Source organism: Juglans microcarpa x Juglans regia, chromosome 8D, assembly GCF_004785595.1.
Source record: "Juglans microcarpa x Juglans regia isolate MS1-56 chromosome 8D, Jm3101_v1.0, whole genome shotgun sequence".
Classification (NCBI taxonomy): domain Eukaryota; kingdom Viridiplantae; phylum Streptophyta; class Magnoliopsida; order Fagales; family Juglandaceae; genus Juglans; species Juglans microcarpa x Juglans regia.
The window spans coordinates 26,413,354-26,485,442 of NC_054608.1; the positions used below are offsets into that span (position 1 = coordinate 26,413,354).

Here is a 72,089-nt window from a genome sequence, read left to right on the forward strand (position 1 = left end):
ATGATAAGGTCATGCTTCAACAACCACAAAATAACACAGTTGGCAAAGGGAAGCCACGCACAACTCAAAAGACAAAGGGAATTACTTGATCAGTGTCATAGACATCTAGTTACAAAGGGAAGCATGTGGGAGATCATTCTTGGTTGGAGCTTCCACAGAAAGCAGGCACTTCTCTATAGCAAATAAAACTAGATCCCTTCTAGGTGTAGGCATGAGTACATTGTTAGATTCACAAGATGTGATAATTTCTTCCCATAAATCAAAGCACATGTTCAATAAAATTGAGAGTTCAAACCTCTAACAACTTGTGATGGATTTTCCATAGAGCTTTAGGGTTCCTGCAAAAGAGGAATTTTTTCCAGCAATGGAAAGGACTACTCTCTACCCCCCTTTTTTGATTTTTGGGTCTTTTCCTAAGAGACAGAAGAGGAAGAGCAAAAAAACCCTAAATAGAACTCAATGGGCTAGTTCTATTTTAAAATGGAGTGAGAGTAGGGGCCTCCATATGTGTCTATTAAAATGGCCCATCTCATTATGGGCTCAATGATTAAATGTTAATGCTCGTCCATTGTTTATAAAAATAAATACAACAATCTCCCACTTGGACAACATTACATTTAATCACAATATAAACACAAGCGAGCATCCCAAAATCAAAGGCCTTGTTCAAACCTTCAAGTACAAGTTAGCGAACAACACATCGACAGGGCATACGACACATGACCAATACTTGCAATCACGTAATTCAGGCCGATGAGATGTAAGTGTAGTACGGAAATAATCAAAAGAGTGACAAACACCTGTTTCCACAAGAAGCCCTAGAGACAAAACTGAAAGTCTTTAAAGCAATAGGCCTTGTCTAAAATGCAGTTGCAGCACCCAGTCTAGTGACTATACGAACAGGATATATGACACCAAACTTATTCTTACAACCACCTGACTCAGGCACAAGAGTAATCAATATGTCTCAATACACAAAGTATGCCTTGTCCAAATTGTGCGCGACTCAGGCATGAGACTAAACATAATGTCTCATTACATAAACAATCATCTTATCCAAAATGCGTGTGACCCAGGCTCGAGACTAGTCAATATGTTTAAATATATAAAGTACACCCTATCCAAAATGCGCGTGACTCAGGCATTCATTGGCATTGCTACATTTAGAACATAATATGAGCATATATAGTCAAATAGTCAAAGATCACAGAATTCCCACTAACTAAATACAACAAAAGATTTTAACAATTCCAAAGGAGTCACATGCTCCTGAAACAGTTTTGGAGCTAAACCTTTAGTTAGTGGATCAGCTAACATATGTTTTGTGAAAATGTACTCAATACAAATATAAGACTCGGCTATTTTTTCTCTAACAAACAAATACTTAATATAAATATGCTTTGAGCGAGAAGAGTTCCTAGTGTTTTGAGAAAAAGCGACTACTGTGGAATTGTTACAAAATATCTTCAACGGCCTCGAAATGTTGTTCACAACACCTAGCCCCAAGATAAAGTTCCGCAACCATACAACCTAACATGTAGCCTCATAAAAAGCTACATACTCTGCTTCCATTGTAGATAAAGTTGTAAGTGTCTATTTGACACTTTTCCAAGAAACAGCTCCTCCTGCTATTATAAAAACATAACTAGAAGTGGATCTTTTGTCATCTGAATAACCCACAAATGGGCATCAAAATATCTAACTACATCAAGAATGTCAGATCATGGATATGTAAGTATTAGATCTTTAGTGCCTTGAAAATACCTAAGTAATTTCTTTGCAGCTTTCCAGTGAACCAAACCAGGATCACTCAAGTATCTCCCAAGTACACCAATAACACAAGCAATATCAGGTCCTGTACATGCTTGAGCATACATCAAACTACCCACAACCAACGAATAGGGAACCGTTTGCATTTGGGTCCTCTCACTATCATCCTTAGGGCATTGAGACTTAGAAAATTTATCACGTTTTACAATAGGTGCTTTCTCAGGAGAATAAGAATGCATACTAAACCGATTTAAAACTTGATCGATGTAGGTTTTCCGACACAATCTAAGAACGCCTCTAGATCTCTCATGAAAAATCTGGTTTGTGGCGCCCCTGACCCCCATGTAAGGAGACACGGGAATCGAGACGCCAGGATGGTGACAACAGGGTCACACATCCCAACCATAGTGCCAAGTGTGTATACATGCAACAGTATACAATAAACAACGCAGTAGATAATTAAGTCAACTAAGTACCAGAATGATTAATACAATTTAAACAATTAGTAAAAAGGTTTAAAAATTATACAGTCATCCAAAATAAATATTTTACAAGTCTCAAACCAAAACGAGTGATCCCAGATCACTCCTCGGGCGGAGCCGAAACCTCAGGCTCACCCTCAGCCTCATCTGCAACAAAATCTGTGTTACCACAAAATGGTACAGCAGGTAAGTATATACCAAACAACTACGAGATAAGAATACATTAATGCGACTAACATGCATGCATATGATGAAATATGCATTACATCCAAAAATATTGTTTTCTCCGAAAATAGATATTTTCAACACACGCCAAAATCCCATTTTGGCCCAAAAATAATACTTCGTCATTTTCCCAAAAAATGACCTAAATCAATAAAACGTCATTTTCCCAGAAAATGAATCACATAAAAACCTTTTAATCAATACACGCTATTTTATCAGAAAACAGCCCATTATTCCATTAACCAATGCACCATTATCTCCCCTGGGGATCATCCGCACGTCCTGGCTTCGTAGCGATGCTTAGTTCAGCGCCCAGCATGTTCGTGGCCAAGCACCCACTACGCAACGAGCGAAGCCCAGTTCCGCGTCCAGTGCGTTCATAGCCAAGCATCCTCTAGCCCCCGCCAGCAGAGGGGTCACGGAGTCGGCACAAGACCATCTCGTCCAATCCCATCGTCTCACAGCGACAATCTAGGGGACGTCACTCAGTATATTCCGCTCCCGAGTGATCGGATGAGCTCCACCGAGATAATACCCCATCTCGGCTTGGGGTCGTGATACACACGCACCCAAAATCCTTCAACACATGAAAATCCAGTTTTCATGAAACACATGAACATGAATGCATGTACACGAAAACCCAGTTTCCTTTACAAACATGATCATGCATGCAATATGCCATGTACATGAACAACACCAAAACCAATAACCAACAATTCACAATACCAACCAAACACACAACTCTGTCCACAATCTATCTGAACCCCAAACTCCTCGGACTCAGTCTGGCATGTCCAACCAGATCACAATAATATGGGTTAGTGCAAAAATATATTTAAATCACGATAGTTATTTGGAAAAATACTTACAGTGCTATATAATAATTTCTGAAGGATCATGGAGCTGCAAAAGGTGGCGACACAGCAACGTAACAGTGTAAAATACACTGTGGCCGTGGGTCTCAAATACCCACTTTTGAATGGGGACAAACTAAGACCCGAAATTGATAGAGTAGGGCTTAGAGAGGTCGGTGAAGCTAGTGGTGGTGGTGGTTTGCCGTGGGTGGTGGCGCAAAGGGTGGTTTTAGGCCAAAGATGACCAAATCGGAAATGGAGGTAGATAGCCTTCACCGGTGATGGATCAGAGCAGGGGTTGGGTCCATTGGGTTGCTAGGAGGTCGAGGATGAAGTGGTGAAGAAATGGTGGCCGGTGGCGGCGCGATGGCGGCGCGCGAGCACAAGAGGTGCCGCGGCTTGGTGTTGCGCTTGGGAGCTAACGGCGGCGATGGATGAGCTGAAATTACAGTGGGGTGATCGCCGGTTGAAAGGGAGGTGAGAGGGAGAAGGGAGGGAGGTCGCGCGCGGGAGAGAAAAGGAAAGAGAAGAAAAAAAGAAGAAAAAGAAAAGAAAGAAGAAAAGAAAAAGAGAGTAAAGAGAAAATGGAGGGAAAGAAATGAAGTTCAATCCCCACATCTTGGGTCATAAAAATGATCCAACGAAAATGATTTTAAAACAGCAAATCCATTAAAATAAATTAAACGTAATGATACAATGAAAATAAAATAATTAAATCCCACAATCAATTAATTTAAAAAGAAGAACAATTTAAATGTACAACAATAAATAAATATTAAGAAAACATAACAATTTAATTTTCACAATTTAAAGATCATAAAATAAACCATTTAAAATATCCAATAATTTTAAAACAAGAGAATAAATTTTTGAATTATTAAAATAATCCTTCAATAAAAATACACTAATATACGAGGTGTTACGTGGTTTCCCAAAACATAAGAGACCTCACCAACATCTTTCATATCAAAATGAGATGACAACATGCGTTTTATCTCAAATATAAGCTCAACGTCATTTGCAGCGAGTAATATATCATCAACATAAAGAACAAAAAAGATAAACTTACTCCCACTGACTCTCAAATATATGCATGATCAACAAGATTCTCCTTGAAACTGGAAGAGGTAACACTCTCATCAACATTTAGGTATCATTGTCTTGACGCCTGCTTGAGCCCATAAATGGACTTGTTAAGTTTACACACCATGTATTCCTTTCCTTCCACTTGGAAACCATCTGGTTGCATCATGTACACATCCTCAAATAGATGTCCTTTAAGGAAAGCTGTCTTGACATCCATTTGATGTAGCTCGAGATCAAAATGAGCCATTAAGGCCATAATAATCTGAAAAGAATCCTTGGTAGAAATAGGCGAGAAAGTGTACTTATAATCAATGCATTGTCTTTGGTTAAAACTCTTAGCAACAAGCCTAGCTTTATTCCTTTCTACTTGGCCTTCAGAATTATACTTGGTTTTAAAACCCATTTGCAACCAATTGGGCTATAGCCACATGGTAGTTCAACTAAGTCCCATACTCCATTATGACACATCGATGTCATCTCATCATGCATAGCATCCATCCAACATGAAGATTGAGGACTATCAATGGCCTCCTTAAAAGAAGTTGGATCAAGAGACATACCAGTATTAAACTCATACTCTTGCAAATAGACAATATAATCATTTGAAATTGCTAGTCTATGAATTCTCTGTGATCTCCTCATAACAATATCATCAGTCCCCACATCAACATCAACCATAGTGTCAACAACAGGGTCTTGGACAACAGTACTGGTTCCCTTTGTCAATGGTAGTGCAACCACTGATGGAGGAGTAACCTGAACAGGTATAACAACACGCTCCTCCCTAAATACAACTTCACATGGCGCGAAACTCTCACAATCACTAATATCCTCAAAGAAAATGTCTCGATCAGATTCAATAACTTTAGTTACATTAGAAGGGCAATAGAATCTAGAGCCTCTTGATCCCACACAGTAGCCAACAAAATAACTAGTAATTGTCTTAGGATCAAGTTTATTCTACCGAGGATTATAAGGCTTTATTTCCGCTTTATAGCCCCAAACACAGAAATGATGCAAACTAGGCCTCATACCTGACCATAACTTATACGAAGTTTTAGGAACCAACTTACTTGGTACTTGATTCAAAATATATGCAACGGTTTTTGAAGCCTCACCCCACAAAAATTCAGGCAAAGTGGAATGACTAAGCATACACTGCACCATATCCATAAGAGTACGATTTCTTCTTTCTACAATACCATTTTGTTCAAGAGTTCCAAGCATTGTGTATTGAGCCTCGATACCACGTGCCTCAAGAAATCTAGCAAAAGGTCAAGGATTTCTTCCAATTTCATCATATCTCCCATAAAATTCACCTCCTCCATCTGATCTTACTGCCTTGATTTTCTTATTTTTCTAGAGTTCCACAGCAGCCTTAAAAACTCTAAAAGCTTCCAACGAATCTGATTTTTCTTGAATGAGCTCAATACAACTATAGCGAGAATCATCATTAATAAAGGTAATGAAGTATCTATAATTTCCTAAAGCGGCAGGTGAAATGGAACCACAAATATTAGTATGGATTAAATCTAGAATATCCAGACTTCTACTAATATTTTGCTTTCAAGTTTTGCTGGAAGCTTCCCTTTGATAAAAGCAGCACAAGTTTCAAAATCAAAAAAAATTCCAGTCAACTAGAATATAACATCCCGTATTTTAGTGTATTTCTATTGAACGATTATTTTTAATAATTCAAAAATTTATTCTCTTGTTTTAAAATTGTCGAATTTTTAGTGGGTTTATTTTTATGATTTTCAATTTGTGAAAATTAAATTTGATATGTTTCGTTAATATTAATTATTGCTATGCATTTAAAGTGTTCTTTATTTTAAATTAATTTATTGTCGGATTTAATTATTTTATCTTCATTTTATCATTACATTTAAATTATTTTAATTGACTTGTTGTTTTGAAATCTTTATCGTTGGATCATTTTTGTGACCCAAGATGTGAGGATTGGATCTCATTTCTTTCCCTCCATTTTTCCTTTTCCTTTTTCTTTTCTCCTTCTATTTTCTTTCTTCTTCATTTTCTTTTTTCTCCTATCTCTCTTCCACACGCAAAGGCCTCTCCTCCCTCTCTCCACGTGCGTTTTCTTCTCCTCTCCCAGCCCACCGCCGCTTGCCACCGTGTTTGACACCGCCCCTCCCATTAGCTTCCCCACTGGCCGGCGACCATCCTCCTTCAATCCCAGCCCCTTTCGCGCCGCCATTAGCCCCCACGCGTAACTCTAAGCCGCGGCCTTCTTTTCACTTCAGCGCCGCTGTCGCGCCACCTCCGGCCACCATCTCTTCACCACTTCATCCTCGACCTCATAGCAATCTATTGCACCCATCCTCAGCCCCGATCCGCCACCGGTGAAGCCCCACCATCAATATCTCCATTTTGGGCATTTTGGCCTTAACCTACCCTCTACGCCACCACCCACGGCCAACCACCACCACCATTAGCTTCACCGACATCCTTATGCCATTCCCTATCAATTTTGGGTCTTGGTTTGTCCCCGTTCAAAAGTGAATTTTTGAGACCCACGGGCACAGTGCATTTTGCACTGTTATGTAGTTGTGTTGCCCCATCTTGCACCTCTGTAATCCTTCGGAAATTATAGTAAGCGCTGTAAGTATTTTTTCAAATAACTTTTGAGATTTAAATGTATTTTTGCGCTAACTCGTTTATTTACTGTGATTGGTTGGTTGTGCCGAACTGAGTCCGAGGAGTAAGGCGTCGGTTGGATTGAAGGATGGAGTTGTTTGTGTGATTGGTTTATATCGGAATTTGTTGGTTGTTGGATATTTTTTTGTGTCTTGTATATTGCATGTTTGCACGCATGTTCATCTTTGTAAATGGAAACTGGGTTTTCGTGTAATTGCATTCATGTTCATGTGTTTATTGAAAATTAGATTTTCATGTGAGAAAAAGGAAAGAGACTATAGAGATGGTGGTTAGCAAGGATGGTGGTAGAGTCCCGCCTGTGAATCACGCTTACAGTGCACGCGGTAGGGATGGTGGTAAGCAGGGATGGTGGTTGTGTCCTGCCTGTGATTCTCGCTTATGGTGCACGCGGTAGGGATGGTGGTATAGTCCTGCCTGTGATTCCCACCTATAGTGCTCTGATAAGTACTCATTGTACGGAAAGGAACTGTAGGGATGGTGGTAAGCAGGGATGGTGATAGAGTCTCGCCGACGGTGCACGCGGTAAGGATGGTGGTTGTGTCCCGCATGTGATTCCCTCTTACGGTGTACGCGGTAGGGATGGTGGTATAGTCCTGCCTGCGATTCTCGCCTACAGTGTCCGATAAATGGTTGGTTTTTGTGTGAATTATTTTCTGAGAAAATGACGGATTATATTTTTGGGCCAAAATGAGATTTTGGCGTGTGTTGGAAAATGTTCATTTACGGGGAAAATGATGTTTTGAGGCTAAGGCGTATTTTATCATATGCATGCATGTTGGTTGCATTAATATATTTTTATCTCGTGGGTTGTTTGGATTATTACTTACCTGCGGTACCGTTTTATGGTACCGTAGATTTTGTTGCAGATGAGGACGAAGAGCCTGAGGGATCGGCTCCGTGAAGGGAATGACATGTGGATGCTTTTGGATTATGGAATTTGTTTCCCACTCTTGTATGTATATGAGTTGTATTATATTTTTAATGGATAACTATATAACTTTTTAATGGCTATTTATTTTGGATATTTGTATTAAACAATTATGGTACTTAGTTGACTACTTTTAATTTTATCCGCTGCGATTTTTACTGTGCACTTTTGCATGTTGCACACACTTGAGCACATTTCGTTGGGATGAGTGACCCGTGTTGTCATCATTCGAACGTCACGATTCTTGCGTTTCCGTACGTGGGAGTTTGGGCGTCGCTGGTAGTATCAGAGCAGTTCGGTTCTAGGTAAAACCACATGTCCCTTAGTTGAGGTACCAGAAATTTTTAAAATTGTGATTTGAAATTATTTAATTTAAAGTATGTTGTTTTTATTGGTTTTATTTATTTTATTGTATACTACTTGTTTGTTTATTTTATTGTATGTTATTTTGTTTTATTGTTTTATTTTATTATAGGTTATTTTATTTGTTTTAATTATTTTGTTGTGTACTACTTCATTTGTTTTATTTATTTTGTCGTATGTTATTTATTTCTGGAATTTTATTTTGTTTTGTTTTGCTTTGTTTTGTTTTGTTTTGTTTGTTTTGTTCGGACTTGAAAAGTGGGTTAAGGGTTGTGCTATAGCAGGAAGATGCTATGACTGTGAATACCATTGTTAGGCTTGAACATTCAGTGTAGTCAGTTTGAACTTTTATCGGCTTGGGTTGTTTTATAATATCGAGGCTTGAAGGGAACGGCATGGTCTTGGTGATCTCTTTGGGGAATAGGATAATTGAGGTCTTAGGTTCCGTAGAATTTATGTAATGAGTCTATGGAGTAGGAGGTTGTATGTTTAATGAACTTCAAGGTTAGATTTATGAGAAGTTCATCTAAGGTTTGTGACTCTATATGTGGCGCCCACGACGCCCATGTAAGGAGACACGGGAATCGAGATCCCGGGATGATGACAACAAGGTCACACATCCCAACATTAGTGCCAAGTGTATGTATATGCAACAATGTACAAAAACAATGCAACGGATAATTAATACAATTAAGTATCAGAATTGTTAATACAATTTAAACAGTCAGTAAAAATGTTTAAAAATTATACAGTCATCCAAAATAAATATTTTACAAGTCTCAAAACAAAACGAGTGATCCCAGATTACTCCTCGGGCGGAGCCAAATCCTCAGGCTCACCCTCAGCCTCATCTGTATCGAAATCTGCGTTACCACAAAATGGTACCGCAGGAAAGTATAACCCAAATAACCACGAGATAAAAATACATTAATGCTACCAACATGCATGCATATGATGAGATATGCATTAAATCCAAAAAATATTATTTTTCCTGAAAATAGATATTTTCCAACACACGCCAAAATCCCATTTTGGCCTAAAAAGAATACTTCATCATTTTTTCAGAAAATGACCCAAATCAATAAAATCTCATTTTCCCATAAAATGAATCACATAAAAACCTTTTAATCAACACACGTTATTTTCTCAGAAAACAGCTCATTATTCCATTAACCAATGCACCATGATCTCCCCTAGGGATCATCCGCACGTCTTGGCTTCGTAGCGATGCTCAGTTCCGCGCCCAGCGCGTTCGTGACCAAGCACCCACTACGCAACGAGCGATGCCCAGTTCCGCGCCCAGCGCGTTCACTGCCAAGCATCCTCTAGCCCCCACCAGCAGAGGGGCCACGGAGTCGGCACGAGACCATCTCGTCCGATCCCGTTGTCACCCAGCGACAACCCAGGGGACGTCACTCAGTATATTCCGCTCCCAAGTGACCAGAGGAGCTCCACCGAGATAATACCCCATCTCAGCTTGGGGTCGTGATACACACGCACCCAAAATCCTTTAACACATGAAAACTCAGTTTTCATGAAACACATGAACATGAATGCATGTACACGAAAACCCAGTTTCCTTTACAAACATGATCATGCGTGCAATATGTCATGTACATGAACAACACCATACCAACAATCAACATTTCACAATACCAACCAAATACACAACTCTGTCCACAATCCATCCGACCCTCGAACTACTCAGACTCAGTCTGGCATGTCCAACCAGTTCACAATAATATGAGTTAGTGCAAAAATATATTTAAATCACAATAGTTTTTTGGAAAAATACTTACAGTACTATATAATAATTTTCGAATGATCATGGAGCTGCAAAAGGTGGCGGCACAGCAACGTAATAGTGTAAAATACACTGTGGCCGTGGGTCTCAAATACCCACTTTTGAATGGGGACAAACTAGGACCCAAAATTTATAGGGTAGGGCCTAGAGAGGTCGGTGAAGCCAATGGTGATGGCGGTTTGCCGTGGGTGGCGGCGCAAATGGTGGTTTTAAGGCTAAAAAGTCTGAAATGGAGATGGAGTTGAATGTGCTTCACCGGTGGCAGATCGGAGCTGGGGTTGGGTCCATTGGGTTGCTAGGAGGTCGAGGATGAAGTGGTGAAGAAATGGTGGCCGGTGGTGGCGCGACGACGGCGCTGGAGCTCAAGATGCGCCGAGGCTTGGTGTGGTGCGTGGGGGCTATCGGCGACGATGGAGGAGCTGGAAATGGAGGGAGGTGGTCACCGGCCGGTGGGGAAGCTGATGGGAGTGGCGGTGTTGCGCACGGCGGCCCGATGGCGGTGGGTTGGGTGAGGCAACACGGACGCACGGTGAAGGGAGGGGAAGGGGAAGGCTACCGCGCGGGGGGAAAGGGGATGCAGCGGAAAGGAAAAGAATAAAGGAAAGAAAAGGAGAAAAAGAAAAGTGGAGAAAAGAAATGAGGTTCAATCCTCACCTCTTGGGTCACAAAAAATGATCCAACGAAGATGATTTCAAAACAGAAAATCAATTAAAATAAATTAAACGTAATGATACAATGAAAATAAAATAATTAAGTCACACAATCAATTATTTTAAAAGAAGAACAATTTAAATGTACAACAATAAATAAATATTAAGGAAACATAACAATTTAATTTTCATAATTTAAAGATCATGAAATAACCCATTTAAAATATCCGATAATTATAAAATAAGAGAATAAATTTTTGAATTATTAAAAATAATCCTTCAGTGAAAATACACTAAAGTACGGGGTGTTACACTATAGTTTTTAGGAAATAAGTTTGTTGGATTTAAGGTGGTAGGTTCAACAAGCATTTGAAGGATAACTTAAATTAAAAGTTTTCGATCTTGCTGACTTTGATAAGCAGTTTGTTAACATTTGAGACTTTAGAATTTTCAAGTTTTATAAGATAATGTTTCAGATTTAAAGTCATCGATCTTGAAGATTTCGGGAAATGATTGTTATCTGGTTCATGGTTTTAGAATTGCAGAGTTGAAGGGCTGAATTATAATAGGATTTGAGTTCTTAGTTTTGTAGACTTGGTACACTAGTTTGGTCTATTCTAGCAATTGATTAGTTGGTAACCATTAAAATAAGATTGATCAGAGTTGAGTTATTGATATGAGAATTTTTCAGGAGAGAACTTCTTTGGACATGGAAGGTAATGATCTAGTTCGTGTATTTTTTGAGGATTGAAGATGTTGATCTAGTTCAGAAAATGATTGTTTTTTTTTATCGGGGTTACAGTGACAGGTTAAGGATTTAATCCATATCAATTTTAAAGATAATAGATGGTGCGGATTTAGGAAATGATTCTTGTTGATTTCGAGGATATAGGTCCAGATGATGGAAATGGTAGTGATGGATCACTTGCATGTTTGGAGTCTTTTTGGTTTTGATTAAGGGTGCGTGAGATCGATGCGTAGTAGTGGTGAGTGTGTATGCATTTCAGAGAGTACAGGTCCTAGTCTCATTTTGGCTTGGAGGAAGTGTCTTGGGTAGGTGTTGAAGAGGAGTAAATACAATAGTATTAAATTCAAGAGATCTTGGCTTGGAGTTTTTTTTGGTGAGTCGATCGGAGTGTATAGTCGAAGCAAGTTATTCAATGGAATGATGGTTGGCAATAATTATTGTAATTATCTACTGGAATTAATTGTGACTTGAGGTTACCTTGGAATTTAAATTTTGAGGTTATACTTTCTTTTGTAGATCGAGCATCCAGCTGGTTGAATTAAGGACATTGTTATTTAACTTGAAGAGAGATTGATGAGTCGTCATGTATGGTGTATGATAAGATCTTGGAAGTTGAAGCTTAGGCATCAGTGATGGGTAATATAATCAAGTATGTGAGTTAATAAAGCATTAGGATCCATGGGTGCTTTGCAATGGCTTTTGGTGGATTGAAGATTTGAGCAGTATGGCTTGCCTTGAGGTTTAATAGTGATGTGCTATTGTAGGAACTAGCCGTACTAATACTAGCTCATAGGAGTAGAAGTAGGTGGGCGACTTATCGAGAAGGTTTTGATAATGTTTTGGTAAAGTCAATGATGGTTCGTAATGAGTTTAGTTACCGCTAGATTAGATGTTATTCAGAACGTAGGTGATGAGCTTTTGCGTTTAAGTTGTCAGGTAGAAGTTTATAGGCGCTCTTACTGGTTGACCAAGTTGGAATCGAGCCTTTTAGGGTATGTTCCTTATCTTAGATGAGACGGGCCTATTTTGGGGTGATGTTGCTTGTTTTCAATTTGGGATGCAGAGGTTGATTGATATCTGGTTTCTGTCTATGATAATGGATGTATTTTGTGGAGTATTGATTTTGATCAAGGCAACGGGAGCTAATTGAGGAATATGAGTGATAACTCCTGGTTTTAGGAAAAAGAGTATTTTCTACCAAAGGATGGTGAGAGTTTTCTGGTTAGTACGTAAGGAGCCACCTTGTACTTGATGGTGTCTTTTTTTTTATGAGGACATAAATTTTATGCATGTGGCGAATTGTCAGAGTGTGCAGCAGAAGCGTGATATTTTTTGTTGTAGTTAGGAGTTCGGATTTTGTGCTGATTTTGAGGAATTAGTGGTGACTTGAATTTTTGAGATGATACTTGTAGTTGGAGATTAATTACTCAATTGGACTAATTATGTTATTGATGGTTAACTTTGGAAGTGTCCATTAGGTTACCAAAGGTAGAATACAATGAAGGGTTAGAAATTATAGCATAGGAGTCGATTGAGATTAACACAGATTATTGTATGGAGCTATTAATCATTGGAATTTAATGGATTTGTATTAAGGTTCTTGTGAAAGAGGAAGATTTTAGATAACATAGCCACCCTAGGAATACTGGACATGAGATGCTATTGGGAGACTAATGCGAGTATGATGGAATTGCCTATGGGAGTAGACTTGAAAGAGAGCATTACTCATGCCTATTTGGGCGTTAGTGATGGTATGTTTGTCTCAAGCGTATTCAGGTTGTATCTTGTATCCTGCTTTAGCGTGATGTATGGCCTTACAAATTTCAAGGACGAAATTTTATTTTAAGGAAGGAGGATGTAACATCCCGTATTTTAGTGTATTTCTATTGAATGATTATTTTAAATAATTCAAAAATTTATTCTCTTGTTTTAAAATTGTCAAATTTTTAGTGAGTTTATTTTTATGATTTTTAATTTGGAAAATTAAATTTGATATGTTTCCTTAATATTAATTATTGTTATGCATTTAAAGTATTCTTTATTTTAATTTAATTTATTGTGGGATTTAATTATTTTATCTTCATTTTATCATTACGTTTAAATTATTTTAATTGATTTGCTGTTTTGAAATATTTTTCGTTGGATCATTTTTGTGACCCAAGATGTGAGGATTGGACCTCATTTCTTTCCCTCCATTTTTCCTTTTCCTTTTTCTTTTCTCCTTCTCTTTTCTTTCTTCTTCATTTTCTTTTTTCTCATCTCTCTCTTCTGTGTGCGAAGGCCTCTCCACCCTCTCTCCTCGTGCGTTTTATTCTCCTCTCCCAGGTCGCCACCACATGCCGCTGTGTCTGACACCGCCCCTCCCATTAGCTTCCCCACTGGCCGGCGACCACCTCCCTTCAATCCCAGCCCCTTTCGCACTGCCGTTAGCCCTCACGCTTAACTCTAAGCCGGGGCCTTCTCTTCGCTCCAATGCCACCGTCGTGCCACCTCCGGCCACCATCTCTTCACCACTTTATCCTTGACCTCATAGCAACCCAATGCACCCATCCTCAGCCCCGATCTGCCACCAGTGAAGCCCCACCATCAATATCTCGTTTTAGGCATTTTGGCCTTAACCCGCCCTCTACGCCGCCACCCACAGCCAACCACCACCACCATTTGCTTCACCAACATCCTTAAGCTCTTCCCTATCAATCTCGAGTCTTTGTTTGTCCCCGTTCAAAAGTGAGTTTTTGAGACCCACGACCACAGTGCATTTTGCACTGTTCTGTATCCGTGTTGCCACTTCTTGCACCTCCGTGATCCTTCAGAAATTATAATAAAGTTCTGTAAGTATTTTTCCAAATAACTTTTGAGATTTAAATGTATTTTTGCGCTAACTCGTTTATTTACTGTGATTGGTTGGTTGTGCCGAACTGAGTCGGAGGAGTAAGGGGGTCGGTTGGATTGGAGGATGGAGTTGTTTGTGTGATTGGTTTATATTGGGATTTGTTGGTTGTTGGATATTGATGCCGTGTCTTGTACATTGCATGTTTGCATGCATGTTCATGTTTGTAAATGGAAATTGGGTTTTCGTGTAGTTGCATTCATGTTCATGTGTTTACTGAAAATTGGATTTTCATGTGAGAAAAAGGAAAGAGACTGTAGGGATGGTGGTAAGCAGGGATGGTGGTAAAGTCCCGCCTGTGATTCCCGCCTACGGTGCATGCGATAGGGATGGTGGTTGTGTCTCGCCTATGATTCCCTCCTACGGTGCACGCGGTAGGGATGGTAGTATAGTCCTGCCTGTGATTCCCACCTACAGTGCTCTGATAAGTACTCGTTGTGTGGAAATGAATTGTAGGGATGGTGGTAAGCAGGAATGGTGGTAGAGTCCGGCCAGTGATTCCAGCCTACGGTGCACGTGGTAGGGATGGTGGTTGTGTCCTACCTGTGATTCCCACCTACAGTGCACACGGTAGGGATGGTGGTAAGCAAGGATGGTAGTATAGTCCCGCCTGCGATTCCCGCCTACAGTGTCCGATAAATGGTTGGTTTTTGTGTGAATCATTTTCTGGGAAAATGACGGATTATATTTTTGGGCCAAAATGGGATATTGGCGTGTGTTGGAAAATGTTCATTTTTGGGAAAAATGATGTTTTGAGGCTAAGGCGTATTTTATCATATGCGTGCATGTTGGTTGCATTAATATATTTTTATCTCGTGGGTTGTTTGGATTATTACTTACCTGCGGTACCGTTTTATGGTACCGTAGATTTTGATGCAAATGAGGACAAAGAGCCTGAGGGATCGGCTCCGTGGAGGGAATGACATGTGGCTGCTTTTGGATTATGAAATTTGTTTCCCACTCTTGTATGTATATGAGTTGTATTCTATTTTTAATGGATAACTGTATAACTTTTTAACGGCTATTTATTTTGGATATTTGTATTAAACAATTCTGGTACTTAGTTAACTACTTTTAATTTTATCCTCTGCGACTTTTATTGTGCACTTTTGCATGTTGCACACACTTGAGCACATTTCGTTGGGATGTGTGACCCGTGTTGTCATCATCCCGACATCACGATTCTTGTGTTTCCGTAAGTGGGAGTCGAGGCGTCACAGGAATTGCATCTTTAATCAACCTTTCCATTCTTTCTCTAGAAATATGACCCATCCTTTTGTACCACAACATGGAAGAATTTTAATTGGATCTAGTACATTTAAAACCAACTACAACATTCACAACAGACACACTAGAAGAAGTAGAATCTAAAGCAGGAAGCAAGTCAATTTTATACAAACCATCATATAAAGTAGCAGTATCAATCACAACAAAGTCATAAAAGATTGTAGCCTTTCCATTTCCAAAATGAAAAATATAACCACATTTGTCCATAATAGAAACAAAGATAAGATTTCTTCTGATGGATGGTATAAAAGCAGTATCAGACAAGTTCAAAACATACTTGAAGCCAAAATAAATTTGACAGCACCAATATGTTCAAATTTAACCTTCACACCATTTCCCATATTTACTACCAACTCTGTATCAATTGAACTTCTACGGTTCCCTAATTCCTTTCTTGTCTAACCAAGCCTTAAATCTCCTACAATCAACCCTCTTGTGCCTATACAAATGACAGAAGTTGCAGCTTCCCTCATTTGGAACACTTACACTAGCTTGCTGAGGAGACCTCCCAGATTTCTTCATCTTACAAGAGTTGTTACTATTACCCTTGAAGAACTTCTTCTTCTTTTCATCAACAGTTACCATGAAAGCATCATGAGATTTGGCCTTTTTCATCATCTCCTCTTCTTGAGTTACAATAGCAATTATTTCACTCAAGCTCCATTCGTCTTTTTGAGCATTATAAGTGGTCTTGAGTACATCAAACTGACGTGGCAAAAATTCAAACACTTACCATACAAGAAAGCTATCTGCTAACTCAACTTTCATTCCTTTGAGTTTGTTAAAGAAATGAGCAAGCTCCATGATGTACTCTCGAACTCCACTAACCCCATCATAGGTTGCGGTAGTAAGAAGTTTCATCAGAGTTCCCTTTTCTGCCTTATCAAACTTAGTAAATTTCATCCCAACGGCATCAAGATATTCTTTAGCACTATCTGTATTAGCTATGATCTGTCTGATAGACTTGTTAATAGTATACTTCATAATTATGAGACAAGTCCTATTAGAATGCACCCACTGCTCATAACGAGTCTTTTCAGCCGTAGAACTTTCATTAGTGGGTTCAACAGGTGCATCGACCCTTAAAGCCAAATCCAAATTCATGATAGCTAAATTAATAGTGAGAGACTCATACCAATCCTTATAATTGGTTCCCGTTAAACTCTTGATGGCAGACAAAGAGAGAGACAGAGCCACATTGCCATTAGCTGAGGAGAATATAATAAAATTTATTATGCATGTTGAGGAAGAAACATGCACCCATAAATGTCGCCATTGGACAACCTTATATCCATGCTAGAGTCTTATTCAAAATAGACTCTTACACACTATGCTAAAGCCCAATATACATAGAAGCTTCTTACGCATGATAAAACAAAATAATTAAATACAAGGACTTAAAATGATCCACTATCGAGAGGATAGGACTATGCCACCAAATGCTAAGCACTTAACTATTATCTTTATCGTCCCAAGCATCCTACCAAATAATGGTTTGCCGATGGGCAAAAATTTACAATCCTTATGGATCTTAGTATAATGTCATTAAGCGAAAGCATGATCAATATAACAGCTCCGATAATTTATCATGACTAGTCCCATGAGAGGTGAGTATATACCCACTCCAAACCATCGGTATTACAACAAAAAAGACAAAAAACATCAAAAGTATCTCGGTACAAGATTCTTTATTGCCATAATATATATATATATAGATATATATATTTATATATAAAATAGCACATGAACAACCAGTACTATTATCCTCCTTCTTCATTTTTTTTTATGGCATCTGAATAAATATTTAGTATTTAGAATAAAAGGAACCTTGTACAAAATGAAAAAGAAAAAACTTCAAGAGCTAGCGACTCGACCAAATTTTTAATATCGTATAAACACATGGAACAAGTGATAAAGCTCTAGAGACAAGAAAAAAAAATTTACTCCACTTAGTTGCTTTATTTTATGGGTTTGCCAAATTTGTAGCTAGTCACTAAAAATCAAGAGCTAGCGTCAAATCACTGAAAATCAAGTTATCGAGAAACAACCCCACGCACAGAAGAGCTAGCAAGTCATGGCAATGAAAAGTAAAGAAATACAACCATGAAAAATAGGAACTGATACCAACTTTTAGATTCACAAGATGTGATAATTTCTTCCCATAAATCAAAGCATGTGTTCAATAAAATTAAGAGTTCATATCTCCAACAACTTGTGATGGATTTTTCATAGAGCTTTAGGGTTCCTGTAAAAGAGGAAATTTTTCCAGTTGTAGAGAGGACTACTCTCTACCCCCCCTTTTTGATTTTTGGTTCTTGCCCTAAGAGAGAGAAGAGGAAGAGCAAAAAAACCCTAAATAGAACTCAATGGGCTAGTTCTATTTTAAAGTAAGGTGAGAGTAGGAGCCTCCATATGTCTCTATTAAAATGGCCCATCCCATTATGGACTCAATGATTAAATGTTAATCCTAGTCCATTGTTTATAAAAATAAGTACAACATACATTGGACACCATATGTGCTATAACCTCCCATAATGGCTTGCTGAAATTGTTGCAGAATTGATAACATCAAATAGAATAGAAAAGAATACCATAGAGTACTTTCATATTTTAGATGAATTATGGTTTGAGTATTCATCTGGTTGTAGCACAATCAAGATTTTAGCACTACATGACATGACATGCCTACTTCCATTTGCGGAAAAGTAAAGTGCAAATAGTCCCTTAAGTGCATTTTGAAGGGCACAAAAACTTTGCAAGCATGATATGAGACATACATTTTTAAGCAAAAGAATTTGCTGGTATCGGCAATGTCCTCACTGACTGGATCATGAAAAGCAATGCAACTAACTAGCATATATTTTAGATCCATCACCCTTTGCGTAAGTTTTACATTTAGAAAAGCATGAATAAATTTTAGAAAATTATTAGGCACTAAAATATTGGATCATGCAAAAAGAATTTAAAGAACACAATAGCAGGATGGTAAAGAACCACGACAAAGGAAACTTTAAGCATTGACTAATGGAGGGGATAAAATATACATGTTCTAAAATAAGCCTACTAGGTCCAGCCCACGGGAGAGATCCAACAACTAGAAGACAAAGAAAGAGAGAAGAAATAGACAAGTAGGGGGCAAGGAAAAAAGAAAAGGTGTTAGGAGGAAGGGAAGGTGGACACGGAAAGGAAAGGAATATGTCAGATACGCAAGGGAATGAGGCAAATCCCTCACCACTCGCTAGGGGCATGCAAAAAGATGGTGCATATAAAAGGAAACGGCCAGACGATGTCAGAGGGACTTCTTCTACCTCGACTTCTTCTTCAGCTTCTTCACCTCAGGAGTGGAGCTCCAGAGACGAGATTTCTACCAGAAAAATAAAACTATAATCTCCATTGTACAGAGAGTATGAGAGACTATGAGAGACTGTAAATAAGCATATTATAGTGGATTCTTCCCTCCCCAGAAAACCCCCGTGGGCATAGGCAATATGCCAAATCACGTAAATTTGTGTGTTCATTTCACTTTTACATTATTAGTATTTAATTTTCATTTACTGCTATAGGCATACGCACAGTTGCACCGGATCATGCTGGGGGCACTTGACAACATCGATCGAGGCCCAAATCATCATGGCGGGTCAGGAATGACTCTTTTTCCACTTCTAGGTTGTTGTGTGATTTTTTGCATTAACCGTTGGTGCCGTCCGTGGGATCGATTTATTTTTTACATCAGAAGTGGAAGAAGGATGAATTTCTGGCGCGTTAAATAATTTCCAAACGGGTACATGAAAGTCTCCCAGATAAGTATTCTCAATCTTTCGAATTTTATTTTTATTGGTAGCACTGTAGCAAAAATTGGGCGAGCAAATCTTTTCTCGCCTACGTGGGAACCCCAAGTTACTCATCGTTTGAATTGCAATTGCTGGGTACTTGCAAAAATAGGGAGTATGGGAGCAAGGATGTAGTACACTGAGTATACATGCAGGAACAAACAAGTGCATTGTACACACAAATGCACTGTGCACAGGTTGCACATATCTTGCATGGCATGCATGGCGGGGGGGTGCACGTTATCATGCATCATGGGCCCTCTTCGCCCACTAGCAACGGTGCCGAGAAGGACACTGGTGGCCATTCCTTCGCTCGCTGGAGTGCTCTGTCGGAGCACAAGTGGTCGCTAACCACCCCGATAGGTTGAGGTTGGCCTACAACCACACTACGAGGCACATGGCATACTCGTGGGAGCATGCCACGAGCTGCAACATCTGAAGTTCCTTGAGTGGTCATCGACCACCCCTTACGGCAGGGACCTCGTCACAAGACTACGTGCGTGGGACTACCCTTAGCCAAGATCTCCTCGGCCCAGTCCCACCACTGCAAGGCAGAGATACTAGTGGCCACCATGTGGACCGCCAGCATTGTCTGTCTCGACTTGAGTGCCACTGGCATGCCATGATGCAGAGTGGCCTTCGGCCATGTACCCTATGAACAAGCTCACGACAGACTATCGTGAGCCTCTTGATCCCGTTGTTGGTCACCACTTGGACCGTCGGCATCCTCTACCGTCTAAGGGGTGATCCCCAACCACCATGACTGACCCCAATGTCTGCTCCACTCCTCGACCATGCTCCACGGCTGAGGTCTCCCCTTGCCTCGTACTTCCATGACCATATTCTCCACGTCCAACCACTCCACAGCCAGCCATTCCACAACCATTACATTCATCGGCCAACACATTCCATGACCATGCCACACATCAACCACTGCACCACGGCCATGCCACTCATCGCCCACTGCACCACAGCCATGAAACTCATCTCCTAGACTTCTTGCCCTTGGCCATGTGACTCTACGACCAGGTCACGACTCATCAGCCAGTCTCCTAAACTAGAGCTCTCCTCGGCCAGTGATGACTTGTCGGCCCAGCCAGTCTTCTCCGTCAACCTTCCTCTGCCTAGCCACTAACTCGCTATTCAAGTAAAAGTGTGACTAACAACCTCTTGACCTTCAGAGCACTGATGTTGTAGAGGATCGTTCTCAGCCATTCGAGCATGGCTACAATGGTGATGTGTCTATCTAACAAACTCCTTGACCACTTCCTTAGCCATGGGATTTAAAAAAAAAAAAAAAAAAAAAAGAGGAAGAAGAAAAAAAAAAGAATGAGAAAGGAAAAGTAGTAGACAATTTTAGTATAGCAGATTTTGGACACAATGGCTAAATTGACCAGCTTGACTATCGTTAAATTTATGTGAATTTGATTTTTAGTTTTCTAACAAAATTGTCTTCTGCAGCGTGAAACATCGGCCGCCTAGCCCCATTAGCGCATCGCTTGGACATCCAAGTTTGTCTTCATCAAAATTGATTTCTCGGAATTAACATGTAAGCAGTGCACCCCAAATCTCTATCACCACAGAAACATGGTTGCTTGCGCACAATGCCAACGCGCCTTAAATTTTCTGTACGATCAAACGGGATAACCAGGTATGCAAATCACGAGCTTGTGGCTAGAAACTATTACACTAACTGGTTTGGCTTTCGTAGCTTGGTCAAGCACCCCATCTATCTGCACTGACTCCTAAACTTTCAACGATGAGAAGACTAGGGGAGCCAAGCACCGTGTCTCCACGAGCATGCCTCATCCCTTGCCTCAGTCTACACGGTTGGCGAGAAGACTAGGGGAGCCAAGCACAGTGTTTCCACGGGCTTGCCTCATCCCTTCTTAGTCTACAAGGTCGACGAGAAGACCAGGGGAGCCAAGCACCGTGTCTCCACTGGCTTGCCTCACCCTTGCCCACTCTACGAGGTCAACGAGAATACCATGGGATCCCTTGCCTTAGTCCATGAGATCGAAGAGAAAACTAGGGGAGCCTAACACTGTGTCTTCATGGCCTTGTGACGCCCTTGACCCCCATGTGTGATTTGGTTGAAGTCATGATACCGTGATGATGACCACACATATCATACCCCCATCGCCATGTGCAAGTGTGTGCAAACATCTAAAATGTGTACATCATAAATATTGCAATGGAAAATATAAGGCTGTCAAAAACTAAGTATAAGAAAGTTTTAAACACAGTACAACCCAAAATAAAGTCCATCAGGAGGTTATACTATCATCTAACTGAAAACTATAAATAAAGCGGTAACAGGTCTCGTAACAAATACGGATAATAAATATAAATCAACAAGCCGGTAGAACCGATCCCTCCGACTCTAACTTTTCCTCTGCATCAAAGTCTACGGTCCCATAAAACGAAACCGTAGGTAGGATTACCATAGCGAGATTTTGCAATCTCAGTAAGTAATCAACATGCAACAACCAAGAGTGTTAAACATGGATTTATACAACCAACAAAGTAAGACAACCGTACAAACAAAGACCACAATATCATTTCATCCACCCTTTCCCAAAATGAAACATTTAAACAACACACTCATGCTAAAACAACCTTTGGCCAAAAATACAACCATTTATTATGCATACACCATGGTCTCCCCTATGAACCATGTGCACAACCTGGCTCTCTTCGTCACACCACGGGTAATGACCGTGCATGTGACTTTGTTATGAGCATTGGCCAACTCCGCACCCAGCACGTAACGTGACCAAGCAACCTCTAGCCCCCGCCAACAGAGGGGCCACGAAGTCAGCACGAGAGCATTACCGTCTCGTTTGAGCCCGTTGTTGCCCGACAACAACCTAAGGGACGTCACTTAGTTTATTAAGCTCTTGAGTGATCAGAGGAGCTCCATCAAGATAATGCCCCATCTCGGCTTGGGGTCGTGTTACGCATGCACTCACATGATATCACCAATACATGAAAACCTAGCTTTCAAGAGAGGAAGGAAGAAGAATAAGAAAAGAAAAAAAATGAAGGAAAGAAAGAAGGGTGTGGTGCCGGGGGGAAAGAAACAAAGCTTCTATCTTAAGGCCAAAACGACATCATTCTTGGGTGGAGGGGCTGGGCTCCCACTTGCACACGAGCTGGGCCCCAATAGTCCATTATTGCACAAATAAAACAAGCCCTTCTGACCCACAATAACCCATTGGGCCCCAAGAGAATAATAAAATAAAATAAATAATAAATAATAATAATAATAAATAAATTAACACACCCTAATTTTTGGGGTCTCCCATGCTCATCCCTTGCCTCAGTTTATGAGGTCGGCGAGAAGACCATGGGATCCAAGCACCCTGTCTCCACGGGCTTACCTCATCCCTTGTCTCGGTCTACGAGGTCGGTGAGAATACTAGGGGACCTAAGCAGCGTGTCTCCATAGGCTTGCCTCATCCCTTGCCTCAGTCTACAAGGTCGCTAGAAGATAGGGGGAGCCAAACATCGTGTCTTTGTGGGCTTGCCTCATCCCTTCCCTCAGTTTACGAGGGCAGACAAAGAGAAGAATGGGACAACATCACGACCAACGAATGCTGGGTGTACACACTCATGCCATAACCATTGTCAGCGGGACTCTTTCGAGAACAAGCCTCCAAACTCCATACCTGTCTTGCACAGGATACCTTCGGGAAACCATTTAAGGTGGATGCATGGGAACGAGGGGCTCCCTAACCACTTTGCTTGGGTTACCAAATACAAACTCCAACACTAAGGAAACATTAATAGCGGCTAGTATTGGAAGGGAAAAATAAGTCAATAAAATTGAAAACAAAAGCGTCTGATGAATATATGCTTTTCGACAACAACATGTGAGTCTTGTCTTATGAACTACTTCATCTCCATCATGCCAAAGAGGTAAGTCTAGTCTTTCAACTGCTGGCTTACCCCCATTTTCATAACAAGTTAATGGGCGGGAAAGATTTGGGACCCCCCAGCCTCCCACAAGCACTTGAGTAGACATGCAAGTCACTTGATTGACCGACCACCCTTGTGTTCATCTTATGCGGTCGAGTACACCTCCTACCACAGTCAAGCTCCACGCTTGCCATTTACACAATCAAGTTCATCTCTCGCCATGTTCGAGCTTTGCGCTCGCCATTTACGTATTATATGTAGTTAAGATCAATGCTCATGCTAGTCTTGGTTTAGGTAGTTTTATTTCATCAACTATCATGTATTTTACTTTTCCTATAACCGCCTTCTGTTATATTTGTAAATTATATTGGATTTAAATTGGCGTTGGTGATATAATTATGATAATTGACTCTTTTCCTCGGTCAGTCTAACTATTTCTTAAAAAGTCATCGTGGAAAAATATGAGATTGTGACCTTCCTAGCAAGAATGGTTTGTGGGCGTTAAAGTTAAATAGAGCTAGCATATACATTAGATGGACTGGATTAATTTGGCAACTACGCAAGTATCAAATATGGTTATTTGACCGGTGCGTAATGCTCACACATTAGTTGAAATGAAGTAGAGATAATGGTAAGAGGTAGATTGGTACGTGGACGAGAAACTCAGGGATGATGAGATGCGTTTGGCTATAGGAAAGACAGAGGTTGGCAGGCATGTAAGGTTCATGTATGCACACCTTGAATGATATGTGAGCTAGGCTAATGCTTGACTTGGATTAGAGCACAATGAATTAAATTGATGCCTAGACCCAACGGGAGAGAGACAAGAAAAGGATGAGGAGTGGTGAAAGTAACCTCCCATTGCTCAGATGGGTTGCCGTGCGGTGAGGGAGGACTTTTTTTGTTTTTACTTGGAGAGTATGTTTTATGAACTTTCTCCTCTTGGGCCCGATTACCATACGTACTTTCACCTTTTTCCTGAATCATACTTGCATTTTTGTTAGCCTTATGCAGTGCTACATGATGGGCTTTAATACACTTATTAATAGGTTACATGATTAAAGTGGACTTTATATTCATTTGGGTTGGGCACATGCATGTGTATGTCCAGGACAAGAAACCATTTGCTTGGGGAAATAAAAAGAGTATTAACGTACACGACAGAGTATCTGCGCCTAGTTAGAGGTAGCCATCGAGCGCACCACATTATCCTCCAGAACCTTTTCCCAATTTTTCTGGATAGGGAACTCGCGATGACTTACCTGACCCACTGAGAACTCCTACCCATGGCCAAACACAAAGAAGAACTTCATAAACCAGACCTTCACCTTGCAATGCCTCGGCTCTAGGTTAACAAGGGCATGTATCGCCTTGAAGCCACATATGTTCCCCTTCTACTGTAGGACCTTGTGAGTAAGGTCGACGTTGTCCTAGTCCGATTCCAGCAGAGCGCGCCACCAGATAGCACCAATTTTGGCACCTAGTAAGTGAGGGTCAATGAAGCCAGCATCGCCACATAGGCATTGGAATGCCAATTTTTGCCACCGAAAGATGGCCTAGCATCGGTATCACCCCCACTGGAAGCCCTGGGTTGAGTGAATTTCTCAGAAGCCATCGACATTGAAGTAGAAGGTAGTAAAGAAGGATAGGAGAATAAACAAAGGAAGAAGTTGGAAGAACAGGGATGGCAAGAGAGCTACAGTTTGATGAAAGGAAATGGAACTCTAACCCTGATCGTATTAATGTAGGGAAAAGGCAACGGTTGATCTCCCACATCCCGTGACAGAAGAAAGAAGTATGAGATACATTTAATTCTGGGAATGTAATCCACAAAGCGATGTGAAGCCAAAGAGCTACCTGGCACCCTCAACATTAATGTACTTGAAAAGATGCCATTAGAATTACTGAAAAAATAGCCAACAAGAATGGAGGGAAAACATTCCTAGGGTAACCAAAGCGTATTATATGTAGCTAAGATCAATGCTCATGCTAGTCTTGGTTTAGGTAGTTTTATTTCATCAACTATCATGATAATATTGACATGTATTTTACTTTTCCTATAACTGCCTTATGCTATATTTGTAAATTATATTGGATTTAAATTGGCATTTGTGATATAATTATGATAATTGACTCTTTAGCTCGATGAGTGTAACACACAGGCTAGCTCGAGTTTGTGTTTATTTCAAATATTTTTGTTGAAATTCAGCTATTGTTTAGCACTATTGTAGAAATTCAGAAAGTTAAGAAATCCGGATAAGCGGATTCCTATACTAAACTTTGCATCAAAGAAATAAACTAAGGCCAATTTTGGATGTTATGAAAAGAGATCTAAAATAACTTCAACTATTTGTTCGGCATTACTCATGAAATTTTATATAAGAATAAAGTATTTTCTGACATGACTGGTGTAGACATGAGCTATTTTGACATTTTGTTTCTAAACTGTGCAAAAGAGAGCGAATATGATAATTTGTGTATAAATTATATTTTTGTGATTTGATTCTATTCTGTTCTGACCTTACCACGAGTGTAAAACTGTGGTCTCTGTTTGGGTTATTACAACATTTCTGTTTTCGATGAACCTACTTTGAAAATAAGGTGGCCGAGTGGTCTTTCCTGTGTACACACTCGAGACTCCGATAATAATAAGGAAAAGATACACATTATGTTTCTACTCAGCTGGTCGTCGGGTTTTGCACAACCCTACCACGGGAGTTAAACATGGATTTTATTCTAATGTGATGTTTCAGTTATGCTGTGCCAAATCAATTTTGAATAAAAATATTTTTGAACTTTTGCTTTGATATTTCTAATAACATGTTCTGATTCTGTATTTTGAAAATAAAAATATTTTGTTCTGCATTCTAAACTTTATAAATATTTATGTTTACATACTAGTGTATGTTTTTTGCTTACTAAGTTGTAGATAATTCATCCCTTATCTACATAATATTTTTCAGATGATTATAATGCTTTAGCTGGAAGTCAAAAGTAGGATGTGTTATAAGGTTTGATGGTCGTAGAGGAATAAGTGTCAAATGATACAAATAATTATTGAAGAGTTTTATTTAGTAGATTTATTATTTTATGCTATTTGATATTCTGAGTCATGGATATTTTCAAGTCTTTGTGGAGATTTTAATGTATGTTATTAAGGTACTTCTTTTGTGTCCTTCTGGAGGAAAATGGATATTTGTGTTGAACCAATAAGTTAATATTTTATATATGGAGACTCTGAGTTATTTTAAATGTGTTATTGGAGATGATTTTAGGTGACATGAGCTAATTCTCCGGACTGGAACGGGGCATTAGAATGATGCTAACTATTTGTTAAAAAGTCGTCATGGGAAAATATGAGATTGTGACCTTCCTAGCAAGAATGGTTGATTGGTACGTGGTCGAGGAACTGATCAGGAGTGATGAGACGCGTTTGGCTATAGGAAAGACGGAGCTGGGTAGGCATGTAAGGTTCCTGTATGCACACCTTGAACGATATGTGAGCCAGGCTCATGCTTGACTTGGATTAGAGCACACATGGTCGGAGATGGTAGGTTGACAGTTGAGGAAGACAATGGTGAGACGCGTGTAGCACGGTGGAGGCCGCCTAAAAGCAATAGATCATCTTCAACCATCAGAAGAAAAGCAAAACTAATGAAAACAAAGTGAATTAAAATGATGTCTAGACCCAACGGGAGTGAGAGAAGAAAAGGATGAGGAGCGGTGAAAGGTGAGGGGCAGAGGACGAAGTTTTTTTTTTTTTTTTTTTTTATTCAACTTGGAGAGTCTATTTGATTTACTGTCTCCTCTTGGGCCCAATTATCATACGTACCTTTCAGCTTTTTCCTGAATCATACAGCTTGCATTTTTGTTAGCCTTCTGCGGTGCTACATGATGGACTTTAATACACTTATTAATAGGTTACATTACTAAAGTGGACTTTATATTCATTTGGGTTGGACACATGCATGTGTATGTACAGGACAAGAAACCCTTTGCTTGGGGAAAGAAAAAGAGTATAACGTGCACGACAAAGTGTTGCTAAGGTGGGACTCGAAACCCTGCTGAAATCCTTTGAATTTAGGTTGGAAGTTGTCTCAATATCATCAGGTCTCGTTGCGCTATGTTTTCTTCTGCCAATAATTCACATTTGAATCCTATGACCTCCTTAATAAGTAGGATGGAACTCAGAATCAATCAACTTGAGCACTTTTATTTTAGCTTGAAACGTGAGTTAAAGAGTAAAATTATTCGAAACTAATTAAATCAGCGTGCTTGCTAGCAAAGTTTCGTGCGTTAAGAGGATGCGCGAGGCTTCCCCTGTTATTACAACACAAACACTAAACCATTACTACATATTTGAAATACTTTTCAAAATATTAAAATCAGATTACCATCGTAATCGATCAAGATGCATATATGTATGCATGTGCTTAATTTATTGGAGCGTTACACATACAATATATTAGCTTAAGGGAGCTTATTATAGTGGTCCACGAGACTTTTTTCGAAGTTACGAGATGGCAAGTTCTTCCTCCATTGTTCTTGAAAGTCCCCTAAGGCTTTCAGAATCTTTGTGCCACGACCTTGAAGAACCACATCAGAGTTGTTTTTGAGCAGCGCAAAGTGTCCAGTATGGCTAGAGTACTGATCGTTATGCAAAAACTTTGGGCATACCTTGTCCCAGCCCTTTTGTTTCGACAAAACTTGTACCTGCTTCTCTATCCAGTGGTCTCCAATCCTGCAAAATTTTATGGTAAGGCTTTTGCTGTCCTTTATGAACGGATCATTAGCCACAACAGTAGCTTTCTTGTAAAATTCGTCGAGCCATGCTACGTTCATGCTTGCGTAGTAGAAAGTGTACACGCTTTTCTGAATTCATGAACAAATCATGTGTCAATGCTCAAATAATTTCACATGAAAGTTGGATGCATATTGGCGACTGTGAATTATTAATTTTGCTTTGAAACTCAGATGCATGAATATGTTAATCTGGTGTACGTGTGTCTTGTGTATTTGTTACCAATTAAGACATGCATCCGTTGTACATTTAATGTATGCACAAGCATGCGCGCATTTAGAGTTGGAGAATTAAATAACTATACCGCCGGTACTTTTGCAAGTAAGGGTGCCGCCCTTGGCTGCGGACGAAATGCAGGGTTTTGATCCGAGGTACTACTTAAAGCGAACACATTTGGGTGTTCCACCTGATCCCCAAGTGGATCATTTGCCGTTGCCATGCTAAGCTGTTTGTCATGTTATAGAATTATAATAATAAAAGTCATCAAGTCAATTGTACGTACATTAACATGACATAATTAGTAATTAAGTACGTACCGTACGTAGTTTCAAAAAAGGGAATTGTAAATTAAAATAATTTTGACAAATATACATATAATTGATAAACAGTTCTCACAAAATAAAGTAATTAATTAAACTAATTACAAACTGAGGAAGTTTGTTAATTGTCATGCTTAAGATAATTATTACAAACTAACTTTGACAAATATACATGATGTAATTGATCAAAAAGTTAAAACGTGTTTAATGATGTGGGATCTAATTAATTTAATCGTCAGCTTATTGATTCATTTATGGTCATAAAAAAGGTAAAACGCTTATATTTTTTTTATTAATACTGTGGGATCTAATTTAATGATGTGTTGGGTGTATCAAAAAACATACTTGCAAATAATACTATTCTCTCCGCTCTATTTTACCGTTTCATTTTACAACTGTAGTTTTTTATTTTTTATTTTTATTACTGATTAAAGAAATATTTTTTAATAATATTATAATTTTTTTATTTTTTTAAAAAGTCTTAAAAAATATGTGTAAAAAAAAAAAAAAAAAACTCTAACTAACGGTAGCTAGCTCCCAGCGGGAAATGGGAACGGTGACTATTAGGGCTGCAACTCGAACAACCCGTTCAATGTGACGCCTCGACTCCCACGTACAAAAATAAGGGAATCGTGACGTCAGGATGGTGACAACACGGTTACGCATCCCAACGAAATGTGCTCAAGTGTGTGTGTAACATGCAAAGGTGCACAATAAAAGTCGCAGCGGATAATATAAATAAGTCAACTAAGTACCAGAAATTTAAATACAGGTGTCCAAAATAATTTATCTTTAAAAAGTTATACAGTCATCCCAAATATTTTACAAAAGGTAAATACATAAAAGATTAGGATAATAAATATCAATGCATGAGAGCAATCCCAGATCGCTCTCCCAACGGAGCCAAAGCCTAAGACTCATCATCCTCATCTGCATCAAAATCTGCGATACCATAAAACGGTACCGCAGGTAAGTATAACCCAAATAACCACGTAATATAAATGCATTAAATGCGACCAACATGCATGCATAAAAAGAATATACATTTCTCTCAAAACATCATTCCTCTCGAAAACGATTAATTTCAACACACGCCAAAATATCCGTAAAATACTTTTCCAGAAAATGGTTTACGCAGAACCCAACCATTTATCGGACACTGTAGGCGGGACTCACAGGCGGGACTTTACCACCATCCCTGCTTACCACCATCCCTACCGCGTGCACCGTAGGCGGGAATCACAGGCGGGACTCTACCACCGTCCCTACAGTTCCTTTCCCTTTTTTCTCAAATCAATCAATCCAAACAAATCCAATTTCTCACACATGAAATCATAACTTTTCCAAATCACACATGTACATGAATGCAATACACGAAAACCCAGTTTTCTTTACAAACATGATCATGCATGAAATATTGATATGTACATGCACCAACACTGATCCATAACAATCAACAACTAATAACCAATTCAATCAAGCAACCAAACAACTCCAATCACAATTCCATCCGACCCCCGAACTCCTCGGACTCAGTCCGGCATGTCAAACAATACAGTATAATATGTTAGTGCAAAAATACATTTCAATTACGAAAGTTCGTTGGAGAAATACTTACAGTGCAATATAACAATTTCCGAAGGATCACGAAGTTGAAAAAGGCGACGTTTGAGCAACACCACAGTGTAAAATACACTGTGGCCGTGGGTCACAAATACCAACTTTCAAACGGAGGCAAACGAAGACCCAAGATTGATAGGGTAGGGCCTAGGGAGGTCGGTGAAGCCAATGGTGGTGGTGGTTTGCCGTGGGTGGCGGCGGAATGGGCGGTAGAAGACCAAAATACCCAAATCGGAAATGTAGATGGTGGAGCTTCACCGGTGGCGGATCGGAGCTGGGGTTGGGTCCAATGGGTTGCCTAGAGGTCGAGAATGATGTGGTGTGAAGATGGTGGCCGGAGGTGGCGCGACGGCGGCGCTGGAACGAAAGTGACGCTGCGGCTTGAAGGGCTACTGGTGGTTAACGACGGCGCGAATGGAGGTGAGGTTAGTGGGGTGAGGTCGCCGACGGCAGGGGAACGCAATGGGGTGGGCGGTGAAGGCCACCGCTGGCTCACGGCAGCGCTGGCGTGAAAGTGGCCTGCGGCTTTGAAGAGCTGGTGGTGGTTAACGGCGGCGCGGATGGTGGTGAGGTTGGTGGGGTGAGGTCGCCGGCGGCAGGGGAACACAATGGGGTGGGCGGTGAAGGCCACCGCTGGCGTTGAAGCCGACGGACGCACGAGAGAGAGGGAGAGGTTGGGTCGTGCGCGGGAGAGAAGGAAAATAATGAAGAAAAAAGAAAAGAAAGAAAAGAAAATGAGAGGAAAGAAAAATGGAGGGAAAAGAAATGAGGTCCAATCCTCATAACTTGGGTCACAAAAATGATCCAACGGAGATGATTTTAAAACCATAAGTTCAATAAAATAATTTAAACGTAATGGTAAAGTCAAATTGAAATAATTAAATCCCACAGTAATTAATTTAAATATTAAAAGCAATTTAAATGCATAACAATAAATAAATATTTGGAAAGCACATAAAAATAATTTTCACCAAATTAAAATCATAGAAATAAACTTACTAAAAATCCAACCAATTTTAAAATAAGAGGATAAATTTTTGAACAATCAAAAATAATCCTTCAGTAAAAATACACTAAAATACGGGGTGTTACATTCAACATTTGAGCTCGATCCGATCCTACTCGTGTTTCTAAGTGTGTCAGACTGACCCGACCCGACCCGAAGATTCAACCCGTCTTCTTCTTGTTGTTGTGTGTGTGTGTGTGTTTATTTTATTTTATTTTTTTTAAATCTCTCTCTCTCTCTCTCCTCCTTACCGGGTACACGCCCAAGCCAATTATAACTGGTTGCTGAACCCTACAACACCACCTCTTCACGCTGGTGATTCCTGTCGGATTTTGTGGAATACTTCACCTAGAGTTGCGGAGGAAAGCAACAAAGAAAAGCAGCACACAGAGAGAGAGATAGAGAGAGAGATCGAGAAGGACCGGCGGGATGGAGATCTGTTGTAGAGCTTCACGGTTTCGACAGCACACGGGGTCTTCGACCAAAATACCCCTCTGGTTTTTGAACGGCGGCACATGGGATCTTCGACCAGAACATCCCTATACTTTCTTACCAGTTGCCGAGTGTTTATCCCCTTATTCTAGAATCGCATCAACAACTTCTTTGCCCAGATCTAAAGCTCTAGCCAGGGTTCCATCCTCTTCACGCCGGTGATTCCGCACTTATTCAAACGGTTGGAGTCTGCGAAATGAGAGAAAGGTGAAATGGGTAGAGACATGGACGGAGAGAATCAAAGAGAGTGGTAAAGGAAATACCGTGTGCTGTCGAAACCGTGAAGGGGAACAGAGGCGATGGTGAATGGTATCGTGAGGAAGAGAAGTGCCTTGTAACACCCCATATTTTAGTGTATTTTAATGAAGAAATTATTTTTATTGATTCAGAATTTATTCTCTTGTTTTAAAATTATTGGATTTTTAATTAGGCTATTTTTATGATTTTTAGTTTACGAAAATTATTTTTTGAAGTGCTTTCTTTAAATTAATTATTGTTATGTATTTAAATTTCTTCTCGAATTAAATTAACTTGTTGTTGGGTTTAATTATTTATTTTCTTTTTAATCACTGGGTTTGAATTATTTTATTTCACTTGCTATTTTAAAATCGTTTCCGTTGGATCATTTTTGTGACTTAAGTTATGAGGATTGGACCTCATTTCTTTCCCTACTTTTCCTCTTTCCTCTTTTCTTTTTCCTTCCTTTTTCTTTTCTTCCTTTCTTTTCTTTATTCTTCTTCTTTCCCCTCCCGCACGACCCAGCCCCTCCCTCTCCCCCGTGCATTTGTTCGTCCGCCCAGCCCAACGCCACCGCTCCGCCGTGACTTGCACCGCCCAGCCCAGCAGCTCCCCCACCCACCGGCGACCTTCCCCCTCCGATCTCAGCCTCCCCGGCACCGCCGTTAGCCTCCACGCGCCACACGAAGCCGCGGCCTTCTCTTCACTCCAGCGCCGCCGTCGCACCACCATTGGCCGCCATTTCTTCACCACATCATCCTCGACTTCCAAGCAACCCATTGGACCCAACCCCACCTCCGATCCGTCACCGGTGAAGCACATCCAACTCCATTTCCGTTTTGGGTATTTTTGCACTTCAACCACCCTTTGCGCTGCCACCCACGGCCAACCACCACCACCACTAGTTTCACCGACATCCCTAGGCCCTACCCTATCAATCTTTGGCCTTCGTTTGCATCCTTTGAAAAGTGGGTATCTGTGACCCACGGCCACAGTGTATTTTGCACTGTTCTGCAGCTGTTTTTCCACTTCTTGCGCCTCCGTAATCCTCCAGAAATTATTATATAGTACTGTAAGTATTTTTCTAAGAATTCTTGTGAATTTAATGTATTTTTTTGCACTAGCACATTACACTGTATTTAATTGCTGATTGGTTTTGCCGGATTGAGTCCGAGGAGTAACATGGTTGATTGGATTGGGTGATGGAGTTGTTAGTATGATTGGTTTAGACTATGAGAATTGTTGGCTATTCGGGTTTAAATATTGGTGTTTCGTGTATGACGTGGGTTATGGCGGATATTGATGATTTTAGAAAGTGATGACATATTTTTGGAATTACGAGGGTTTTAAGTTTTGAGGAATTAAAATAGGTTATTTCTGAAGTTTAGGCTTAAATATCGAAATACGTGATTGATTGGAAACTTACGGAAATTACGTCATTATTTTTATAGGTGACGATCTATAGTCGGCTCGACATTTTTGAGGAAAATTTTGGAAAAGTTAAGTCGTCCAGGTAAGCGGGGTTCCTATGCTAGATTTGCACAAAAAAAAAAAAAGAAATGAACTGAGGTTGGTTTGTAAAAATGTGCATGTTGTTTTAAAAAGAAAAAGTGAAAAACAACCTTAGTATATGTTTTGCATTCCCTCATGAGATACGTATGAAAGAGGAAAGAAATGTTTTTGACATGAAATGTGTAGACATGAGCAATATTTGACATGTTTCTGAAATATGCAAAAGAGCGAATATGATATTATTGAAATTTTTATGCATGTGATATGAAATGATTTGGATCTGTTTTTGATCAAATAGAAATGATATGAATATGTTTCGCACGTGTTTTGATATGATATGGATATGATAAAACTTTGGCATACTTATCTGTTCTGAATATGGTTCTGATATGATGATACTGTTCACGTGATATGGTTGGTACCACCATGATATGATATGAGTGCACCCACTTTGGAAACAAAGTGGTCTTTTTACGTGTTCTTTCCTGTGTGCACACTCGGGGCTCCGAGATTGAAAAAGGGGAAGTTCACCACATGATACTGCCTGGTTTGGCCACCGGGGATAGCACAACCCTACCACGGGGGTTAAACATGGTATATGATATGATATGATAAGATGAAAATGTTCAGTTATGTTATGCCAAAGTGTTTTTGAATATGAAATTGAATTGTTGATTTTGAGTATGAAAAGATTGAAAAGTCGATTTGAGTTTCTGATAACATGTTTTTATGAGATCTGCATATAAAAATAAAATGTCTTTGTTTCTGCATACTGAACTTTCTGAAAAGGCTCATGTTTACATACTAGTATATGTTCTCTGCTTACTGAGTTGTTGATAACTCACCCCTTATCTCCACCATCTTTTTCAGATGATTTGAATGTTTCAGTTGAGGATCAAGGATATGGAGCATGGGTGACAAGAGTTAGAATGATGGTTTAAGCATAGAAGATTTATATGGGTATTGAAAGTTTTCATTCAGTAAGCTTGTTGGGTTCTGATGTTGTGATTTGTTGGGAGATTGATGTTTATATTAAGACTTTGTATTGTCTTAGAACACTTTTTCTAGAGTAAGTGATGTAAATATATGAGTATTTTGTGCGATAGAGAAAAATTAGAGTATGTACTATGTGGAAGAAAAATGATTTTAAAGTGACATGAGTTAACTCTCCAGACCCTCGAGGACGGGGCGTTACATGCCTAGAGTTTCATCTGTAGAAGATAAAAATGTGGGCTTGAGTTTTTAAAGAGGGGGGTCGCCGGGTTGTACGGGTCGAACCCGAACATTAGTTAAAACCGATTTATCGGGTGGGGTCGGGTCGGGTCGGGTCGAATTTCATGGACAGGCCGGGTCAATCAGTTTCTTGCACAGGCCTAGTGACTGTAGCACGATCCACTGCAAATAGACTTGGTGGATCATTACGGTCTCTTCGCGTTCTTGCATGAAGTCCTCAAAAAAAAAAAAAAAAGAGTTGTTGCATGAAGTTGTGGCGACACTAAGTTCGAGAGAGTGACATATGAGTTGGTCCAACAACATTTATTGTTTCCTTCTAAATATTTTGTATAACATTAAAATTAGCATTAAATGTCGTATTACTCTCCCACTTGATGCTTTTTCTTTTTTATTCAAACCATATACGATCTACACGTCTACAACATTTCTAAATGGTGCAAAATGGAGACATTCAACAGATTTTAAACAGAAAATATCTAATGATTAGTAATTAAACAGGAATTGCTGTAATTTGTTCGTTGTTGCAGAAAAACTGTTTAATTATACTGTGGTTTGCTATAAAAGCTAACCATTTTGTTCGTAGAACCGTCGGACTCGGTATGAGGCTGCAGATCATTATCCTTAGCAAAAATCATTCCGGTGAAAGATTTCACAATTTCCTTGTGTGTTTCTGCAGTGAACAACGATATCTTTTGTCAAGCAATATTATAAATGCTGCCCATTTTGAAGTCACATATAATATAAATATATATATATATATATATATATATATATATAATTGCCTTGTGAATGGAATAAAACCCGTGGCGAACCTATTTGTTTATTGCAGAGTATAACTTTCTGCATCTCTTGCAAGTTGAGGGTGACGTTGATTTTTTGAGCCATGACCAATAGTTCCGATAAAACGATCTCCTTATCCTGGAAAATTGCCATTAATGTACTAATTACTAAACAATAACAGGATCAAGTACTTCATGTTACAATCCCGATCCATCCCATAAATAATATTGGGAAGCTAGTTGGAAAACAAAAAACAAAAGAAGAGTTAAAATGCGTGGTATTCTGCAAGATTTTGTTCGTGTCAAAAAGGGCAAATCGCGTATTATTGGAATTACCATGGAGAAAAATTGCTTGATTGTACACAATAGGCGGGGACTGAAGTTAGCTTTCGACACCTTTTCATCCAGCTTCTCCAAATAATCCTGAGTACCCTGCAGGATCGGAAGTTGTAATTACTCATTTATAGGAAGAAATTTGGAAACGAATTAAAAGATGATCAAATAGAACACAAAAAATCTTAGGAAGTAATATGTATAAAGGATAACACATATACCAGCAAAGCGGTATCAGCCATATGGGCTGCTTGGTTAAGAATGTTTTCGACGACAAACAAAAGACTAGAGCCGGCATCAAGAGTAGTTTGGTCAGCATGAAAAGGGGTTAACACGCCGCTCCCACCCTCATAAATGGGTTGCTCTGCTGTAGAAAGCAGCATCTCACTGCTGGCGGCCACAGTATTGGCTATTACAAATCGAGTGACGTTCGAGGAAGAAGGACAGGTAAGTATAAGTTGGCGTTTGTACGTTGTGCAGTAGCTTGGTCTGTTTATCATGACCGTCGGAACCGAAAAACGGGGATGAAATTTAGAAGGGAGTTGGCCGTGAGGGTATGCTTTCAGATTAAGTAACAGCATCTTATCAGTGGCCATAGTTTTGAAAATAAAACAACGAGAGACTTTAGATCAAAGTCGTAAGGTTGGGGGAGGAAGAAGAGCGAGAAAGCTGGCTTGCATGTGTGTACGTTGTTCAATATATGGTCTCGCATATTTATAGAAAAGAATTCGTGAGTACGAGGGTACTCGTGCTTTTTCTAATTCCGATCCAGATTCCTGACTGATCATCGTCTAACCAGAAAAACAAAACAAAGGAAGAAAACTATGGCAAGGCCACATGCCAAACAATGATTATTTAATCTATCAATGATTATTGAATCATGTTGGGCCTAGATCATGGCCACATGCTTGATGGTCAAGCATTGGCCATGCATGCACCTCATCTATAGGATTAGGCTCCAGAACGAAGGAGCTCACAAGATTCTTGGATGTTGAGCTGCAAAAGAGACACTAGATGATGTAGAGGCATCAAGAAGTTGAAGATCTATTCTGTCTGAGATGAAGATACAAATGCGGTATAATAGGAAGAGTAGCAAGAGGAAAGGATGCGCTAGCTAGAGCTACAAATTAAAGCAAGTTCATAAAAAAATATTGATGGCACAATATATTTAAAAAATAGATCAATTGATGAAAGATTAATCAAAGATTTTAATAGAATAATAAATACATCGATTTTGGGGTCTTTTTTTAAGAGTAGATCTATTTCTAGTACTATATATTTGTATCGACTTTCTAAGTCTTTGTTTAGGTGTCTATCTGTTTCTGATATTGTTAATTGGCAATTTGGCAGGCAAAGTCTTTGTTTACATTGAATTACTCCTTATAAAAGAACGGTTACATTTGAAAAAAATGCTTAGTTTATAAGGAAATTCTATAAAAATAATTTTTTTCCTTTTTGTGATATATTGGATTACAAAGTTTTTTTTATTGCAAAATAGATTTAGTTAAATTGTAAATTTCTTTTGTAAAATTTCTTTGTAAACCCTGAGGCTTCTCTTAAAATAAACAAAAAGTAACTAAAAAATTCAAAAGCGACTGTTTCTAGTCAGAAATCACTAAGCAAGTTTTAAATAGAGTCTATGTACAGTCACCCAAACTCAGTCCCTACGTACTCTTCCTGCATGGCCAAAAAGCGACGCATTCAAAAGGAAAAATAGCTGATTCTGGGCTCAATACGGGGACCACTATGCGTAATTGGTGACCACAACGTGCATGCATAAGAGAGCTTTCTTACTGTAACACCCCGCATTTTAGTATATTTTTACTAAAGGATTATTTTTATTTATTTAAAAATTTATTCTCTTATTTTAAAATTGGTTGGATTTTTAATGAGTTTATTTCTATGATTTTAATTTGGTGAAAATTATTTTTATGTGCTTTCTTAATATTTATTTATTGTTATGTATTTAAATTGCTTTTAATATTTATTTAATTACTGTGGTATTTAATTATTTCAATTTGACTTTACTATTACGTTTAAATTATTTTATTTAACTTGAGGTTTTGAAATCGTTTCCGTTGGATCATTTTTGTGACCCAAGTTATGAGGATTGGACCTCATTTCTTTTCCCTCTATTTTTCTTTTCCTTTTCTTTTCTTTTCTTTCTTTTCTTTTTTTCTTCTTTTTTCCTCCTTATTGCCCCTCCCCGCGCGCGGACCCAGCTCCCTCTCACTCTCTCTCTCTCGCCGTGCATTCATCTCTCCCCCAGCCCGCCGCCATGCGCCGGCGGTGGTCGACACCGCCCGGCTCCTCCGCTCCCCTGCCGCCGGCGACCAACCCCCATCAATTCCAGCCTCCCTCGAGCCCCGTGAGCCTCTACGCACGGCTGGAAGCCGCGGCGTCACTTTCGTTCCAGCGCCACCTCCGGTCACCATCTTCCTACCACTTCATCCTCGACCCCTTAGCAACCCATTGGACCCAACCCCACCTCCGATCCGCTACCGGTGAAGCTCCACCATCCACATTTCCGATTTGGGCATTTTGGTCTTCTACCACCCATTTCGCCGCCACCCATGGCAAACCACCACCACCACCACTAGCTTCACCGACCTCCCTAGGCCCTACCCTATCATTTTTGGGTCTTCGTTTGTCTCCGTTGAAAAGTGGGTATCTGTGACCCACGGCCACAGTGTATTTTACACTGTTCTGTAGCTGTTTTTCCACTTCTTGCAGCTTCGTGATCCTTCGGAAATTGCTTTATAGCATTGTAAGTATTTCTCCAAAGAACTTTCGTAATTTAAATGTATTTTTGCACTAACCCATTTCACTGTATTTTTGGCATGCCGGACTGAGTCCGAGGAGTTCGGGGGTCGGATGGATTTGTGATTGGAGTTGTTTGGTTTATTTGGTTTGGTTGTTGATGAGTTGTTTTGATTGGATTTGTTGGGATTGGTTCTGGATGGATGTTGGATCAGTGTTGGTGCATGTTCATACCATTATTTCATGCATGATCATGTTTGTAAAGAAAACTGGGTTTTCGTTTATTGCATTCATGTTCATGTGTTTATGAAAACTGGGTTTTCATGTGAGAATGGATTTTGGGTGCGTGTGTATCACGACCCCAAGCCGAGATGGGGCATTAACTCGGTGGAGCTCCTCTGGTTACTCGGGAGCGGAATATACTGAGTAACGTCCCCTAGATTGTCGCCGGGCGACAATGGGATTGGACGAGATGGTCTCGTGCCGACTCCGTGGTCCTTCTGCTGGCGGGGACTAGAGGATGTCTGGCCACGTACGCGCTGGGAGCGGAACTGGGCATCGCTTGTTGCGTAGTGTGGGTGCTTGGCCATGTACGCGCTGGGCGCGGAACTGAGCACCGCTACGAAGCCAGGACGTGCGGATGGTCCATAGGGGAGGCCATGGTGCATATGGAATTAATGCATGGTGCATTTGGAATTAATGCACTATTTTCCCAGAAAATAGTGCGAGTTGGATTTTTGAGTAAATCATTTTCTGGGAAAATGTTTTACGGATATTTTGGGCCAAAATGGGATTTTGGCGTGTGTTGGAAAATTATCATTTTCGGGGAAAATGATGTCTTGTGGAAAAATGCATATTTCATCATGTGCATGCATGTTAGTTGCATTTAATGCATTTTATATTACGTTGTTATTTGGGGTCATACTTACCTGCGATACCATTTTGTGGTAACGTAGATTTTGATGTAGATGAGGAGGAGGAGGGCGAGCCTGAGGAGACGGCTCTGCCTGAGGAGTGATCTGGGATCACTCGTTTGTTTATTTGAAACTATTGTAATATATTTTATGGATGACTGTATAACTGCTATTTAAATCTTTACTGATGTTTGATTGTAAATAAATTATGGTACTTAGTTGACTATCCGCTGCATTATTTTATTTGTACACTGTTGCATGTACACACACTGGCACTTCGTTGGGATGTGTGACCGTGTTGTCACCATCCTGGCGTCTCGATCCCTGTGTATTTATGTAAGGGGGATTGGGGGCGCCACAGGTGGTATCAGAGCAGTTCGGCTCTGGGTAAAACCACACGTCCCTTAGGATAGTACCAGAAAATTATTTTTATTATTTTAAAATAATAAAATTTTTGTTTAAGTGGTGTAAGTTAAGTTATTTATTTTATATTATGAGTTTATTGCTATTATATTTTATGTTAATTGATGTTATTTGATTTATTTATTTTATTTCTTTAATTAGTGTTTACCTTTGGTTGAGTATGGTTTTATTGGCTTTATTTATTTTATTGTATAATAATTCTGTTGTTTATTTATTTTATTGTATAATAATTTTGGTGTTTATTTATTTTATTGTATAATAATTTTGTTGTTTATTTATTTTATTGTATGTCATTTTAATTTAATTGTTTTATTTTATGGAGGATTATTTTATTGTTTTATTTATTTCATTGTGAACTACTTCATTGGTTTTATGCTTTTTGTCGTATGTTATTTTATTTATGGAATTTTATTTTATTTTGTTTTGTTCGAAATTGAAAGACGGGTTAAGGGTTATGTTATGACAGGAAGATGGTACGACTGAGAAGGCCATTGTTAGGCTTAAACATTGGTATAGTAGGCCTGAACTCTTGGTGATTGGTTGTTTTAATATCAAGGCTCGAACATCAGGGTCTGGGTGAACTCTTTGGATTAGGTACTCAAGTTGCTGCTAAGGAGGGGGATAGTTTTTAATTGCTTAGAATAATTGGGGTTTTAGGTTCTGTAGAATTTATGCAGTGAGTCTATGGGTAGGAGGTTGTAAGTTCAACGAATGTCAATGTTAGATTTATGAGAAGTTCATCTAAGGTTTGTGGCCCCATAGTTTTTAGGAAATAAGTTAATGGGATTTAAGTTGGTAGGTTCAACAAGCAATTAAGGGATTACTTAGATTAGAAGTTTTTGATCTTGCCGACCTCGATAAGTAATTTGATAACATTTGGGGTTTTAGAATTTACAAGTTTTATAAGGCGAATGTTTTAGATTTAAGATCATCGATCTTAAGGATTTCAGGAAATGATTTATATCTGGGTTAAGGTTTTAGAATTGCAGAGTTGAAGGGCTGAATTAAAATAGGATTGATGAGAGTTGAGTTACTGATATGAGAATATTTTTTCAGGCGAGAATTTTCTTGGAGATGGAAGGTAATGATGATCACTTGCACATTTGGAGCATTTTTGGTTTTGGTAGGTGTGGAAGAGGAGTCGACACAATAGTAGTAATTTAAGAGACCTTGGCTTGGAGTTTTTGGTGAGTTGATCGAAGTGTGTAGTCGAGTGGGTTACTCAATGAAATCATGGTTGGGAATAGTTATTGTGATTATCTTCAGGAATTAATTGTGACTTGAGGTCACCTAGGAATTTAAATTTTTTAGGCTATACTTTCTTTTGGAGTTTGAGCATCTAGTTGGTTGAATGAAAGACATTGTTATTTAACTCGAAGAGAGATTGATGGGATGTCATGTATGGTGTATGAAAAGATCTTCGAAGTTGAAGCTTAGGCATCAACAATGGATAATATGATCAAGTATGTGGGTTAATAAAGCATTAGGATCCTTGGGTGTTGTGCAATGGCTTTTGGTGGATTGAATATTTGAGCAGTATGGCTTGCCTTGAGGTTTAATAGTGATGTACTATTGAAGGAACTAATTGTATTAATACTAGCTTATAGGAGTAGAAGTAGCTGGGCGAGTTACCAAGGAAGTTTTGATAATGTTTTGGTGTAGTCGATGGTGGTTTGTAATGAGTTTAGTCACCTCTAGATTAGATGTTGTTCAGAATGTAGATGATGAGCTTTCGGGTTTAGGTTGTTAGGTAGAAGTCTCTAGGCACTCTTTTTGATTCCCTAGGTTGGAATTGAGTCTTTTAAAGTATGTTTCTTATCTTAGAGGAGATGAGTGTATTTTGTGCTGAGGTTGTTTGATATTGGGTTTCTGTCTTTGATCATGGATGTATTTTATAGAATTTGATTTTGATCAAGGCAGCAGAAATTAATTGAGGAATTTGAGTTATAACTCGTGGTTTTGGGAGAGAGAGTATTTTTCTACCAAATTGTGATAAGAGTTTTGGTTAGTAAGAATGGAGCCACCTTGTACTCGATGGTGTTAGTTTTATGAGGACGTAAGTTTTATGCATGTGGCGAATATCAGAGTGCGCAGCAGAAGCGTGGTATTTTTGTTGTAGTCAGGAGTTCAAATTGTGCTGATTTGAAGAATTAGTGGTGACTTGAATTTTGAGAAGATACTTGTAATTGGAGATTAATCATCTGGTTGTGCAAAATCTGTTACTGATGGTTAACATTGGAAGTGGCTATTAGGTTACCAAAAGTATAATTCAATAAAGGTTTAGAAGTTGGAGCATAGGAGTTGATTGCAGTTGGCACATATTATTGTATGGATCTATTGATCATTGAAATTTATTGGATGTTGTATTAAGGTTCTCGAGGAAATGAGATTTTGGATAGCATAGTCACCCTGGGATTACTGGTCGTGATGTGTCATTGGGGGACTAAAATGAGTATGTTGGATAATGCCATGTTCATTGAGGAATGTGCCACGTGCCGTCTAGTTAAGGTTGAGCATCAAGGTAGACTTCAACCTCTCCCTATTCCAGAGTGGAAGTGAGATGATATTTTTATGGATTTTGTTGTGGGTTTGCCGAGGACTCCTAGTGGGAAGAACTCTATTTGGGCGATTGTTGATTGGTTGATCAAGAGTGCTTATTTCTTGCCTATTATTAATACTGACTCTTTGGGTAAGTTGACTCGGTTATATGTCAAGGAGATAGTGCGTTTGCATGGAGTACCCAAGAGCATTGTGTCGGATCGGGACCCGCAGTTCACGTCCCATTTCTGGAAGAGTTTGCAGGCAGCATTAGGCACTAAGTTGAAGTTTAGTTCGGCGTATCACCCCCAAACGGACGGCCAATCAGAGCGTACTATTCAGACTCTGGAGGATATGTTGCGGTCTTGTGTCATGGAATTTCAAGGAAGTTGGGAGAATCACTTACCGCTTATTGAGTTCTCTTATAATAACAATTTTCATTCCTCCATTCAGATGGCCCCGTATGAAGCTTTATATGGACGGAAGTGCAGATCGCCTTTATGTTGGGATGAAAGTTGGCGAGAACAAATTGTTTGGGCCCGAGATAATTCAAGAAATGAAGGATCAAGTTCAGTTATCAGGAAGAAGAAGGCTGAAGCGCAAAGTCGCCAGAAAAGTTACGCAGATACAAGAAGAAGAGACTTATCCTTTGAAGTAGGTGATTGGGTTTATCTTAAAGTCTCTCCTATGAAAGGCGTTAAGCGCTTTGGTAAGAAAGGAAAGCTTAGTCCAAGATATGTTGGCCATTTTCAGATCGTAGAGAAGGTTGGGTTTGTTGCTTATAGAGTGGCCTTGCCGGACTATTTTGGTGGTATGTTCTTAGTCTGCTCTTAGTTGAATTTTATTCCTGTCTTAGTCTTAATGTTGACCTTGCCAATTTCTAGGACGAAATTTTATTTAAGGGGGGAGGATGTAACACCCCGCATTTTAGTGTATTTTTACTAAATGATTATTTTTATTTATTTAAAAATTTATTCTCTTATTTTAAAATTGGTTGGATTTTTAATGAGTTTATTTCTATGATTTTAATTTGGTGAAAATTATTTTTATGTGCTTTCTTAATATTTATTTATTGTTATGCATTTAAATTGCTTTTAATATTTATTTAATTACTGTGAGATTTAATTATTTCAATTTGACTTTACTATTACGTTTAAATTATTTTATTTAACTTGAGGTTTTGAAATCGTTTCCGTTGGATCATTTTTGTGACCCAAGTTATGAGGATTGGACCTCATTTCTTTTCCCTCTATTTTTCTTTTCCTTTTCTTTTCTTTTCTTTCTTTTCTTTTTTTCTTCTTTTTTCCTCCTTATTTCCCCTCCCCGCGCGCGGACCCAGCTCCCTCTCACTCTCTCTCTCTCGCAGTGCATTCATCTCTCCCCCAGCCCGCCGCCATGCGCCGGCGGTGGTCGACACCGCCCGGCTCCTCCGCTCCCCCTGCCGCCGGCGACCAACCCCCATCAATTCCAGCCTCCCTCGAGCCGCCGTGAGCCTCTACGCACGGCTGGAAGCCGCGGCGTCACTTTCGTTCCAGCGCCACCTCCGGCCACCATCTTCCTACCACTTCATCCTCGACCCCTTAGCAACCCATTGGACCCAACCCCACCTCCGATCCGCCACCGGTGAAGCTCCACCATCCACATTTCCGATTTGGGCATTTTGGTCTTCTACCACCCATTTCGCCGCCACCCATGGCAAACCACCACCACCACCACTAGCTTCACCGACCTCCCTAGGCCCTACCCTATCATTTTTGGGTCTTCGTTTGTCTCCGTTGAAAAGTGGGTATCTGTGACCCATGGCCACAGTGTATTTTACACTGTTCTATAGCTGTTTTTCCACTTCTTGCAGCTTCGTGATCCTTCAAAAATTGCTTTATAGTATTGTAAGTATTTCTCCAAAGAACTTTCGTAATTTAAATGTATTTTTGCACTAACCCATTTCACTGTATTTTTGGCATGCCGGACTGAGTCCGAGGAGTTCGGGGGTCGGATGGATTTGTGATTGGAGTTGTTTGGTTTATTTGGTTTGGTTGTTGATGAGTTGTTTTGATTGGATTTGTTGGGATGGGTTCTGGATGGATGTTGGATCAGTGTTGGTGCATGTTCATACCATTATTTCATGCATGATCATGTTTGTAAAGAAAACTGGGTTTTCGTGTATTGCATTCATGTTCATGTGTTTATGAAAACTGGGTTTTCATGTGAGAATGGAATTTGGGTGCGTGTGTATCACGACCCCAAGCCGAGATGGGGCATTAACTCGGTGGAGCTCCTTTGGTTACTCGGGAGCGGAATATACTGAGTAACGTCCCCTGGATTGTCGCCGGGCGACAATGGGATTGGACGAGATGGTCTCGTGCCGACTCCGTGGTCCTTCTGCTGGCGGGGACTAGAGGATGTCTGGCCACATACGCGCTAGGCGTGGAACTGGGCATCGCTAGTTGCGTAGTGTGGGTGCTTGGCCATGTACGCGCTGGGCGCGGAACTGAGCACCGCTACGAAGTCAGGACGTGCGGATGGTCCATAGGGGAGGCCATGGTGCATATGGAATTAATGCATGGTGCATTTGGAATTAATGCACTATTTTCTGGGAAAATAGTGCGAGTTGGATTTTTGGGTAAATCATTTTCTGGGAAAATGTTTTACGGATATTTTGGGCCAAAATGGGATTTTGGCGTGTGTTGGAAAATTATCATTTTCGGGGAAAATGATGTCTTGTGGAAAAATGCATATTTCATCATGTGCATGCATGTTAGTTGCATTTAATGCATTTTATATTACGTTGTTATTTGGGGTCATACTTACCTACGATACCATTTTGTGGTAACGCAGATTTTGATGTAGATGAGGAGGAGGAGGGCGAGTCTGAGGAGACGGCTCCGCCTGAGGAGTGATCTGGAATCACTCGTTTGTTTATTTGAAACTATTGTAATATATTTTATGGATGACTGTATAACTGCTATTTAAATCTTTACTGATGTTTGATTGTAAATAAATTCTGGTACTTAGTTGACTATCCGCTGCATTATTTTATTTGTACACTGTTGCATGTACACACACTGGCACTTCGTTGGGATGTGTGACCGTGTTGTCACCATCCTGGCGTCTCGATCCCTGTGTATTTATGTAAGGGGGATTGGGGGCGCCACACTGACTTTGGGTTATATGCACAATTCTGACACCCATGATAGCCAAAGTTATGGCCAAAACACTGGCACATGACAGATCACGTTCCCCTTTTCTCACCAACCCAGGAATGTCGATTCTTGCCCAACAGAGAAAAGTGGGGCAAGCTAGGGACAATGGTTCGGTGAAAACATCACATACACCATTTCCAAGCATCATACAAGATAGTAAAAATATCATAGTGACATCATTGAAATTATCCCAGTACCCCTATTTTGTATTACCACGTTCTACCAATTCAATCAATAAATTGGTTAGTGATCAATAATGAAATAATTTGACAATCAATCAAATACATATAGTAAATAAAGTGCGTTACACCAAATTTGGTTAAGAAGGAAAACCATTTGAAGAACTCCTTAAAAGTAAAATCCTACAGATGGCCAAATTCAGAAAAGTAAATTTTATTATTTGAGGATTAGTTACACATAATTCTCAATTACAAAACTTTTGCTAATTGACTCTTTTACTTGACCCGACAAACGACTTGTTTGCCTCTACTGCAGTAGCGGCAAGAACCTCTGACGATCTTTAAATATTGACTTCTCTACTGGAACTCCAATGGCTAAACTCGATCAGTCAATCTCCAACATGGGGTAAGCACACACTTAATGAGAGAATAATGAATAAGGAACTAGAAAATTCTCAAGGAAATTTTCTCACACTCAAGCACTTGGATCTCTCTTCAATCTATCCAAATTCTGAGAATAAACATCAAAAGGTAATGTTCCAGTCGGAATCCCAATCATAAATATTCTGATCAGTGTTTTATTTGCAGTAGAACTTTGCTGACAGAATGAGTCTGGTAGGAACTTGATCTGCAGTAATATTTTGCTAATGGTAGGACTTTGTTGGCGCATTTGTTGACATCTGGCACTAAGTCTTCTCAGCAGATATAATTTCCATTGAAATTCTTCACAAGATAATTCTAGACTCCTTATCATTCAGATACATACACTTTTGACTTAACAAAAATATTATCTAATAATTTCTAGATATACTACAAATATTTTTAGATAAAATCAAGGTGTTTTACATTCATTCAACTTACACAAAGATCAAATAATTTTTATTCATCTAGTCACCTAGTCCTAGCTAAAATCTTGTATTTACAATCTCCTTTTTGGTGGATTGGTGACAAAAATCAATTTGATGAATGTAGTATGTATCTGAAAAAGAAACACCCAGTAGCCAAAATCTCATGTAGAACATCTCAGTACAAAGAAAATGACATAGAACATTATTTAAATTTGTCTTCATGAAACAAGATGTTAGACACACTTTAACTCTAATTTGAAGTTCTGTTCTAGCATCCATCAATCATCAAGTTCAAACCATTGTTTAGTTACATGCCAAAATAAGTAAAATTTTCACTGACAAATATCAAATCAAATATCAAGAACATGTAAATTTTCATTAAAAAAATTTCTGCTTGCTGCTCCATGCTACTGCTGCTCCCCCATATACTATGCTGCTGCTCCATTGATACTCCCCCTTTTTGTTAGTAATTTGACAAAGGGCTGCTACTCTACATCCGAGTCCCTCACACTTTCCAAAACTTGCTGCACATCCAAGCATAGCTGGACCAATGTATCATTTGTTTGTACGCCATCACAGCATACTACAGTGGTTTGTTGTTCTAGCTTAGATTGACTCGCTTCCCACTTGGCAGCAAGGTTATCGATCTGTTCTAACACTTGTGAGATGGGAACAGTTGGCTCAAGTGGAAAAGAAGCAGATTTAGTATTGTGGTCTCACTTCTTCGTTAGAACTGCTTCTAACTTAATCACAACTAGAGCTGATATCAAACCAGCTATCTTCATTGTTGGATCATTTTCCCTAAGGGAAACTTTGGCTATCATAGCCAGTTTGGTGATTAAGCCTCCAGAAGGAAAGTTTAGCTCCTCCTCAATATGAGAGTGATAGATGATATCAATGACATGCCTAGGGAAGTCTGTGGAGACTGCAGTGGCTAATGCATACATGAAATGGGCACCCTCTAGAGGAGGCTCAGTTTGGCGACTAATAGGCCACAGATTGGTCAAAACAATCTTAGCCAACAGATGATATTGAGGGAGCATAACAGGCGACTATTAATTATTATTCAATTTTCTATTATTACTTTTTATTATTTTTTTACGAATATTCATAGAATAACTAATTACCCAAAAGCAATCTTATAAAAGCTTGCCAGTGGCACCTCCTCACGGACCCCACATCGGATCCTTTTTCTTTTCATTTTTCTTTTCCATTTTTATTATGAGGAAGCATTTAAGAGGTAAAGTTTTAATAATTTTATTTACCGATTATATCACACAATATTTATATTGCATAATTTAATTAGAAAGATAATTTTGTTTTTTAAAAAAAAAAAAAAATTCTACATGAAAACCTTAGATTATTAATTTAATTGGATAATTCAATGTGGAAATTTTTTTGGAATGGAATAAACAAAAGGCCAAAATGTGATTTTAGCCAAATTTTACGCAATGCCAATGCTCAAATAATTAATGTATTTATACATTAACTTACAAACAACATAACTCTTCACATAATTTTACATTCATCATTCACGTTAAGTTCTATAATCTATCATCATTATTTAATCAAGTTGGGCCTAGATCATTGCCACATGCTTGATGGTCTAGACCTAGACCATCAAGCATGTGGCCTGCATGCACCGGCCTGATCTGTAGGATTAGGCTCCAGACTGAAGGAGCTCACAAGATTCCTGGATGTTGCGCGGCAAAAGAGATACTAGCTAGATGACCTAGACCATCAAGCATGTGGCCTGCATGCACCTGATCTGTAGGATTAGGCTCCAGACTGAAGGAGCTCACAAGATTCCTGGATGTTGCGCGGCAAAAGAGATACTAGATGAGGTAGAGGCATCAAGAAATTGAAGATCTATTCTCTCGTTTGTAAGAGATGAAGGTAAAAATGCGGTATAATAGGAAGGGTAGCTAGCAAGAGGAAAGGATGCGCTAGGAGCTACAAAAGCAAGTTCGTAAAAAAATATTGATGGCACAATATATTTAAAAATAGATCCAACTGATGGAAGAATAATCAAAGATTTTAATAGATATAGAATTATAAATACATCGATTTTGGGGTCTGTAGTTTAAGAGTACGTAGATCTATTTCGAGTACTATATATATTCTAATCAAGCATATTATAGATTAAATAAAATATACAAAGTTTAAGTAGGATCTTTTCTACTAGTAATGTACAGAAAACATCTAGGAATTTTATCTAAGGGTAGGCTTCCAAAAATATGATTGGTAGCTACCCATTGCGCCACTGAGTACGCACATCAATTTTGAGATCGATATATTTTAACAAATTTCCAGTCTTGTTTCAGAATGAAGTAGTATCTGGGCTTTCAATTAATGTAATTACTGATTGGGAATCCCCTTTTATTATCACTAGACATTGAGCTGAAGCCATATTGGATGCTAGCAACACTGGTTTTGCTTCTGCAATTAAAGAGATAGTGGTTTGTACATTTTCTATTATTATTCCCAGTACATCTCTACTATGATTTCTTCGTATTATTGAAGCTACTGAAAACTGATAATGTACTGTTGTATCAAAAGAGAAACTTTGATAGTTTGGAGGAGGAGGATACCATTTTTCTTTGCTTTGTTGATCTACTTTTTCCTTCCATGCTTATTTATAGTCTTCATAGATGTGTTTGATCTGAGCGTTTGCTTCCTCGATTGATAGAGAAGTGTGATTGTGAATGATGTCATTTATCTTCCTCCAAATAAAATCTAGCATTATGACTGCAAATAGTTGGAAGTGATGTCTTTTCTCTTTTCGAAGTCCCAACTCTTTTTCGGGATAGATTGTCAATCGAATCCAGTCTGATATAGAATCAATAGGCAAATTTGCATGGTTTAGGGGCCAACTGCTTTGTTGACATAGGATTTTGTTGATAGGACATTCAACAAAAAGATGCATCAGAGTTTCTTTCTCATGGTTGTAGAATATACATTCTTCTATTTTTTGGTGGGGAATGATTTCACCAATTCTTGTTTTAGTAGGAAGAATATTCCAAAAAAGTTTCCAAATCAGTAATTTATGACGATCATGGATTTTAAGGCTCCACATTGGCTTGAAGAGTGTCATTGAGGGATTTTGTTGAGTTGGAACTTGATCTAGCATTGTTGCTTGATATGCAGTTTTGACTAAATATTTTCCATTGTGGTTTAAAGCCCAAACCACTTTGTCCTGCTCATATGCTCTTATTGGTAATGAGATTTTTTGTATTTCCAATATGCTTTCTTGATAAAAAAGATCTTGCATTTTTGGAACATCCCAAATCCGGGAATTAATTTTTATGAGATATGAAACTGTAAAAGTTGGATGTTCTAGATCCATACCTTGGATTGGTTGTAGTTTGAAATTGACCAATGAGGGAACCCATGGATCCAGCCAGATATTTACTGATTCTCCATTATAAATTTGAAAACATCGGCCTTTTTTTAGCAAATCTTTTGTTTTGAGTATTCTCATCCACATGCATGAATCTGGTGCCTTTTGTGAAGCCTCCCAAAGTATTGTGTTCTTTAAATATTTAGTAGTTAGGATTGAGTGCCACAAGTCATTTCTAGATCTGCTTAATTCCCATCCTTTTTTGCTACCATTACTTGATTCATCTTTTCCATCAATCTGATGTCAAGGCCACATTCATTTTTCAGTTGACAAATAGATTTCGAGGATTTTAGTGTCATATTATGAGTTTTGTCTTTTGAAAATTCCCACCAAAAATTTTTGAAAGCTGTATCAAGAGTTTTGCAGACTGATTTTGGTAGCTAGAAAATACTTATATGATATGTTGGTATCGTACTTACTACAGATTTTATTAACATGGTTCTGCTTACCTGGGCTAGTAGCTTTGACTTCCAATCTTCCTATTTTTTTCCCACTTTGCTCAATATTTCACTGTAGTTTTCTTTTTTGCTTCTGCTGAAGGAGGTGGGTAATCCCAGATATTTCATTCTAGCTAATGTTGCTTTGTAAGACAGCCACTGGGAAATAGATGTTATTGTTGCTTGGCTTGTGTTCCTGGTGATAAACATCAAAGATTTGCCAAATTGATTTTCTGTCTTGACCAACTTTGATATTTTGCAAGACACTCTGAAATGTTTTGAGCATTTTGTTCGGTGGCCTTTGCAAAAATAATTGTGTTGTTTGCAAATAATAAGTGTGACACTGTTAGACTGTTTCTGCTAATTCAAACCCCTTCCAGCTTCTGTTGGGCTTCAGCCTTTAATAAGATCCTAGAAAGACCTTCTGTGACCAGTATAAAGAGAAAATGTGATATTGGGTCACCTTGCTTGATACCTCTCTGAGATTTGAAGAAGCCTCTTGGTGAACCATTGACAAAGATGGAGAATGACACTGTTGTTATACACTCATTTATCAAATTTATCCATTTTTTTTTTTATCTCAGGTTTTGCATCACTATAAAAAGAAAATCACACACCACCTAATCGAAAGCCTTTTCCATGTCAAGTTTAATTGCCATCAAATATTTTTTCCTACTTTTCTTTTGAGATGGTGAAAAAGCTCATGAGCTATGATAGTGTTTTCCTTAATGTTTATGCCTGATATAAAGGCTGTCTAAAGTGGAGAGATGATTTTTGGGAGTAAGATTTTAAGACAATTGGCCATGATTTTGGTTATAATCTTGTAGCTGACATTTGTGAGACTGATAGGGCGATATTGGCTTGGACTATTTGGACTAGTCGTCTTTGGGATAAGAGCAATGTTGGTCTAATTAATCTGCTTAAAAACTTGCCCAGTGCTAAAGAAATTCTAAACTGCCAATATGACTTCTTTTTTTACAATACTTCAATAGTGCTTCTAGAATAGGGTTGTCATTCCACCTGGCCCTGGAGTTTTATTACTGGGAATCTATTTTAGAGCTTCTAATATTTCCTTTTCTTCTAGTATGGCAATTAGAGATTCATTCTCTATACTCAAAATTTGATTTTCGAAGAGATTATCCAGTTGATCCGGAACACTTGGATTTGAAGAGGAATATATAGTTCTAAAATGATTAATAAAAGAAGGCTATATAACAGTAGGGTCCATTGACCAATTACCTGGTACCAGTTTGATTGATTCAATAGCAATCCTTCTTATTCAGATGATTGTTGTCAAATGATAAAATTTGGTATTGAGATCTATTGAGGTAAGCCATGTGAGTCTAGATTTTTGTCTCCATAATATTTCTTCATATTCTCCTTGCTTGTGGATTCTAAGTTGCAAAAATCTTTCTTTTTTTTTTTTTTTATTTGAATGAGTCATAAGATCATCTTGTACCATGAGAAGTTCACTTTCAATTTGATGTATATTGTGGTTGATTTTTCCGAAGAGATTTTTATTCCAGACTTTGAGTGATTCTTTGGTTGACTTGATTTTCTTGCATAGAATGTAAGACAGATTGCCCAGGTGGGGTTTACTCTATGTTTCACTAAATATTTGATAGCTTAATGGTTCGCGAGTCTAGAATTCTTCAAACTTGAAAGATGGGGCTTGACAAATATTGGTTGCAGTATATAACAACATGAGATGATGATCTTATGCTAATGATGCAAGATGTTGCAATGTAGCATCTGAGAAAAGTAGTCTCCATTCTTGATTTGCAATAGCTCAGTCTGATCTTTCTCTTATGAGTGCTTGACCTTGTCTATTGTTGGTCCATGTAAACTTTGGGCCATGTAACCAATGTTTATGAGGCCATTCCTATCCACGAGAGCTTTTAGTTATTTGGAGTATAAAAGATATGTCTTCCTCCATATTTTTCAGATTGATCAATGAGGTCGTTGAAATCTCTCAGACAAATCCAAGGCCCTAGAAAAGCTTGGTAAAATGAATCTAAGTGGCTCCAGAAGCTAGCTTTGTTGTTCCATTAGGCCGATGCATATATATAGGTAATCAACCATGGTTGATGTGGAGGATCAAAGTAAACTAAAACTGAAATTGTATTAATATTTATATTTACAGGCTTTATTTCTACAACCGATCTCCACAAAAGTAATAGGCCCCCTTTTTTACAAATAGCAGGAAAGTGAACAAAATGATGGAAACCTAAACTATTTACAATAGGTATGGCGCGATCATCCGTCACCAAGGTTTCCGACAAAAAAACTACATCCGAGTTATATTTTCTAATATTAGCCCTTAAGTTTCTGATTGATTTGAGATGAGCCAATCTCCTACAATTCCATGTCATTATCTTCACTTGGCTGATGAAGGCATTTTAAAGCTTGCCTCGCTAGCTGATTTGAACTTTCCTTGTGGGTGTATTGGTAGCCTACTGTAGGGACTAATTTTTGCTTTCCCTTTTGATTTTTTTTCCTTACCTAATGAGCCTGAATGTAACACTCCGTATTTTAGTGTATTTTCACTGAAGGATTATTTTTATTAATTCAAAAATTTATTCTCTTGTTTTAACATTATCGGATATTTTAAATGGTTTATTTTATAATCTTTAAATTGTGAAAATTAAATTGTTATGTTTTCTTAATATTTATTTAGTGTTGTACATTTAAATTGTTCTTCTTTTTAAATTAATTGATTGTGGGATTTCATTATTTTATTTTAATTATATCATTACGTTTAATTTATTTTAATTGATTTGGTGTTTTAAAATCATTTTCGTTGGATCATTTACTATGACCCAAGATGTGAGGATTGGACCTCATTTCTTTCCCTTCATTTTTCTTTTTCCCCTTTTTCTTTTCTTTCCCCTTTCTTTTTTTTTTCTTCTTTTTCTTTCCCCCAGCTCTCCCCCACGCGACGTCCCTCTCCCTCTTCCCAGTGCGTTGCGTCTTCGTCACCCAACCCACCGCCGTCGCGCCGCCGTGCACCTCACCGCCCCTCCCATCTGCTTCCCCACCGGCCGGCGACACCACCCCACCAATCTCAGCCTCCCTCGCCCAGCCAATAGCCCCCACACACCACACTAAGCAGCGACGCTCTCTTCACTCCTGCGCCGCCGTCGCGCCACCACCGACCACCATTTCTTCGCCACTTCATCATCGACCTCCTAGTAACCTAATGGACCCAACCCCAGCTCCGATCCGTCAACGGTGAAGCCTATCTATCTCCATTTCCGATTTGGACATCTTTGGCCTAAAACCACCATTTGCGCCGCCACCCACGGCAAACCACCACCACCATTGGCTTCACCGACCTCTCTAGGCCCTACCTTATCAATTTCGGGTCTTAGTTTGTCCCCATTCAAAAGTGCGTTTTTGAGACCCATGGCCACAGTGTATTTTACACTGTTTCGTTGCTGATCCACCACCTTTTGCTCCACTGTGATTCTTCGGAAATTATTATATAGCAATGTAAGTATTTTCTAAATAACTATCGTGATTTAAATGTATTTTTGCACTAAGCCATATTATTGTGATTTGGTTGAACATGCCGGACTGAGTCCGAGGAGTTCGGGGGTCGGATGGATTGTGGACGAAGTTGTGTATTTGGTTGGTATTGTAAAATGTTAGTTGTTGGTATGGTGTTGTTCATGTACATGGCATATTGCACGCATGATCATGTTTGTAAAGGAAACTGAGTTTTCGTGTACATGCATTCATGGTCATGTGTTTCATGAAAACTGGATTTTCATGTGTTAAAGGATTTTTGGGTGCGTGTGTATCACGACCCCAAGCCGAGACGGGGCATTATCTCGGTGGAGCTCCTCTGGTCACTCGGGAGTGGAATATACTGAGTGACGTCCCCTGGATTGTCGCTGGGCGATGATGGGATCGGATGAGATGGTCTCGTGCCGACTCCGTGGCCCCTCTGCTGGTGGGGGCTAGAGGATGCTTGGCCACGAACGCGCTGGGCGCCGAACTGTGAATCGCTACGAAGCCAGGACGTGCGGATGATCCCTAGGGGAGATCATGGTGCATTGGTTAATGGAATAATGGGCTATTTTCTGAGAAAATGGCGTGTGTTGGAAAATATTCATTTTCGGGAAAAAATGATGTTTTGAGAATAATGCATATTTCATCATATGCATGCATGTTGGTCGCATTAATGTATTTTTATCTCGTAGTTGTTTGGTTTATACTTACCTGCAGTACCGTTTTGTGGTAACGCAGATTTTGATACAAAGGAGGATGAGGGTGAGCCTGAGGAGTCAGCTCCGCCCGAGGAGTGATTTGGGATAACTCGTTTTGGTTTGAGACTTGTAAAATATTTATTTTGGATGACTGTATAATTTTTAAACCTTTTTACTGATTCTTTAAATTGTATTAACAATTCTGGTACTTAGTTGTATTAATTATCCGCTGCGTTATTTTTGTACACTGTTGCATGTACACACACTTGGCACTATCGTTGGGATGTGTGACCCTGTTGTTATCATCATGGGGGTCGTGGGCGCCACACTGATTGCATTTCCAGGAGAGTAAGTGTCATTGAATTGTCATATGTTTGTTGTTTTGGAGCATAACTTTCATTTGGATCTATTTTCTCCACTTTAATGAGACGTTGAGATTTTCTTTTTGGAGCTTCAGAAAGCTCAACATGGTGCTGCCTTTTGGAAGGGAGGATTACTTGTGTAGCTTGATGGATTTTTGTAATGTGTGTATTTGGGTTCTAGCTGAGACTGATTTCACTATGATTGGGATCAGTTGATAAGTTTGTTGCCATTTCAATTTGCATGGGACTGATTTCACAATGAGCATTTAAGTCTTCAATCAGTTGAATATTCATCTAAGTTGTAGGCAATTCCATGTCTATTTCAAAAGCTGGACGTGAAGGAATGAAAGTGGAAGAATCATTTGGATCATGTGAAGCTGAAGGGCTATGCATTTGGGCCATTAACGGGCTAAAAACAAATGAAGGCTTATAGAGGAGTTCGGGTTTATTACCAAAGAAGAAGTGTTGAGGCCTATTGAGATATATCTCTTGGGGGTCCATAAATAAAGGCCTTGTTTCCTTTCGAGAATCTAAGTGAAGCCCAAGCCCAATCCCCAGCCCAAGCCCATGTTTTTCCTTCTGAGGCTTATAATTTTGCATTGCCATGTATATCTGCTTCCATTGAGATCTCCATGGTGGGCGATTCTACATTCACTCAATGGCTGAGAGAAAGGAAGAAGACTCTTGCACCCGAGAGTTAAAATCACCAACCACCTATGCCTCTGAGCTTGAAGACAAAAGGGATATTTTGCTGCGACTTGAGGTGAGGTTGCTAGATTCTGTAGTTGGCTCAACAATGAAGAATTTAATTTTTCTTCATGAAAGAATTAATGAGCTTGGATAACTGTAGCTGTACGGTGTTGTTGTGTCTTCTCTCATGCAATTTTCAGCTCTTATCATAGATATGCTATCGAACCACCAAAAAAAGGAATGAATTGGCTTATACACACTCTTGTGGTTCAGCCATGCTCTTTATTTATAATGATCAATCAATACTTCTATCAAACATGTTACATGTAGTTCTAAGTCTAGGCTAGAAGTAATTTGAGCCGAGTTCAATGAATGCTTTGTTACATTCAGAAAGAAACAAAACAACAAAAATAGAACACCATACCAGATTAATGGTTATTCTTCTTGTGATAAATTTCATCATTTTTTCCTTATGTTTATACTTATCTCTTTGTTTCTTTGATTTGGTAGAGTTTGAGATGGACTCTGTTCAATAACTCTCAAACTTTCAAGATTAAAATTCACTATATTGAATCACCATTGCAGGAGGCAAGATGGGAGTTGTGCTAAAGGCCAATATCGACATTCTCAATTCTAACAGTAGCCACATAGTAGGCATAGGCTTGAAAAAGATGTATCAAATACAAACCCTTCTCCTCAGTTTTCAGCTCCTTGAGCCAGCGATATGGTGATCCTAATTCAAGAGATAGTGCTATACACAGAATGAGGGATGAAGAAGTTTGAGAAGATCCATGTTCAGCTTCGGTCATATCCAACTGAGAACAAACTTTATACCCAAATAAAATGAGTCGTTTCATTGCCTCACATTCGGTCCCATGCTTTTAATGAAATGACTTGTTTCTGCCCCTCCTCCACGTCAGGTCAAGCGCGAGGACTTCTCAACACATGATTGTGTTTATAATTTTCCCTAATTAATATACTATGATTTCTTAGCACTCTCAAGGTACACAATCACACATACACTCACATGGACACACGCACGACACATAGATACACACATATTTGTCCATGTGTGTACACTTCCTTTCCTAACCATGTGCCTCAGAGTTAAATAAGTTTTATTGAGTCAATGCAATATTAATGGTCGATTCCTAATTGATATTATAGCATAATATAATCAACTCCAAGAAATTAATTATTGTTATATAATGTGCTATATCTAACACACAAATATGGTTAGCCAGTTACACTACAAGATATTGGGTTTTTTGAGACAACTCAAAAAAACGTTCGAATGAAATAGTTTTAGTTCAAATCGACAAGTATCATTCAAGTAATAACTATATTTGATCATGTTCGAATGGACGGAGTATTCAAACCGATTTTATCGTTCGAACTAATAAACTTTTTAAATGATTTGTGTTTGAACATAAATTTTTTTCATTCGAACATACATTTTATTTTCGAAAATTATGTCTGTTCGAACAGGATTTTGCATATTAATATTGTTTGAACAAATATTTTATTGTTCGAAGGAACGTAATGACTATATTTCTCGGTTTTCGTTCGAATGGGTTAGTTTTTGTTTAATAGGTACTTTTTTGTTCGAATGGATTTATAAATGGTAATTTACCGTTCAAACTGGTTATTTACCATTCGAATGGTATTAATCGTACATAACAAAAATTAATTAAAAATATCATACTAATATTACACAAATTGTAATTCATACATCACAATTGTTCAAATGTTTTAGAATATCATAATAGAAAGACAATTAAAGAAAAAATAAGTTTTAAGATTGTGGTGGTAACATAGAGTTTTGGGACATCATTGGCTGAACTTGTTCAAACACTTTTTGTACCTCTGTCTCCAGTCTCTTCTGCATGTTCTCTTCTAATCTCGTCTCAAAATCCGCTGCTTAATTTAATCGGGTCAACAACTTTTTTTCTTGGATCTCAATTGTTCTGTCTTAAGTGTTGTTTCTTCCAATTCTTTAGTCATGTCGTCATTCGATCTGACTCAAGAAGAGAATGATGATATTGAGGATGACTTCACACAACATTCTAAGCCCCTCAAATCTCCAAAACGTGATCCAAGAACTTGAAAAATGATCTGAGCATCGTTGATAGATGATTCATTAAATGGATCCACATCAGTTTCCTTAAAAGATATCATCTTGTCGTACAAAAATAAAAGCATTAAAGTTAGTATAATTAACAAAAATATTATTAGACAATAGAATTAAAGAAATTTAAACTTACATATATTTCCTCTGCTTCAGGAATGATCCAAACACCATCACGATTTTTATGTGATTTAGCATACAATTGAGTTAGATCATAGTCAATAAGACTTTCTTCTTCCTGCAAAAGGAAAATCTATATTAGATCTTAAATAATAATAAAAAAGTATATTATATGTTAATATTTAATGGGGATTAGAATAACTTACCATTTTTTTAGACAAACGATGAAAAGATCAAGAACCAGCATAATGGTGTATCGTTCAATTTGATCTATTTGCTTTGTTCATAGTACACCGTTGCTAAAAAAATATTATATTTATATGTTTAATACATCTATCATATACTAATAAAAAAGATAGCAGCGAAATTACTTGATAGCAAGATCATCAAACATATCACTAGCCTTCTCCTATTCTTTTAGTGGCATTGTTTTGAATGGATTTTGGCGCACCTCTGTTGTAATACTGAACTTCTGATAGTGTTCATGGCATCAACCTTTGTACCTCCAAAATACATTCAACATCAGTTCCTCAACCGTTAATCAATCCTCTCGTCGGCCAAAATTATGTTTAAACTCATCTTTTAAAAAATTATAAACAATCAGTATAAATACAAAATAACTTTAAATTAACATGTTATTCTTAGTTTCTTTGGATGTAGCTTATTACTAGGCAATGATTTTTGACATGGTCTTTCACATCTTGGGGAACTTTGGCCCAGGAGAATGTAGCCATTGGTGCATACGTGCAAGTAAGAGTACCAACATAAGAAGCAAGCCACGCTTTCGAATTTCTGGAGCCACCGGTGTGATAATCATGAATATCAACTTTAAACTTACCCACGTTCCTTACTTTCTCTATTAATGTGCTTAATTTCTACACAAGTTTTGTCACACTTTTACTCTTAATTTTATGTTAATTTGCGTTTAATTTTCTTATTTGTTAAAGTTTTTATTTATTTTGTTTAGGAATAAATAAATTGAATGAGTCATCAAGAGAATAAGAAATGTTCCTTTGGGAGAGGGTCTTAGATAGGTTAGAATATTTTGCCTTCCAATAGAATGATAATTGATTGATTGTATGGTTAGGATTTGAGATTGGATTGGTTAGGTGAGTTGGATGCCTTAGTGTTTTCTTCTTGGGTGAAATCTTCTTCTTTTCAAGTGTTTGGTCAATTCTTTGTTTATTGATTTAATTTAATTTGTTTCTATTTTTCAAATTCAAAATCCACCACTTTTCTTGATTTTCAAATAACTTAGAGTTAGTATAATTTCAATAGCTAATCGGTAAATAGTCATCATGGCTTCGACATCTTTCTTATCATTATATTACTTGGTACGATTTCATGCACTTGCGAAATTTCACAAGAAGGTTTTGGCGTCGTTGCCAGGCACTATTTATTTTCTATTACTTTTGATACCAACTAGCTGTGCATGAGACGTACTCGAAACTTGGATTTAGTACCTTTTGACCCTGAAATTGAACGCACTCTTCATCTTTTGAACAAGGAGAAGGAGGATTCCACAACCGAGAACAAAACAATGGAAGATCAACTTGGAAACAGGACTTTGGAAGTATCCCCTTGGTCACCGGAGTTACTTTTAGCATTAGATGGCCTGCCATTCAAGCCAATAACTTTGAGATAAAGCCAACTATTCTTCAAATGGTGTCTTCAATGGTGCAATTCAGTGGCATGCTAGATGATGATCCAAATGCTCACATAGCTAATTTTCTAGAGTTATGTGATACTTAAACATAACGGGGTTTCTGATCATGTTATTAGATTGAGACTCTTTCCATTCTCCCTAAGAGGTAAGGCAAAGGCATGGTTAAACTCACTTCCACCGTTAACCATAACTACATGGGACAATTTGGCTAAAAAGTTTCTAGCAAAGTTCTTTCCCCCAGCCAAAACTGTAAGAATGAGACACGATATTACCACTTTTGTCCAATTTGATATGGAGTCACTTTATGAAGCATGGGAGAGGTATAAACAATTGCTTAGAAAGTCTTCACTTTATGGACTTCCTGTTTGGATTCAAGTGCAAACCTTCTACAATGGTTTGCAGCCGATAACATGTACAATGATTGATGCGGCAATCGAAGTTATTTTGATGAAGAAATCATCGGAAGATGCATATGAGTTGGTGAAGGAGATGGCAACCAATAATTAACAATGGCCAGTGGATCGTTAACACCAAAAAGAACCCAGGGAGTTCACGAAATTGATTCTTTTTCTGCTTTAGCTACTCAAATTGCAACTTTATCTAAGAAATTAGACAATACCAATGTGAGTTTCATTCAATCTACTAATGCAATTGTGAATTTTGTCCAGGGAATCATATGGGGGTAGATTGTCAAGTGGGAAATTCATTCACCAACAATAGTTCGGAGCAAGCAAACTTTGTCTCGAATTACCAACGACAAAGCAATCCTTATTCCAACACTTACAATCCAAGATGGCGAAACCACCCAAATTTCTCATGGAGCAACTCCCAAAATTTTGCAAATCCTCCACCGGGTTTTCAAATCAACAACAAGAGAAGAAGCCAACTATGGAGGAGGTAATGACACAATTCATGGCCAAGGTGGATGCTAGATTTCAAGATCATGACATTGCTCTAAAGAACAATGAGAACACAATACAAAGCATTGAAAGGACAATTAGTTAATTGGCAAAATTAATGTCTATAAGACCTCAAGGATCACTTCCAAGCACCACGAAAAACAACCCAAAAGAGCAAGTGAATGCCATTACTTTAAGAAGTGGAAGGGAGCTTAATATACAAGAGGAAGAGAAAAATTTCGAAAAAGAGGAGCTAATTGTGAGAGCCGCAGTGCTCACATCCAAGGTTGCGGCATCCACCCCTGTTCTGAGCCCAGCAGTAAAAAACTCGGGAAGTTCTCCTGAGTCTTCTTCTCTTACTTCTCCTTATGTTCCTCCTATATATTTTCCTCAAAGACTTCAGAAAAATAAGCTAGATAAATAATTTTCTAAGTTCCTTGATGTTTTTAAAAAGTTACATATTAACATTCTTTTTGCAGATACCATAGAAGAAATGCCTAGAATTGTGAAGTTCATGAAAGAGACTCTATCAAACAAGAGGAAATTAGGAGAGTTTGAGATTGTGATGTTGACTGAGGAGTGCACCGCCATTTTACAAAATAAATTGCCACCAAAGTTTAAAGATCCAGGGAATTTTACTATTCCTTGCACCATTGGAAAATCTTATTTGAAAAAGTTTTGTGTGATTTAGGTGCTAGCATAAATCTGATGTCTTTTTCTATTTTTAAGCAATTGGAGATAGGAGAGGTCAAGGCCACCACCATTTCAACTCAATTGGTGGACTGATCCATTAAACGACCAAGGGACATAGTAGAGAATGTTCTTGTTAAAGTCGACAAGTTTTTTTCCCTGTAGATTTTATTGTTTTAGATATGAAGGAAGATCTAGAAACCCACTTATTCTTAGGCAACCATTCTTAGCCATAGGAAGAACTCTCATAGATGTGCAACAAGGGAAATTAATACTACGGGTGCAAGATGAACAAGTTACATTTAATGTATTTGAAGCAAAGAAATACCCGTCAACAATTGATACATGCTTCAATATAGATGTGATTGATGAACTTGTGGTAGAAAATTTTGAAGAGAGTTATTCTAAGGAACCAATTAAGGCATGTCTTGTTCAATGTAGCACTAATGATTCCGAGAATTCCAAGTTAAGCAATTGTGCACACTACTTGGAAGTATCTCTGCCTTACTTGCCTAAAGGGAAGTCGGAAAACATAACATTGTGCACACTACTTGATAGGTCTTGAAGAAGAGAAATTATTTCGAGCTTTGAGAGCTCACAAGCAAGCTTTAGGATAAACTATAGCCGACATTAAGGGAATAAGCCCTTCACTTTGCATGCATAAGATTTTAATGGAAGAGAATTATAAGCCTACAGTGAAGCCACAAAGGAGACTTAATCCGAACTTACAAGAAATTGTAAAAAATGAAGTTATCAAACTGTTGGATGCTGGAATTATTTACCCTATTTCTGATAGCTCATGGAAAGGAATTGTACTTGCGCATAAAGTTTCTTCCAATGGCATTGAGGTAGATTGGGCTAAAGTAGAGGTCATCAAGAAATTACCTCCACCTAGCACGGTCAAGGACGTGAGAAGTTTCTTGGGACATGCAGGATTTACTTTTCAGAAAAGTTTACTTTTATCCTTTCAATTTTTCATCTCTTTTGATTCTTCACATTGGGGAAAATGTGTAGCTTAAGTTTGGGGTAAGGGTCATTTATTTTGGAGTATCTTTTATTTTCACAAAAAAATATATATTTAAAAATTTTGAAAATCACAAAAATATTTTCTTTTCCTTTTGGTTTTGTTTTTAGGTTGATGATCACAAGCCTATGATAATATCTTATTGAAACTGAGTTAAATTTTTGGAAAATGCTAAATTTGTCTTGTTTTGTGTTTAATTCTTGTGTTAGCTTGGTTTATTTGAATTCCTTTAAACACTTTTGTGCAATACCATGATCAATAAGTTGTTTTGTTGGGTCAGAGTATATTTATATGAATTAGATATTTTCTAAGATCTCACTGAGCTTTAAAACCTATTTGATAATCTCTTGAGGCGAAATCTTAGAGAGCACACCACTAGAGAAATGATCTAGGTCATCTTTGGAACGTTTGAACTTTTCTACCCTACCCTAATTATCTATCTCTAGTCACCCATTTGAGCCTTAAACACATTGGTCATTTTTCTTTCATTAACCCACATTAACTACACCTTTTAACCCATAAACACTCCTGCTACCTTTTCAAGAAAACTTGTTAATTACTTAGTCATTGGAGAAGAGAAAAAGTTTGTTAAAAAGTTAAGAGAGCAAGAACAAGTTTTGTTATTCTATTGTAAAAAAAGAAAAGAAAACAAATGCAAATAATACAACCCGAATTACATAACAAATAAGTTTGGGGGTTGTGGAATTGAAAAAAAAATAAAAAAAAAATAAAAAAAAACGATTAATAAATTGCTCATAAGTTGCTCTAGGAAGTAAATGTAAAACTTTGTCTCTCTCTTCATTGGTGAAGCTTGTGTTGAATTTTCTTACTTTGAGATACCATTTTTTTTCTTTTGCCGTTACCCTAAGCCTAACATTACAAGCTTTTATTAAGACCTTTTGATCTTTGGTGGTGTGTTTGTACTACATTAGTAGAGAGTTGATTTGAAAAATAGGCATATGAAGTTCGAGAAGCTCATTCTCATAGAAATCAATCATAATTCAATCAAGTTTGCATAAATTGGTTTGAGTTAATAGAGTAGCAAGTTGAGATTGGTTACTCAAACACACACTCAAAGGTTTTCTTGTAAACCTAAGCATGCTCTTGAATTAATCTAAAAAACTTGTTAAATGTTTAGACTTTTCCATGAATCAGTTTCTTTATGCAATCCATGAGGCAATCATTGTGAGAAATCAACTTATTCTATTTGTTTAATTTTTCTTTTCTCTTTTCTTTTTGCTCGAGGACTAGCAAATCTTAAGTTTGGGAGTGCTCAATATGCTTAATTTCTACACAAGTTTTGTCACACTTTTATTCTTAATTTTATTATAGTTTGTGTTTAATTTTCTTATTTATTAGCGCTTTTATTTATTTTGTTTATTTTTTTTAAGAATAAATAAATTGAAGGAGTCATGGAAATTGAAGGAGTCATCAAGAGAATAAGAAAAATTTCTTTCTAGAAATTCCTGAATTACCCTTCGGTATTTGGAGGATAACTTTTGCTAGAGAACTCCAATAAGGGCAATTTTACTGTCTACGGAAAGCTATCGGAAATCCCTACAACATTTGTGTTGAATACTTTACCAAAAATGAGCATTTAGAAAGAGGCAACGGCGCATCAAGTCAGAGGTTGAGAAACTGTCGAATTCCTGAAATACCTTTCAATTTTTGGAACTCCAATAAGGGCAATCTTGGTGTCTACGGAAAGCCAGGAGAAAATCCTACAACTTTCGTGTTAAAGCCTTGGCCAAAAAGAAATATTTTCAGAGAGGAAACGGCGCATCAACCAGAAGGTCGAAAATCTGTAAAATTAGAGTTCATCAACGATTTAGATTCTCGATCTACATACAGTTTCATTCTTAACTTTTTCATCTTCTCTTTGTATAATTTTCATTATGAATTCCAAAATTATTATGGTTTGTTTTGATTCGATTATGAACTAATTTATATTGCTAAGGCTACAATATAGCCTCTCCTTGACAATTCGGAATCTTATTTCTATATGATCAGAATTTTATCATTCCTTTTGAGCATACATCAGTGAGTTTAATACTTTCAATTATCTGGCCAATAGTAGAATGATTAGTTGTGCATGTTAATTCGAGAGATTATGCATGTAGTTTAGCTTTGTATAATGTATGCCATGAATTGAACGAAAGACAGGAATGTACCAACGTGATTTGTGCGACTTTTATGTGAAATATTATTCATCTTAATATGCTCAAATACTTTTAAATTGCTTAGATATATCGCGGGTTATCGTATGTTGAGTAATTCTAATTCTACTTGAGTGAGGGTCTTAGATAAGTTATAATATTTCATCGTTAAATAAGATGATAATTGATTGATTGTATGGTTAGAATTTGGGATTGGATTGGTTAGGTGAGTCGGATGCCTTAATGTTTTCTCCTCTGCTGAAATCTTCTTCTTTTCAAGTGTTTGGTCAATTCTTCATTTGTTGATTTAATTTAATTTGTTGTTATTTTTCAAATTCAAAATCCACCACTTTTCTTGATTTTCAATCAACTTAAGAGTTATAAAAATTTCAATAGTTAATAGGTAAATAGTCATCGTGGGTTTGACATCATTCTTATCATTATATTACATGGTACGATTTCGTGCACTTGCGAAATTTCACAATAGCAGACACCCCTTGTAGTGCCTCGACCTCAGCACTGGCTTACAACAATTATATATACAGTTATTAAAGCATATATTTTAATCAAATTATTTTATTTTTTAGATATATATTATTTAAATTGAGCATTAAATGTGGTATTTAATTTGATAAAATATCTTGTTCTGGGTTCGGTAATGTTGGCCCATTATTGATGGCAGGTGAACCACACGGGGAGTCGGTAATGGATGAGGATGATGCATGTGTTGCCTTGCGTTTGGGAGACATATCTATTTGAAATTGTAATAAATTATTATTCGAACAAACATTATGGATATTTATATATAAGAATGATACTTACAAAAATATCTATTTGGAATTCATTCATTATCAATTTTGTTGGACTAGTCGCTCTCATCCTCACTTGACACTTCAGGTCATTCATCTTCTTCCGACATTTTATCCTCAATTACTTTGGGTTGAACATTTTCTCTACGTAATGGGACCATGTCATATTGGCTTAGATCAACAAATAGATTGATGCCTAATTCGTTTTCTTGATATACTTTTTCATTTGCTAGACTATCTTCTTCATGTGGTTCGTCTGCCTCTAGAATGTAATCATATACATTTCTTGGTGGAAACTTCTCCAGTACTCACCATGGGTTTCCGTACTCCGAATCATTTAAATAAAAAACTTGATTCACTTGGCAAGCGAGAACGAAATGATCGTCCTCATACCCTATGCGAGATGTATTAAGACTCACAAAATATTCATCATTACGTACTCCCAACCTAGGATTTAATACATCTCACTAATTACATTTAAGCAACCAAACCATATATCCCCCCACATACATTAATGCTATGATATCTTCCACAATTCGGTAGAAGTCAATGTTATCATTCACATGACTTTCTTCGACTACAATCCTACAATTTTGAGGTTTACTATATCGTTCTCTGTCAGTTGTGTGAAATCTATAGAAATCTATATCCACATACCAAATATCTTGAGTATTGGATTGCTCGCCTAGACAAACCACAAGCTAGAGCATACAGTTCTTGTGAGATTTCTTTTAGATTTTCCCCATATTTTAATACAACCTACATCAATAAATATTATTATAGTTATATCAATGTTAGATAAAAAAAGTGGAGTTTAAAGGTATAAAGTTCGTATTATAAGATGAGGCTTTACTGCAATACCGTATGTTCAAACCACGAGGTGAATTCCTCTTCGTGCATCTTTTCTACATCAGTTACACCATTCGTGGGAAGTAGTTGTATATGTTCATTGTGCATGTTCATGTGAACTATTAATTTGTAATAATTAATACTATGTTATTATACATGAACTTAAATTAGATACTATTTATTTAGAGGATCATCACTAACCTCAAGTAGTAGTCAATCTCTGCACAGTTATTCAAGACATACTATCGAGCTTTTTCAAACTTTCGCTCACATAAGTCATAGCCTCCTTGTGCGCCTATGGGACGCACGGTCTAGAAAAACACGAAAAATGCCGACGAGACTCCTATTTGTCCACCTTCATAATTTTGATCCGGTTTCGTAAATCTAGCATCAACCCTACGGAAATACATTAAAAAAAATGTATGCCATTCATTTCAATGTATGCTCTACAATCGAACCTTCTGCACGAGTTTATTCCCCACAGATTGCTTAAGTTTTCTCAAAAACCGTTCAATAGGATATATCCGTCTATATTGAACTAGGCCAGCAACTAGTGCCTCACGAGGTAGGTGCACAATAAAATGAACCCTTACATCAAAGAATGAACGTGAGTATAAACTCTCCAATTTACACAATAGCACTGCAATGTCAGTTTCCATTTTTAAAAATACATTAATTTTCAACGTTCTACTACAAATGTCCTTGAAAAATCCCTGTAATTCTGTGAAAGCTGACGAACATCTCGAGTAAGCTTTCCACGCACACCAACCGGCAACAGACACTGTAGAAATACATGACAGTTGTGACTTTTAAGACCAGTTATCTTCCAATCATGTGTTTGAACATAATAAATCTTGACATGTTTGAAGCATAGCCATTTGGTAATTTGATTGTCATGAACTAATAACAAAATTTCATTCTCTCATCATTTGAAAGTATATACCATCCAATGGGCATATAGGCTAATGACCCATTATATTACAAATGTAACTCGGGTCTTATCCCCAACTCCTTTAAATCTTTACAAGAGTTAGCTGTATCTTTTGTCTTCCCTTCTCTTGACATCAAAGTGCCCAATATATTCTCACATATTTTTCTCAATGTGCATAACTCTAGATTGTAACGCAGTGTCAAGGCAGATCAGTATGACAACTTGAAAAAATATTTTTTTTGTCCAATTCAACATCGCTGCTTGTTGTTTTCTCTTTTGAACTCTTGTATCTTTCCCAAATCTATTTTCTGAAGCATCTCCCAACTACGCGATAATATCATTCTCAGACAATTATGGTGGTGATGACATGCGCTCAGCCTTTCCATCAAAACACGCTCTATTTGAATATCATCTATGAAACTATGTCCCATGAAACATGATTTACTACTATTTGTCAACTATTGAAACTGTGTATCTTTATTGCAAATAGAACAAGTCGTTTTACCTTTTGTGCTCCACCTGGACAAGTTTCCATATGCTTGAAAATTATTTATTGTTCACATCATTGCAACATGCATCTTGAACTACAGCGACAAGGCCGCATCATATGTACTAACACCCTAATCCTATAACTTTTTCAGCTCTGCAATCAGTAGTTGTATATATACATCTAATTCGTTCCTTGGTGACCTTGGCCCTAGTATTAGTTGAGTTATCACAAAATACGGATCATTCATACACTTATAATGTGGCAAGTTATATGGCATTAATATGACAGGCCAAGTACTATAAGAAGTACTCATGTTGCCAAATGGATTAAAACCATCCGTTACTAAACTAAAATGTAGATTGCTATGTTCTTCGGCAAACCAAAGATACTCGACATCAAATTTCTTCCATTGTCACTACAAGAACAGCGCCTTTCCCGGCGCCTAAATTCGCTGCTAATAATGCATAAAATCGCTGCCAATACTTATTGCAGCGATTTATGCTGCGTCGGCAGTCCGTCGCAGTTGTTGCGCCTTTTAAAAAATTTGTCAGCGAAATGAAAAATTCGTCGCCAAAAATTTTTATTAGCAGCGATTTTTTCCCCCGCAAATATACTTAATTTCGCCGCAAATAATGATTGAATTTCACTCTTCTATCGCTGCGAAAAAGTATTTGCAGCACTTTAGATTGTTGCGAATACCCAAATAATCGCCGTAAATAGCGCATATTTTTGTTGCAGCGTTTTTAAAATCGCTGCAAATAGTAGCCCCAAACTTATTTGCGACGACTATGTTTCGCTGCTAAAACTTATTAGCATCGACTTTTAGTCGCCGCAAAAAACCTCGTCATATGACTTTGTTTTTGGCGTCCAACTATGTTCGCCGCAGATCAGGAATATTTCTTTTTGCAACGAAATAATAATCGCCGCAAAAAATCGTTTTGATTGTTAGATTGCTTTGACGTCCACTCTTGTTCGCCGCAAAAAAACTTTTTTGCTTAGATTAAATCTTTTTGCGGCGAATTTTAAATCGCCGCAAAAGAGATTTTGAACCTAAAATATGCAGTATACGTACAGAATGCAAAATTTGTAGTGGGTACCTAATTCCCTGCTCCAACTGATTCACAACATTACCAAATAGTACTTTAATCCAATACTTGTAAGCATAAAATGTTGTACATTAATATATATAAATTCAAGTTCTCATCCAATACATCATCAATACATCATACCCTTTAAGGTTACTATAAACTGGCATATGGTGCATTAATGGAAGGCAATAATGTCTTACAAATGGGAGCAGCTAATGTCTCTTACAACTTTAATCATGAACAAACATATCACTTGCATCCACAATCCAAGTGATACAAGTCTAAACAAATATCAAAAATATGCTTGCTTGGGTGGTGTTCATCCGCAACTTCGAGATATCGATCGTTGATGATTTGCGATGACTTGTATATTGAGGGGCAAAGATCGATGCAGCTGTCTGGAACAGGGTTATCGCCGCAAATTTAGATTTATGCCTTCTACATTCGCTCCACAAAAGAAATATCCATAAAATGAAAATCTGCAATTAATATAAAAACAAATGGTGTACATGAACAAATAATGGGGCAATTAATAGGAAATCTGCAGTGGAGTACACTGCCTTCTACATTATATAATTTTTTTAAAGCATAAAACTCACACGATTTCTTGGTAGAAATTATGTAAAACCTATTAATACATTCTAAACCAAAAGAGTTGGGGGATCGAGGGTTTCCAAAATTTCCAAGCCTTGAATTCTACGTAATTCTCAAGAGTATATACTACATAGTAGGCTTAGTTCCACTCCAACATGTTGAGATGAGAGACAAAATGCGTGCATGCGTGCTGTGCCATTATACGTACCCGGCCCCTTTTTGTTTTGGGGTTCAACATATATAACGTTCATTTCTCTCATATATAGTGTCCTTAAACATGTGCTCCTAATTATGGTAGGCTGGTGGACTGTCGCTCTCATGTCTCTTCGTCCCCTCCACTCCTCTTTTACCTACTCAATCACCAGCTCTACTAGTCCCCTTTAATTGCTTTGACGCTCCGATTGATTCCTCATGCCGGATACATCCTACAAGGTTGGAATGTTCTTATCTTTAACTCGACCCGTTCCCTTCAAGAAAAACAAAAGGAATCTAAATTTTTCCCATTCCAAGCAACTTCAAGTTCTCCGTACATTTTCAGGGAAACTATTTGGTTATTAACGTACCTGTTAACTGTTTGTATATTTATCCTCAAAGAGAGTCAAAATTTTTTTATTCTTTTTACATGCAAACACTCTATTATTGTGTGGCCACGTCACTCATAAAAATAATTTAAAACAAAAATATTTTTTATACTAACTGATATGGTAGTTTTTTTATATCAATAATATATTTGGTGTGTAAATAAGTAGGATGGTAAAAATATTTTATTTTTCAGTTTTTGGGCCAGACCTTGCCCATATATTTCAGTTTTTGGTATGGAGTACACTGCCTTCTACATTATATAATTTTTTTAAAGCATAAAACTCACACGATTTCTTGGTAGAAATTATGTAAAACCTATTAATACATTCTAAACCAAAAGAGGAAAAAATCCATGATTTCTTTTCCATCTAGCTAGCTAGCTACCTAATAGAAATATATATTGTTAATCTAATTAAAAAAGGTATTAAAATGGAAGTATATATATGTATTCAAGATGATTATGATCTGTATTAGATCATGTGGTACATTATATTTGCATATACCACATGCATAAAAAAAATATGATTCCAAATGTGCACGGGTTGTTTATGAAAACTTATTAAACTATCAAGCTGCCATCTACAATTTGAGTACAAGGCACGAATGAACATCAACTATCAAGCTGCTGAGAGTAATAAAAACTATCAAGCTCTACTCTAAAACAAGTAAACAACATAACTAAATTTAAGAAGAAAAGACTACATGTAGTGATGGTATTACCTATCCAGAAGCCTCGTATGATCTGAAGTTACTTCAAGCTTTTGAAGGAATTTCTCCATTAATTCTACGAACATCCTATTAAACATAAACAAAGTTAGGTTTGACACCCACCACACTTATACATCCATCATAAAGTTCCCAACTCTTGAAAACTATAACATAATTTAAGGCCTAATTTGCAATCAAAGTACATATCAATACTCATCCCAAGCATGCTGAGTAAAAACCATCCCAGACTCAGAGTCTAAGTCAAAACCTCTATATGCGTCTAAATGTCTAGGCTCAACAGGTACGCAATGGGATATGGGGGTAAACGTATAAGTAATTCACCGGTAGATATACAAGTGTTGATGTCTGTTCTGGTAATTTTTTACAGGATACCATCAAGTACCTTAAAATCTATTCGGTGGCGTAGCTCACGTCCAGGATATGTGCATAGTCCGAAGTATGTGTCACAACCATGATCAGTACCCTGTGCACATTTTAACCCCATGCTTTTAAATATTAATGGATCATCTTTTAGCAAGTCTAAAACATACAAAGATACATGCATGACAGATAAACAGAAGGAAATGGCTTAAAATACACAAACGATCTGCATATATGATTCGGACTATGCATCTTTCATTTTTCGCTTCTAATTTACAGATGATTGAGTTAAGAAAGTTTGAAGATCTTTTACTTTTTCTTCTTTTAAGTCTTCTTTTCAACCAAAAGAGAAATGATACTTGGACGGTATATAAAATGACAAGTTATTTCGTTATCCCATTTATCATAGACTTTATAACTCAAAATATACTTTTCTGACTAACCTCTTGATATATAAAAGCGGACAAGTGACTGGAACTACTTAAAATAGAATCAGACAAGTGTCCAAACGACATCAATTATTCTAAAAACTTAAACTTAAAAACACAACTCCAACAATACATATCAAGCTAACACAAATTAGCACGAGGGATTTATGAGGTACTGAAAATCACCGCTGGATTTAGCACGAGGAAGTGATCATGAATGTGGCGTTCAGACTTCTTACATCAATACATATTAATATTAATTTATGATATGACACAAATATCAAACCCATAATATTTTTAACAGTCTTGTAACCTAACATGATCATCATGAACTAGTAGATATGCATCAAACTCAACATGACATATAAGTTGATAGATACATATATATAACCACAAGATTAATATTCAGGACCTAGAAAGATAACGCAATCAAACTCACCCACTATTGATCATCATAGGCATCTAGTACGTACTAGTATTGACATTCGACCCATAATTCATTTTTATAATGGATCGAT

The 72,089-nt window shown here is 38.0% G+C and overlaps 1 protein-coding gene and 1 long non-coding RNA gene across 2 annotated transcripts; one reads left to right on the forward strand and one right to left on the reverse strand.

The window, feature by feature from the left end:
• Positions 1 to 27,748: 27,748 nt before the first annotated feature.
• Positions 27,749 to 37,117, reverse strand: LOC121242106. Its single transcript, XM_041140018.1, has 6 exons — positions 36,288 to 37,117; positions 36,070 to 36,165; positions 35,767 to 35,872; positions 35,524 to 35,624; positions 28,620 to 28,760; positions 27,749 to 28,386 (listed from the first exon to the last, which is right to left on the reverse strand). Exons 1-6 carry the CDS (start codon positions 36,660 to 36,662, stop codon positions 27,985 to 27,987), a joined length of 1,221 nt encoding a protein of 406 aa, XP_040995952.1. The 5' UTR covers positions 36,663 to 37,117; the 3' UTR covers positions 27,749 to 27,984.
• An 18,851-nt stretch (positions 37,118 to 55,968) lies between these two features.
• Positions 55,969 to 57,023, forward strand: LOC121243233. The gene is made up of 2 exons (XR_005936079.1): positions 55,969 to 56,101; positions 56,539 to 57,023. It is a non-coding gene; the product is annotated as an uncharacterized LOC121243233 (long non-coding RNA).
• The last annotated feature ends 15,066 nt before the right edge of the window (positions 57,024 to 72,089 follow it).

Bases quoted from the DNA above. Each gene is read 5' to 3' on its own strand.
- LOC121242106 (XM_041140018.1), bottom strand. From the start codon at position 36,662: ATGGCCACTGATAAGATGCTGTTACTTAATCTGAAAGCATACCCTCAC. The intron at 35,873-36,069 runs GTAATTCCAATA...GCAATTTTCCAG, and splicing joins TCAAGCAATTTTTCTCCATG to GATAAGGAGATCGTTTTATC. The intron at 35,625-35,766 runs GTTCGCCACGGG...TGTTCACTGCAG, and splicing joins ACTCTGCAATAAACAAATAG to AAACACACAAGGAAATTGTG.